This window comes from Hydra vulgaris, chromosome 04 (genome assembly GCF_038396675.1).
Source record: "Hydra vulgaris chromosome 04, alternate assembly HydraT2T_AEP".
Taxonomy (NCBI): Eukaryota; Metazoa; Cnidaria; class Hydrozoa; order Anthoathecata; family Hydridae; genus Hydra; species Hydra vulgaris.
The window spans coordinates 27019232-27091320 of NC_088923.1; the positions used below are offsets into that span (position 1 = coordinate 27019232).

General features: G+C 28.6%; 2 protein-coding genes across 2 annotated transcripts; one reads left to right on the forward strand and one right to left on the reverse strand.

Moving 5' to 3' along the window:
• Positions 1-4209: 4209 nt before the first annotated feature.
• On the reverse strand, positions 4210-37779 carry LOC100213386 (translocation protein SEC62). Its single transcript, XM_065795929.1, has 9 exons — positions 37699-37779; positions 37426-37546; positions 36182-36287; positions 34665-34824; positions 31268-31300; positions 27872-27928; positions 15936-15996; positions 15585-15704; positions 4210-4646 (listed from the first exon to the last, which is right to left on the reverse strand). The coding sequence occupies exons 1-9, from the start codon at positions 37732-37734 to the stop codon at positions 4282-4284; spliced, it is 1059 nt and encodes a 352-aa protein (XP_065652001.1). The 5' UTR covers positions 37735-37779; the 3' UTR covers positions 4210-4281.
• Positions 37780-38021: 242 nt separating this feature from the next.
• Positions 38022-48685, forward strand: LOC100214296 (RNA polymerase II subunit A C-terminal domain phosphatase SSU72). The gene is made up of 5 exons (XM_065795930.1): positions 38022-38200; positions 40775-40918; positions 47937-48079; positions 48162-48280; positions 48376-48685. Exons 1-5 carry the CDS (start codon positions 38100-38102, stop codon positions 48475-48477), a joined length of 609 nt encoding a protein of 202 aa, XP_065652002.1. The 5' UTR covers positions 38022-38099; the 3' UTR covers positions 48478-48685.
• Positions 48686-72089: the final 23404 nt, after the last annotated feature.

Sequence of the window (72089 nt, forward strand, 5' to 3'; positions counted from 1 at the left end):
TTACACTGGTCAACAAAGTTTTTTTCAGCTGATATAGTTATGTCTCTGTAGTTAATTCGAGCATGCTGAAACCAAAAATTGCATTAGTTTTTATCCTATACGTCCCAATTTCTAGGATTATTTGAAAAACACTTTTAGTGTAAATACTGCTTTTCGTATAAAGAAATATAAAACATGACATGAATAAGATATGGTTACAAGTGTTTAGAAATGATGAGTGAGCTTGGACTGTCGTTTATGAGTCTCTTGAGCGTCTCTTTTTAAAAACCAACAATAATCGGCCATCATAGCTTCATTCCATTTGCCTTGATACTTCTTCTCCATGGTTCGAATCTCCTGATGAAACCTTTCACCATGTTTGTCTGAAACTGCGCCTAAATTTTCTGGGAAACAGTCAAGGTGAAAATCCAAGAAATACAGCTTTTTCAATTTTCAGCGGTTCAACAAGTGGAATGTGTTTAACATTGTGGTATCCTGGGCTACATTCTGTAGTCCCGCTGCATGAGCTATTGGAATAGAAGGATATTTGTTTCCTATATGAATTAATACTGCTTTTAGAGAGCATTATGAGGAGTAACGCCATTATAGAGAAACGCCATTGATTAGAGAAATAGGCACATCCAAGTTCAGTTAACATTTCTTCAACATTCGTACAAAAGGTGATGCTATTTTGTTTAACGGTAAATAGTCACTCTGGTGTCAGGTGTTAATAAGTGCCACTTTTGTAGTCAAGAACCCAGAACCTCAGCTTTCGATTTTGATAGATGATAGATAAATTTCTGATTAGATTGCTCAGCTCTTGTTGGTTAATTAAATGTGGGGCTGATTCTGTTTCACGCGTAAAGTTATCATCGTCATTTTCTTTGTTTGATTTGTCTGATGTATCTGGAGAGAGCAAGAGGTTGAATACACTTGGTGGAGTTGGATTAGACAGACTGTCACTGTGAGGTACTGGCAACTTTGCTGAATCACAAATTGGATACGTTATTTTGTCCTTTGTTTTTAGAGAATGTCTCTTGATTTTTGTTGAACAAAAATAGCAGTTGGTGGTATGATCTCGTGGCTCCTTCCATATCATAGGAATGGCAAACGGCATGCCAGTTGGTCTTTTTACATCTAGCCATTTAGTCAAACACATGTAGTAGTTGGTGCATTTGGCCATTTTTTGCCTTGATTTTCCACCTTTAATCCAAAATAGAAGTCGTAAGCAATAAGAAATTTTAAATTTTTTTTTTTTTTGTCTTTTAGTGACATGATGACCACAAGTGTAACAGAAATTGTTTGAACTATTTCTACAAAACCGTCTGCAGATTGAAGACATCCTGCAATAAAATACAGATAGAATCTAAATTCTGTCTTAATAATTACTGTAAATTGAATATAAATATAAACTTGCATTTTCGCAATTTAAAAAAGGAATGTTTAAATTTGAAAGTGTGCGAAAAATATAGCTTGGCTGATAATATTAAGATAAAAAATAAAATTTTAAATTTTAAAAGAATCTGGACGTGTAGAATCAAAAATGGATTCCATTTTCTTAATCAGCTTAAAAATCTGATCTAGAAAAAATGAATGCCGTTAATTGAATCTAAAAAAAGTTTTTTTTGTTGCCCAGTGTTATCATTGGATGTGATGTTTTTTTGTTGCTCAGTGTTATCATTAGATGTGTTATTTTTTGTTGCCCAGTGTTATCATTGGATGTGTTATTTTTAGCATTTAAGTTAGATAATAAGTTTGTTTTCATTTTAAAATAAAAATTTAATCAATAAATTTAAAAAATAAAATAAAAACATAAACTTTTTACTTTTCTTTGGGAGTCCAGTCGCGAATGATTAGTTTATCGTACAATATTACTGCGTATTTTCCGGCTTCTCGTTTCCTTTTCAGTTTTTCTCGAAGCTGTTTTCTTATAACTGTAGTTTCAGCGCAGTAGCCTTCATTTATGTAAATATTTTTCCCCTTTAAATTTTTCACCTGTTTTAAATGTCTACTTTGTCTCTATAGTTTAGGAATTTAACAACTACTGGTCTAATTTTATGCGTGCTTTTAAGTCCAGTCCTGTGAGCCCTCTCAACTTTTATATTTTTTAAACAAGGTTTATCTTCAAAGAGTTTCTGTACCTTGCATTCACTGAAACTCCAATTTTCATTTTCTTTTTCCTTCTATTCTTAGATTGTTCCTTCGTGAGCGATCTTCAATTTCTCTAAGTTTACTTTTTAATTAGAGCATTTCGCTATTATCTTTCATTTTCATGCTTAACTCTTTAGCTTTTTTCTTTACAACTTCAAATTTATCGGTAATAATCTCTTCGTCAGTTTTTCATTTCTGTAACTTCTAGTTTCGATACTTGGCTCTATACTACTTTTAATTTACATTATTGATCTTCCTGAAACTCTCACATCTAAGGTGGCATTGTTCGCTGACGATACCAACATTTATTCTTGTCTTGTAAGAAGCCAACACTCTCTGATTGCTTTGAGAAGCATTTGAGCTTAAAATGGATTTCACTGCTACAGCATGGAGCTCTCAGTGCCTAGTGAACTTTAACTTCGATAAAACTCACCTTTTTTTTAAATAGCTAATCGTTATTACAATAATCTAGATCTTTCTATATTTATGAATGGCGATGTACTTGATGAGTCTTCTAGAATTAACTCTTACGAATCTGCTCACCATTTTCTTACACTGGATTCTATTCTTTATCTCTATAAATTTCTAATTCGTCCTTGTATGGAATACTGTTGCTATATCTGGAGCGTATCTTCGAATGATGCTCTTTCTATTTTAGACAAGGCGCAAAAACGCAATGTAAGCATAGTTGGACCTGCTCATGCAGCCAACCTTAAATCATTTTCACATTGTCGCAATGTTGCTTCTCTTTCTCTTTTTTATAAATACTATAATGAGTACTATAATGGCAAAAGGCTTAATTGGTTACAAATATATAGTAAAACGAAGTCACCGAATACCAGTGAAAGAAACCCTCGTCTACAGCAGGGAAAGAGTTAAAGCTGTGTGCATTGAAAAAAAAGGACACAGCTTACTCAACAAAATGTATCAAGTCAAACAATGTTATAGAAATGTTTAAAACCGGTTTTCAAATGTATCAAAATTTATTTGAAAAACCGCCAAAAACTAAATCAAACAATCTGACTGTAGAGGATAAAGTTTAGGCAGTGGCGCTAATTTGAAAGGCAATCAAGTTACTCTGTTATGTGTGATTAAAATTTGATGAAATTTTTTTGAAAGTCGAACCCCATATTTACATTTGAAATAGTTCAGAACGAGGCTAGTTGAGCTTAGGCAAATTGGGTAATTAAAATATGTCAAAAACTACGCCTCGCATGGCAAAACACCACAAAATGGACGAAAGTTACGAAATTAGATTGGTAGCGCAATGCGCAACAAAAGGTTGTTGGATTATTTTAATTTCAAAAAATCATTACACATCCTAGAAATACTGCAAATTTTCAACTTAAAAAGGTTGAATTTCTCAGACAATTTTGATAAAGCTTTTTCTGGGAGTCAATTTAAAGTAAACAATTCAAAACAACACTTTTAACTTTCCAATAAAAAAAAAATATTTGTATGGAAGCGTCCAACTGTGCGTTGTCCACCTATATCGTATAAAGAGATTCACTGCCCAGAAGTTTGATTAATTTTAAAAAAGCAATATAAGTTTTAAAACCATTTTTTTTGTTTATTTGGTACCAAGCGAATTCAAGAACGCAGCTTCATTTGCTGTTTATACATTTTGCAAATATAGCATTAGATGCAAATTAGTGACGCCATACATATATATCAATATTTATCTATACTTTTGTTGTTGTTGTTGTTAATTCACCTCTCCAAGGCCCAGAAGGCCACTACAGACGAGGAGGCTACTTAATTGTGGTTATAACCCTCTCTCAACTTTATAACTCCGAAACACGAAACTTGACGAACAAGGCCGCTGCGCGGAGAAACAAGTTGTATATATATATATATATATATATATATATATATATATATATATATATATATATATATATATATATATATATATATATATATATATATATATATATATAGGGAGCTACCAGGGCTTCAGTACATACATCAACTGACTAAATAGGGAGGCGTTAATGCAAGAAAATCCTGCAGAAGATCAAGAATTATTACTTCAAAAACCGACACATTTTGAAAAAACTATAAAAAATACTCCATTAATAAAATAAAAATAAATATATATTAAAAAAAAACTTTCAAATAATATTTCACTTATACACTTAAAACAAAAAATTAACATTTAGCTTCAAATGTATCTTGTTTTGTATTTTTTTCAACTTTCACCCAATCTTCATCTTTGATACTTTCAGAACTTTCTTCACTCTCATTACTATAGACTTTATCTTCTTCATTTTTGTTTTCAATTGAAGAAAAGCTTTTAAGATCTTCTAATTTTTCTTTTTTTAAGTTCTCTTCATTTTTTATTTTATCTTTTTTGAATTTCTTCTTGCTTTTATTATCAACTTTGCTTTCAGCATATGTGTATAAAGGAACAAAAGATTCAAAAAACCCACATTCTGCAGTGAGATTAGGAAGAAACCAAAAACGGACGTTTCCCATTGTGAACATAAATATGAGCGCAAAGACAATATATCGTACTGAAACAATAGCGATACAAAAAAAAATCATGATTCCAATAATGCTTGCGTGTATTTTGCAAATAAAGTTAAATATATATATATATATATATACATATATATATATACATATATATATATATATATATATATATATATATATATATATATATATATATATATATATGCATACACACACACACGCACGCACGCACACACTCACACATATAAAGCATGCGATCGTTAAGTTTGGAACGATGAATTTTGTCTTAAAACTTGTCACTAACACATTAAAATTTTTTTTTTTTGCGTAATTACATTATTTAATGATAGAATTAATTAAAACCATCAACAAAGTTGTCAAAATATTTTTTATTTAAAATGTCATCAGAACAGTTAGAAAAGCGAAAAAATTCTGTACAACTATCTACAAAATCCTTCTGCATCGTTACTTTCATTCGATAAAGCATCTGAATCTAGCAAAACTACTGTTTATATGGTCATAAAACGATACAAGAGCTCTCTATCTATCGAACAAGCAAAAGGATCTGGAAGAAAAGGTGGTTTTAAAGATAAAAAAGGAGCAATAAGTACTCGACGATCATTCACGCAAAATACCGGCTTATCGAACAGAGAACGAGCCAAAAGGTATCAAGTTTCAGAGTTTTTCGTCAGGAAAGTTAAGAAATTTTACAATTTCAAGTATTATCGAGCCATTAAATATATAAAACCGATCAGATAAGGAATCATTGACTGCTAAAATTCGAGCACGAAAACTTTATGACGAAGTGCTTAACACATACGTGAAATGTGATTTCAAACAGCTTCCAGGTCCAAAATTTTACACTTCAATTGTTAGTGGATGTGTCAACAACAAGTTTAAGTATAAATCATTAGATAAATTTGGTAAGAATCTTTTCTTGTGGCAAGCAAAATGCAGCTGGGGTTTGAGATCTCAAGCTTTCGTCACATCGTCAACTTCAAACTCGGATGTTTACATCAAGGAATGCTTGCAAGCTAGACTTTTACCATTTTATCGAAGTCAATGTCCCCTGTTGGTTCTGGCCTGATCTTGCTGCTATCCAATATTCTAAGAAGCCCGTAGAGTGGTACAATTCGAGACATCAAATTCATACCAAAAAGCTTGAATCCACCAAACTGCCCACAGTTCCGTCCCATTGAGAAATTTTGGAGAATTGGCAAAGGATATTTGCGTAAGAGTGGCAAAACAATAAGTACAGCTAAAGATTTGCACTGTTGTAAAAAAATGAAATATTGCTTGATATCATGACCCAGAAAAATCCTTTGAAGGTATGATTGTACTATCATTGGTGGTTACTGGGATATAGGTTCCTAAATCTGATTACACCGCCCATGGAAGAAAATCCGTTCTCAAATTTGCATAAAATCGCATTAAAAAAACTGCATTATATTTAACTCTCGAGCAATAAAACTCAATTTTTTATAACTTTTACTTTTATCAACTTTATAAATTTTACAAAATTAAAAAAAAAATGGAGCTTTTTTTAGTTTAAAAAAGAATATATGAGATATCTGTATCAAAAAAATTTAAAAAAACCGAAATTGGTTTTTTAAACTACTATGACAAAAATATGGGAAAAAAGGTTGAGCGTTAGTTTTTCAATTCATTTTCTTATAGAAATAATATCTGAATTAAAAAAATATATGCCAGGTTTAGCAAAAAACTGCTAGGAGAACAGGAAGACTGTTTCTTGTGTCTTGGCAAGGCTAGTCACTTTTTAACCAGCTTCATGACACTTCAATAATCCAAAAGTCCCAACTGGCATTTGTGAGCGTTGCCGCTTCAACTTTAGGAGGCTTGAGGAGGGGAAGCTTTTAACCCAACTACAGCTGTTTGACTTCTCCAATATCAAAGTCCATCCTGTTACAAGAGATTCAGTTTGTAATTGTTTGATTTGCTCAGTTTGCAAAGAAAAGCACAATTCTCCTCATCTAGTCTTGGCAACCCAGAAACCTAAAGCAAACCAGTACTCAGTTGAAAGAAGATGTTCTCAATGCTTTTCAATAGTTGGCAAGGGTCTCCCACATAGCTGCTCAAAGTCTACCTTGCGAAAGAATTTAGCAGAAATTGTGTTGCACTGCAAAAGAGTTGCAGTATCAGCCATCGCCAACAAGGAAGCTTCACCCCATGGAACAGTTCGTCTTAGTAGATCTAAGTAGAATAGGAGGCCTCTCTACTCCAGTTCTTCCAGGTAACATTGTATTAGATATTTAGAGTTTAGAATCATATTTTAAGTATATGTAATGCATAATAATGCAAAATCTCTCTTAATTATTATTTAAAAGTGCATCTTCAAGAGCAAGATGGCTTTTTAATAAAGAACCAGAACTGACAGCAAAAGTTCTTGCTTATGTGCAACACAACACAGGGTTGTCCAATTCTGGTGTGAAAAAGCTGGTGTCAACACTAAATCTTGTTGTTTAAAGTTGGATTGCAGAAAAGAACTTCCTCTCCAAGTTTGATCAGTTGAGAAAAACTTGAAAGTCATTTTACCAAAACTTGGATCAAAGTTGCAACTGACAAGGGGCACAAATCAGGAGGATAAACTTGACATTCACTGCAAAGACTTGAAAGCTCTTTGTCAGCAAGTTCAACAGCGTTGAACTGTGCATGCCGCTAGTAGCTGTACAATCTTTGCGAGACAAACAGGCGCTGATTTGGGATTAAAATTAAGATGGACGGTGAATCGTGCAACTAACAAGTCAGGTGTTCTTAGATATGCAAAAAAACACACATCTTCAGCACTAACTAAATTAAACGCACAAACACATTCGTCTTCAATGGGCCAAAGATCATATGACTCGGGAAAAAGAATGGCAAAAGATTGTGTGGTCTGATGAAAAAAATTCAATCTTGATGGTTCAGATGGCTTCAATTATTACTGGCATGACATTAAGAAAGAGAAAATATTTTCAAAAAGAAGGGCTATGGGAGGCAGAGGAGTAATGATTTGGGGTGCGTTTGGTTAATTTGGAAAAAATTAATAGGCTTTATAACTACTAAATTAAATGCTGCAGGATATAAAAATTTGTTGAATAGTCATTTGAATGATATTTTGCAAAAATTTGGTAACTCGAATTTTATTTTCCAGCAAGATAATGCTCAAGATAATGATAATTCATAGAGAAAAGTCAAATATCTCATGGTTTACCAGCAAGAAAATTCAATTATTAGAATGGCCAGCACTCTCACCTAATTTAAATCCCATCCAAAACGTATGGGGCATCTTAGCAAGATGTGTTTATGCAGAAGGGAAGCAATAATTGAATGTCGATGAATTAAAAAAGGCAATTGTACATGTTTGGAAGAACATATCTTTTGCAGATCTTAGAAAACATTTGAAAAGGTATTCCAAATCAAATATTTGAAGTTATTCAAAATAGTGGCAATAAAACAAAGTATTAATAATAAATTCAAATTGCAATATAAAACATTATGGAATTTTGTAGAGTAAAATTGAAATAAGGTTATAATTTTGCACCATCATTTTTCTAAAATTTCAAGTCAGTTAATGAAATGAAACCAGACTCTATTACAAATGAAATATTAACCTTGTTAGATATTAAGCAATTGAATAATTTAAAAATAAATGTTAAATTATTTGTGAGATCTTGAATTTTTGGTGAGGTTATAAATTTTCATCGCACTGTATGCTGAAAAAATTGAGTTAAGAGTTTCCTATTTACAACTTCAGGACACCACAATCACTCCCAAGGTTCATCCTGTCATTCACCATGTTCCACAATTCATCCAACCCCACAATAGCTCTTTTAGCTCTTTGGGAATTTATTCAAAGCAAGCAACTGAAGTACTCCATCATCTTTTCAGTGACAATTGGCAAAGGTACAAGAGACCAAGCAACCACCCAGAATATGAAGACAGACTGCAAAGATGCATCACAGACTTCAACAGCAAAAAAATTGATTAGGAATATTACAAATCAGTTTGTTTTTCTCAAGAAAAAACAACTAGAATTAAAACTTTACTTTGTAAGAATCGAAGAAAATTGTTATTTAACAGTGAATTTACTGCATTATTATTTTTTTTATGTTTTTGGGAAAAAATTCTTAAAAACCAACTTTATTAGTTACTTATCAGCTATGTATTTAATGGGATTTGATGCAAAATTTAATGGATTTTCTTCCACGGACAGTGTAACCAGATTTAGGGACTTATAACCTAGTAACCACCAATGATAGAACTATCATACCCCTAAAGGATTTTTCTGGGTCATGACACCTAGCAATATTTCATTTTTTTACAATAGCGTTTGATTAGAGAGTGGACATTAAAAAAAAAATTGGAAAAAAATTGCCAAAGACACTGTGCAGAAATCGATGCCGTCAATTATTGTAAATCTTCGCTTATTTATTTGATGCAACGAAAAATATTAAAATAAAAAGCATTTTTATAATGTTCAAGTTCCTTAGATGAAAACAAATGTTGAAGTTTTTGAATTAGTTTAGTTATTTTATATTTTTATTTTATTTTTCATTGTTCCGAATTAAATGATCGCATGCTTTATATATATATATATATATATATATATATATATATATATATATATATATATAAAAATTATGTTAGTGTATTTTACAAACAGAGTGCTCAATGTTCTAAAAGAACAGTGCAATAATACATTAGTAAATACACTTATCTAATTTTTGATTACTTCATCACTGTGTTCCACCATCAGTAGGTTCATCAGGAAGAATGTCTAAACATCAAAAAGTTAAATTTATAGAAAAAATATTTCACAGGAAGTTAGGAATTGATGTAATTAGTTATGTAATAACTGTGGTATTTTGCAACCAGGAAGTTGCATCAACTACCTTAGATAATTGAAAAATCATGAAAAGATTTCTTTAGAAATTGGATAAATTTAGACTGGTCATTTGCTTTTACAATTTTTTAAAAGAAACTAGTTTTCATGTCTGCATTTAGAAATTAATTCAGATTTTTTATTCAATAAATTTTCTTGATCTAAATGAGTAATAATTTCAAATTTTTCTTGTAAAGATAGTATACATTTTTTGGAAATGTTAATATAGGCAGGCGCAGTTTTTAGGATAGACCAGTTTAATTTAAAATTAATATTTTTTCTTTTAGTTGCCAAATATATTTAGACAGCATAGTCTCTTTTGAGTACTTTTTATGTTTAAAAGATTGTTTGTGATTGGCATAACGTTTTTTCCATTTGCCCTCGAAAAAATATTATAGAAATTTTCAAAAACATTGGCTTCCAAATTGAGATAAACATTGATTTAAAAATTGTGAATTTTCTTGATGTCACATTTAACTTTTATTATTTGAATGAATTATCGTATATTAATTCAAATTCGAATCATCCCCCTCAAATCTTAAAACAAATTCCCATTTCAATTAACAATAGACTTAATCAAAACTCCTCTAATGAAAATATTTTTAACTCTTCCAAACATGTGTATGAAGATGCTCTTAAAAAAAGCGGATTTAAAAATTTCGAGCTAAAATTTGAAACCCAAATTGCAAAAAAGCGAAATAGAAATATAATTTGGTTCAACCCTCCGTACAGCAAAAATGTTTTAACAAACATTGGCAAAGCGTTTTTAAAATTAGTTGATAAACATTTCCCTCTCTCTAATAAATTGCACAAAATTTTTAACAGAAACACTATTAAAGTAAGCTATAGCTGTACAAAAAATATTGAAAGAATTATAAAAGGCCATAATTTTGCATTGATTAATAAAAATGAATTTCTCAAAGAAAAAAATACTGAAAATTGTAACTGCAAGCAAAAACTTGACTGCCCTATGACTGGCAAATGCTTATCAAAAAATATTATTTACAAATGCATTGTTTCTTCGCAAAATAACCCTGATAAACATTATATTGGCTTAACCGAGGGCAAATGGAAAAAATGTTATGCCAATCACAAAGTACTCAAAAGAGACTATGCTGTCTAAATATATTTGGCAACTAAAAGAAAAAATATTAATTTTAAATTAAACTGGTCTATCCTAAAAACTGCGCCTACCTATATTAACATTTCCAAAAAATGTATACTATGTTTACAAGAAAAATTTGAAATTATTACTCATTTAGATCAAGAAAATTTACTGAATAAAAAATCAGAATTAATTTCTAAATGCAGACATGAAAATAAGCTCCTTTTAAAAAATTATAAAAACAAATGACCAGTCCAAATTTATCCTAATTCTAAAGAATTCTTTTCATGATTTTTTAATTATCTAATGTAGTTGATGCAACTTCCTGGTTGCAAAATACTACAGTTTATTATTACATAATTAATTATTACATAATTAATTATAACAATTCCCAACTTCCTGTGAAATAATTTTTCTATAATTTAAAAACTTTTTTATGTTTAGACATTCTTCCTGATGAACCTACTGATGGTGGAACACAGTGTTGAAGTAATCAAAAATTAGATAAGTGTTTTTACTAATTTATTATTGCACTGTTCTTTTAGAACATTGAGCACTCTGTTTGTAAAATACACTAACATAATTTATATATATATATATATATATATATATATATATATATATATATATATATATATATATATATATATATATATATATATATATATATTTATATATATATATAAATATATATATAAATATATATATAAATATATATATATATATATATATATATATATATATATATATATATATATATATATATATATATATATATATATATATATATATATACACACACATATATACATATATGTGTATATATATATACAGTTGTTGAAAAAGTAAAATAAAAAAAAGTAAAACAATAAAAACATTATAAAACATTATATATATATATATATATATATATATATATATATATATATATATATATATATATATATATATATATATATATACACATATATACACAAACACACATATATATATACACACACATGCATATATGTTTATATATAGTAAGTTGATAAAAGAAAAAAAAAGAAAACATTATAAACATTATAGAACAATACATACAGTAAATTCCTGGTTGTTCGAATTGGTACTTTCCCTTTCCAATTTCCCTCTTATTCGAAGCAATTTTCATTACCCGTGAATTTTTGTTAACAAACTTTATCTGGTACAGGATTTTCAGTTATTCGAAATTTTGGATATTCAAAGTGAATTCTTATTCCCCTAGGAGATTCGATTAACTGAGAGTTCACTGTGCACGCGTGTGTGTATATACATATATATACACACACATACGCATATAAATACCAAGTCAGTTAAAAAAAAAAAAAGTTAAGCATTTTAAACATAAAAAAATAAATTTTTTTATTAAGAAAACAGCAAATTTTGAGTTCGCACCCTAGTGGAAATATTTCTTATGAAAAAAAAGTACACTAGAAATGGATTACATTTTCCAAAAGACTGTACCTTGTTCTGTTATGACTTAGATTTTGAAAATATTCTGTCGACGCCTTTCAAAAAAAAAAAAAAGGGGGTTAAACAGGCAGGTCATGAACTTTTGGTGTTCAAAATAGGTAACTTCCAGATATGGTGCAAACTTTAAATTTTGTAATACTTGATACTAGTATCAAATGAGAATGTTTTACAAAAAATTACGATAGAAGCCTGGGAACAATATTCACCTGAAAAATCAGGGCCCACTGTCCCAAACGTGGAAACAAGAAAAAATTTCTTTTTTTGCAGTATCTTAAAATAGATTAAAAATCATCAGGAAAATTAATTTATCTTTAAAAAATTTCTTATTGTTCATAAATGGCAACAAAGGAAAATTTGAAACCCCCTCTATTTGAGGGGGTTGTCAACTTTATGAGCTCATAACTTTAGAATATTTTTAGAATAGTTTTTTACTAAATGCGAATTTTACAGATGAATTTTACAGATGAATTTTACGCGAGCTCATGGTAGAGTTTTTTAAAGTGCTTTCATTGCCCCCTTTGTTAAAAAATATTTGAACTAATTTGAGGATATTGTTCCCAAACTCTGATCACCATGATTTTTTTATTAACATATTATTTGTGTTGATGTGAAAATGCATATCTGAAAGTTACTTACTTAAAAGAATAAAAAATCTTGAAATTGATCTTTTAGTACATATTCAATTGTTTTTTAATTAGAGAATGGTTTAAATGGCGCAAATTAATGCTTACGTTTATATTTATTTCCACTTACAATCAATAAAAGTTTATAAAAGGTACGCATATTTATTATTAGATATTTGATTTTAAAGTAAATCTGTTAAAGAAGGTATGTTGGTAGTTGTACATAGCAGTGGCTTTAAGCAGGCTTGGTGGATAGTCTTTACGGTTACTAGAAACTTTGTATCCACTCTCCTAAAATTGTTAAAATCATAATGAACACACTCAGAGGCCTGTTCAGACCAAAAACATAATCCTTTATTTGGATTGGAATTTTACATAAGTGAAAGAAATTCACATGTATGCTTAATAAGAGCATGCACTTTCAGTGACACTCGTAAACCAAGTTTAGCATAAGCATCTTTGTATTTCTTAATGGTTGACTCATATTCAGGTAACAAACTAAACCAAGACATACAACTTCAACTGATTTTAAACATTTAAAGAAATTAACTATAGAAATAATATGTTAATCTCTTTCCAGTTTGAAAGATTTTATTAAATCTTTTAACACATGCATATTTTTTAGCATTTTTTAATAATCTCCACCTTTAAATTGATTATTGTGCAGCTTAGGCCTTTGAAAACCTAAAATTTGGTTTCACTGGTTTGCCGATAAGGTAGTAACCATAGGTTACAAATGTTTTTCAAGATTATCATAAAACCTGTTTGCATTTCCACAAAGTAAATAAAGTTCCATTGAAGCAAGAATTTCAATAACTTTTATGTCATCTGGCAGATCAACCAGTGGAAGTTTAACACAACCAATATAAGATGCAGCTGAAAGCTTGAATTTAAAAAAAATCTTTACAGAAGGTTTGTAAGCATTAGCTAATGAACGGATACTTTTTTTTACATTACATTCTGTCACTTTTTCTATAATATTTAAATAAACTTTTAAAATTTCGCCTCCAACATCCATGCCCACCTTTAAAAAGTAATCTTTTGACAATTTTCTTTCCTTTATTACTGTCTCAACAAGTCTTTTAATGTTTTTACAATAAACCAACTGTCTGCAATATTTTTCAAAAATCATTGCTTTAACATTAAAATTATTATTCAAAAACCTTCTTCACGAATTTCTCTCTAACATTGCTTTCAAATAATTCTCTTCCCTTCCAGCTTCTAAATATACAAAGAACTTTGGCTCCCTATGTATTATTAATCTACAAGTGTTCAACTGGAAAAAGCGCTTTCGAAGAGCTTTTGTTTGTTCAACGACAATGGCTTTACCTTTACCTGCAACCTTGATTTTATCACCCTCCTCCTCAACTTTTCTTTTCAATACTTTTGAGCATTGAACTTTGGCACCTTGTCTTAATATCTTAATATCAAAAGAAATTTACTTCCGTGTTTTCAGTTTTTATAGTTCAAATATTTTATATGAATTTCTTCATTTCAAGTTTAAAATATTAAATCAAAACTGAAAGGTTCGCCATACCTTCGTCAAATTCTTCTGTTAAGTTTTTTCTTCTCATTGTGAGAGTGCAAGGGTGGGGTAATCCTCTTCCAATGACGAACCTACAACTTTTACATATTTTTATTTTTCCAAGTGATGCCTTTACTCTTCCCAACTTAATTCTTCTCTATTTTCAGATGTTTTTGAAGTAATTGTAGTTCGACCAATTTCACAAATGTCACAAACACAGAATGATTGGTTTCTGGTAAGTATACTTACTTTCACTTTTGAGAATTCATACAGTTTACTCAGAATGTTTTTCTTCTTTTTCAAGTCTTTTTAATGCTTTTCTACATTTAGTGCAAATGTCATTAGGAAAGTTTCCATTGTTCAAATCAAATGATTTTAAAAAGAGAATACTGCAAATAAATTTTTTTTGTTTTGTTTCCACATTTGGGACAGTGGGTCCTGATTTTTCAGGTGAATATTGTTCCAAGGCTCCTATCATTGTAATTTTTTGTAAAACATTCTTATTTGATACCAGTATCAATATTACAAAATTTAAAGTTTGCACCATATCTGGAAGTTACCTATTTTGAACACCAAAAATTCATGACCTGCCTGTTTAACCCCCCGTTTTTTTTTTTGAAAGTTGTCGACAGAATATTTTCAAAATCTAGCTCATAACAGAACAAAGTACGGTGGTTTCAAAAATGTAATCCGTTTCTGGTGTACTTTTTTTTCATAATATTTCCACTAGGGTGCGAGTCAGTAAAATTGTGCTTATATGGTTATTTAGAAAAATGATGAAATTGCTTGGTACTCAATGATTTATTTTAATTTTTACTTAAGCAATATAAAAAATAAAAATAATAATAATAAAATAATAATTACAATTTTTATATATCTATTGCTTATAAGATTAAAAAAAAATTGATTGTGGGAACAAGAAAAAATATCCCCATTAGTAACCCACTCTCTCTTTCTTTATTTACATAAATACATACAAACAAAACACACACAAATATATATTAGCCCTCAGAATTAGGGTCGACATTCCGCAATGCCGACCTAATGGTGTTTGAGTTTGGCAAAAAACTGCTGACCTCGTTTCAATGTTTTATGGTAAATGTTTTATGGCTTTGTGTCAAATTTTTTTGCCAACCTAATGCTGAACTTTAGTAGTTGAGGTCATTTTTCCTAATTTTCCTAATAATATGTATGTATGTATGTATGTATGTATGTATGTATGTATGTATGTATGTATGTATGTATGTATGTATATATATATATATATATATATATATATATATATATATATATAAAACACATATTTACACAAAAAAAATCAATGCTAATTTCAAACTAAAATGAACTTACACAATGCAAGAACAAGAATACCACCAACAAAAATTGCACCAGCAACACTTAGATACCAGCTATATTCTCTGACGCTTTCAGGCCATAATGGAAACAAACAAACAGCAATTACAAACAGCACTAAAATTAAATATCTATCAAATATTTGTTTTTAACTTAATATTTTTTCATACTGAGACAAAATGAATGATGAATTTTGTCATAATATATTTTGATGTTACCCAAAAGCATTCAGATATTACATAAAACCATTAATTCAAATTTTGTTTGTGTGTTTAACATTTTGAAGTATGAACTAGTATTAAACATTGCCAAAAAGAAAATTTAAACTTCAAAAACTAAAAAAACTACCAAGTATTGTTCCAAGAATTAACTTCCAGCAACTAACAGGGTCATATATCCAAACATATGCCTAAAAAATATAAAATGATTTAGAGATGTAGTGTTTTAGATATCTATCTATATCTATCTATATATGTATATATCTATACCTATATCTATATATATATATCTATATATATATATCTATACCTATATATATATATATATCTATACCTATATCTATATCTATATCTATATATATATAGCTATCTATCTATCTATCTATCTATCTATCTATCTATCTCTCTATCTATCTTTCTATCTATCTATCTATCTATCTATCTATATATATATATATATATATATATATATATATATCTATCTATATATATATATATATATATATATATATATAGTTTGTTGCATTTGGGAAGCACTGAAGGAAAAAAGTGATTCTTACGCCAACACATACTTCACTTTTAATTACTTTTGACTTTAGTCCAACATTTGCGTGTTGGACGAAAGTCAAAACCATTAATTTAATTACAAATTAATCGTTTTTTAAAAAAACCACAAAAACGCATATTTAATTGACCAGTTTGTTTTTAAAAACATTCTGAATGTTTTTAACAACATATATAACATTTTTATTTTTATTTTTTTTAATAAAATGTTTTTATTTTTATTTTTTTTACTGTAAATCATGCACGGAGTGTTGCTACTCGACTATCTTATAGCCTGACTTTCATTTTTGCGGTCTTGCATTTTAATTTTTACTTTTTGTCAACAAAATATGGAAAAAACTTTCGGACAACATATAAGAGTTCTATCTATCTATCTATCTATCTATCTATCTATCTATCTATCTATCTATCTATCTATCTATCTATCTATATATATATATATATATATATATATATAGTTTGTTGCATTTGGGAAGCACTGAAGGAAAAAAGTGATTCTTACGCCAACACATACTTCACTTTTAATTACTTTTGACTTTAGTCCAACATTTGCGTGTTGGACGAAAGTCAAAACCATTAATTTAATTACAAATTAATCGTTTTTTAAAAAAACCACAAAAACGCATATTTAATTGACCAGTTTGTTTTTAAAAACATTCTGAATGTTTTTAACAACATATATAACATTTTTATTTTTATTTTTTTTAATAAAATGTTTTTATTTTTATTTTTTTTACTGTAAATCATGCACGGAGTGTTGCTACTCGACTATCTTATAGCCTGACTGTCATTTTTGCGGTCTTGCATTTTAATTTTTACTTTTTGTCAACAAAATATGGAAAAAACTTTCGGACAACATATAAGAGTTCTATATATATATATATATATATATATATATATATATATATATATATATATATATATATATATATATATATATATATATATATATATATATATACAGAGGTGTGAAAATTATTAGACTCAACTAGGTTTTTTTCAATAAAAATAGTTTTTATATTCTAAAAAGAATTTATTGAACATTTTAAAGTTACATTAATACTTTGCTAACATGCCTTTAGCCTTAAGTAACATTTCTATACGCTTTGGCACGCTTTCTACAAGAACTGGACATTTATTTTTTATTTCCTCATCATGGTGCCATATTTTGATAAGTTGTTCAATCAATTGAACTTTTGTGGTAATACTGGTTTTCTTTAGCCTTTTCTTAACAACTGTCCATAAATTCTCTATGGGGTTCATATCTGGGCTGTTTCCTGGCCATGACAATGTTTGTACATGGCTTTCTGTCAAAAACTTTGTCACTGACTTGGCTTTATGGCATGGTGCACCATCATGCATGAAAATACAGTCTCCATCAAGAAATTAGTCTCTCAATTGGGGCAGCAGTCTTGTTTCCAAAACTTTTTTATACTGGTGCTGATTCATTGTGCCTTAAACAATATATAAACGCCCTGTGCCTTTGGCTGAGATGATATTCCACACCATAATTGTGGTAGGATGCTTCGCAGTCTGAGCAACACAAGTCTCAGAAAACTCTTTGTTTGAAGATCTCCTCACATATTGACTGCTTTCATCACATATTGAAAACATGGATTCATCAGAGCAGCAGACCTGTAATCAGATAATATAACAAACTGCAATAACACAGCTGAGTATTAACCGGAATCGGCAGATGAGTAATGAAAAGATCTTGAAAATTGACGGTTAAGTGTGAAAAAAAAGGAATACGGGTTGGTTGGTGTTAGGGTAGAAATTTTTGTTTAAAGAAGCATGTGTAAGAAAAACTATTGAAATGTTTAAGTTACTCACCTTACTCCAATCATTTCTAGGGCGAGATTTAACATCATAGGCACAGTTAACCTTTTTTTTAGCCATTGGCCTTGTTATTTTGGCTTTCTTTCTTGGCTGACGTGCTGGAAGACCTGCATTAATAAGCCTTCTCCTAATCGTAGAACTGCAAATATCAACACCATACTTCTCCAATGACTTTATTTAAGTCTCCACTAGTAAAGACTTAAAAAAAGTTTGCGTTGGGTTCTCTGGCTCAATTTGGACTTGCGTCCACAATTTTCTTGTCGTGCAGAATTGTAATCTTGCCCATTTTTAATAGCCTGGCTGATATGGCTTACAGATTTCTGTGAAATTTGTAGTCTTAAAGATGTTTCTCGTTGTGAATATGTTTTTTCTTCAAGCAATGTTTTAGTAACAGCAACTTTTCTAGGTGAAAGATCTTCGGTTCTCCCCATAACCTCAAAATCTGTAGAAAAAAACAAAACAATTTGTAATCAGACTTTTTATACATTTTAAAATGAAAGTTATAGCAAATAAACATTAATATGTTAATGGTTAACCATAACGATTTAATTAAACTCACCTTCCACTTTTATTTTGATGAATGTACATTGATGAATGTATTTACAGTAAAAATTCTCTTTACAACAGCTGATTGACCACCTTTATGTTTATAGCAGTGTTGACAACCCACCAAGCTTATGTGCGGTTACCAAGTTACTAAAGGCTAAAGGCATGCATTCAAAGTATTAATGTAACTTTAAATTGTTCAATAAATTCTTTTTAGAATATAAAAACTAATTTTATAGAAAAAAACCTAGTTGAGTTAAATAATTTCCACACCTCTGTGTATATATATATATATATATATATATATATATATATATATATATATATATATATATATATATATATATATATATATACCTATATATATATATATATATATATATATATATATATATATATATATATATATATATATATATATGTATATATATATATATATATATATATATATATATATATATATATATGTATATATATATATATATATATGTATATATATATATATATATATGTATATATTTATATATATATATATATATATATATATATATAATATATATATATATATATATATATTATATATACCTATATAAATTTATATATATATATACCTATATATATATATATATATATATATATATATATATATATATATATATATATATATATATATATATATATAAAGGCTTTGGCAGATATATATCTATATCTATATATATTTAGGCTTTAGGCCGCCAGCCTAGATAGTCTTGACGGCTTTTTTGAAAAATTAAAATTATCATGCTTTAATGAAATTCTTTTTTATTCTGAAATTTTATTTTGTTGATTCTTCATGCCAGGTATAGTAATAATTTTAAATGTAATAATAAATGTTTTTTTAGTGATAAAAAGACAGAAAAACAACTTGCAAAAAAGAAAAAACTTTTTTTTAAAATAATATTTTATATTTAATTCTTATTTAATAATTTAGTAATTAATTAAATAATAAACAATATTCAAATGTTAAAATATAATTAATCCTTCTAATAAAACAACAATATATAAAAAACGGTTATACATCATATAATTGCTTTATAAAAACGAATTGTCTTAATTATATTATAAAAGTTCATTTATTCCTCTTCTTCTTTGTGAATGAAAATGTCATAGTATATAAAAAATTCTACAATCGCTTTATTAAAAATTAGGAGAGCGACAAATCATTTAAAAAGAATTTGGTAATTAAACTTCGAATAGTTAAATGCTTGTAAAGTTTTCTTAGAGTTATAAGTGTGAGCTCTACTTAGTGAGTTTTTGTTATTTTGCTTTGGTTTTGCTTTTGTTGAGTTTATTCAAGATATAGTCAAACCAATAATTTGCAAGTAACGTATAAAAATGGCAGAAAAACAACATTCATTTTTCTTTAATCAAACATCTTGACACTTGCTTAAAATTTTTTTGCAATGAACGTAGCAATTTTGCAAGATCTATTTGAGTATTAATATATTGAGTTATTAAATTAATGGAATAAAATATGACATTTTTTATTGCGCTTCTTTAGTTGATTCATTTTTCTTGTGCTTTGTAATTTAAATTAAATTTTTGAAATTTAACTGTGATATCTCTAAGCTATAAAGATATAGTAACAATTATATTGAAATAAACCTTTTTTTAAATAAACCTTTAAAAAATGATTTCAATATAATTATTTTTTTAATCCTTTTTTAATTTCTAAGAGACCTTGTACAAATAGATTTTCAAGATTCTGTAAATATACTTCTTAAATATATTTTTAGAATATAATATAGGTGTGTATAAAAAAAAGCGTTATATGAATAAAAAAATCAAAAAAAAATTCTTTTTTACATTTTTTTTTATGAATAGAAAGGTCTTAAATGCACTATTATTTTATATATCAAGTTTATTGCTGTAAAATATATTTGAATGTATTAAATATAGTGCAAGTATAATAACGAAAATAAAATATGAAGAAATCATATAGGATTATTTTTATCATAAAAAAAGGTATATATATAATTATAAATATAAAAATTATTTATAAACATTCATTTTAAACTTGCTGTCATGACCCGTAAAATATGGGTCTTGGGAATCTATTCCACACCGACCTTTTCTATACCTAATCCGTACTTCAATATTTTTTAGTAAGAGGTAGAAAAATAACTACATAAAAGTAGAAAAACTATACTCATTGTTTACATTTTAAAGCTATAAAATAAAAAATTTCCATTATAAATAATTTTAAAAAACTTCAACCATTTCAGTATACGTTGCTATTTATTAACGGATCGAAGATTAGTACAGTCTAAATAATATTTAGAGTACCTGCTTGAAATGATTTAATTAACTACCATCGGTATAAAAAGTTTCAAAAAACATGAGATGACTTAAATATGTGGAACAACGGACTTACCATGACCCGTTTAATACTGTTCATGGTAAGTCTATTCCACACTGACCATTTTAATAACTTTGCTTATTATATAATTTTTAAAAATGAGATAAGTATAAAAAACTTTGTTTTGAGTTAACAATAAATGTTCAATACTTCATAACTTCTACAAATTTCCATTAAAAAAAAACTGGGATGGGAGTTATTTTTTTCTTTAATAGGTTTCTATTAATTTTTTTTCAGGCCTGCAGCTTATTAGGACTCATGGCCTATTAATTTTAAAGAAAGTCATTAATTTTCATATAAAAAAAGATTTAAAGTTTAAATCTTTTTTTATATGAAAATTAATGACTTAAGTACTTCTATCATGACATGCTCAACTAATTATTAACGGTGTTATCATGTTTTTAGAAATTTTTAAAGTTTTCTAATGTTTTTAGAAATTTTAAAAAAGCGTCTTTTGAAAATTTTCTAAAAACATTAAAAAGCTTTAAAAATTTTAAAGGGCTAATATTTTAAGGTGGATTTCCCTGATCCACTATCTGTTTTCACTGATTTCATTTAAAGTTACTAAAACTCAACTTCAGAAAAACAAGACTTGGATTCTTTTGGAAAAAACCTCTTTAATTGCAAAAATGTAAATTATATTAATTATACAATCCACCAAGTATTAAGATAAGTTTATAAAACTATTTGCTGAAATTTTATAAAATAATTTAAATTTTATAAATTGGAATAAAATTTTATATTACGCGTGCAATATAAAACTTACTTAAATTACGTAGGTTTGATGAAGAGCCATTTTTCCTGATTTCTCCAAAATTTAATCTAATTTCTCAAAGTATTACTTAACTTTTTGCAGATTTCTAAATTCCCTGATCAGGCAGACACCCAATACTAGATATTTGCATAGACTTTCATTCACATAGATAAAATACAAACCATTACAGATTGTGATGGTTTCAAAAAAAGGCCTAATAGCTTTGTAAAAGTAAAATTATTTTTATTTACACATTTATTAACAAATTAACAAAACATAACAACTTCAATAGTTTTAAATTGCATGTCTATATTGAAACATCATCTGATTAATCTATAAAAAGTAAACGAATTGAAAAAAAAATAAATACACCACAAGTATTAACTGGAAATCAATTTATTTATACATAATAACAAAACAAAAGTTAAAGGCATCTGAGTTGACTCTTCCAATACTATACAGATAACGCTTTTTTTATGGTTTTTTAAATTCTGTCATTGCTACGCACTCAGTTTAGAATGTTTAACGGGGGCGTGGTAAAATAGCTGTAAAACTCAAAATTTCCTTATTATATCAATATTAAATAGTTTTAACTTTTAATTATTTTAAAAAATAATGAATTTCATAAAATGGTTTAATTTCAATATAAAATTAAATTTTTAATTATGTTCTTATTAAAAACAAGCAATTATTAACTTGCTTGTTTTTTAATTTTTGTTATTTAAAATACAAAAAAACAAAACAACTTTATAGTTCTATAGATTTTATATTCTATATATAAACATGTTGTATACTCATTTTCCTTGCACGAACTCAGCTTAGTTTAAAACTTGAAATGTAAAACTAAAATAACATAAGTATCTCAATCATGACACATATGCAACAAATTTCCCCCCATTTTTTAATGCTTTTAGAATTTTTAGCTTTTTTAAAAATCTTTTCGTTTGTTGAAGTGTATAATATCGTTACATATGTTTGTCTATGTCTATAAAACTTCAAAAGTATTTTTTATTTTAAAAAATCTGAAAAAATTAAAAAAATAGATTGGCAAGAGGTAGGACTCGAACCACAGCTTTATTGTTCAAGAGCTCTGCACGCTAACCACTCAGACACGCTGGCATGTTGATTAACGAAAATTTAAAACAATATAATATTTTTTTAAACAAGAATAAATGCTATAGACCAAAATTAAGGAGAGGTTGACGCAATGCAATTTTCAAGTGAAAATCAAACTGTAAAACTTGATTTATGTTTAAGTATGTTTTAACATTACATAATTTGAAGTTTACATATGCTCGATATTTGCATACACTTTTGTTCACATTTTCTCATAAAACAAAGTGCTGCGACTCTTTCTTGCTATTACCTCAGTTGTAATGCCAAGAGTTTTGTGTCCAACACGCACAAATGAGCATTAATACTATTAAGTTCAGCAATAATATATAGTGATAAATTAGCCCAAAATATCTTCAATTTCAAAATCGAACGCAGTTTCTTTACTTTCATTCGATTCAGGTGTTTCTCATTCACTTTCCTTATATATATATTAATATTATATATAAACTATTGTAATCAATGTTGTCTTTTTTGTCATTTACTATTGTAGCAGGTTGAATTATTAGATCAAAAACAGCTGTTCACCATTTTTGTAAAAATGTATCAGTAGCCCATTCGATTACATTTTTCCTATCATTATCACTAAAATTTGAATCATTGATTTTAATGGCCAAGATAGCGCTATGTGTTTTGTAGTTGATTCTGAGTCTTTGGTCTGACATAAGCATTGTTAGAAGACTAAAGGCTCGTTCCACTGATGAGTTTGACCCAGATAAGCATATGAATAACTTAATAACTTTATATCAGATACTCAATTTATACTATAAAAACGGATTAGCAGTCTGTTGATTATATATGAGATATTTGATTTTTAATAACAAATTATATATTAGTAAATTAAATAAACTGCTGTCTTTTTAAAAAAAAAAAACAACCAGGAAGTTAACGCGAAAGTATACAGGGAAATACGCACTACTTTAAACAACTTTAAAGTATGACAAACAAGTTTATCAACCAATTAAGCAAAATGCGTGATTTACAAAAAAAGAAATTGTCTTTATTATCTAACAGTTGTTATTGTATAAGTTTACAAATTTTGAAAGAATACTGAAAACCCTGACTATTATGTTAAATTCTTTTGCAACAAATGCATATTTTTCATGCTCTTTAACATACTAATTATCTATCTTTTAACATAATGCAGAATAACACGGAACAGTTATAGCTATTTGAAATAACTTGTTTGATTTTTATTTTTACATCAGAATACTTAAAAATTATTTTTTTCATAATTTTTTAAGTATATCCTGAATGAAATAGTCCATATTTTAACTAGTAAAACAAACAGTTTTACAAAATTACATTATTTGAGAAGTTATTAAAAAAATAACTAAATAAAGTCATAAAAATATTTAACTTTATTTTTACCAAAAATTTATATTTTACATGGGTTTCATTTTGCTTTTGTAAACTGATTTGCAAGGGTATGAAGGCGGGCGCAGGCTATAATCCGTCATTCATGCCGAAGCCTGTATGTATGTATGTATGTATATTAGGGATATGACTTTTTTGCAACCTACTAGGCCTGTATCGTAATTCAATGAACTTTTATGTAAAAAGAACGAATAGATGTTTCATTTTGACATATTTTGAAAAAAGGTCACCCCAAAACCAAAAAATCGAATTTTCAATAGGTACACTTTTGTACAGTAAATGAATATTAAAGGCTGAAGATGTTGTAAGAGTCATACTCCTGTTGTTATTTTATTTATTTATGCAACATGTACTGTGATATAACAAAAAACATTATGTGATATATAATTATACAAGTATTACAAAATTAACAGTATCAAAGCGTCTAGTACAACAATATACATAACTGTCTGTGTCTCTAGGCCTACTGTGTTTAGTACATGGGTCACATGATGCTCACGTCTCATAAAGAGTCTAGCGCTTATTACTTAGAATGAATCGAAGTTGCAGTTTGTCTTTCTTTCTGCAGGAAGCATACAGGTCTTGCATCACCTTGATTGCACGTTCAGCTATCTGATTACTTCGTGGTATGTCGATGACGGATGGCTCTTTCTTCCAGTGATTTTTGAATGGCTGCAATGCCTTTTTGTAAGGCTTCAATACATCAGATAAATTCTTGAAGTCATTGTCATTGTACTTTTGACTACTAAACCAATGTTCTGCCCACTCATATGAAATGAACCTGCAAACCTTCTCCAAATTCTTTCTCGCTTCAGGCATAAGAATGAACGCCAGAATGGCGAGAATGGCTCTTGAGTTCCATCTGGCATTGCTCATATTAGGAATGTTCTGAAAGTGAATCAGAGGGAAGTTTCTTTGTTCTTCATAGAACCTAAACACTCTTGTTAAATGGTACAAAAACTTCATATCGTCTCTCCACCCTGATTTATCAAGAATTTCTACAGTTCCATTCACAAACTTATCCTTCAGTTCATCATACTTATTCAACAGTTCAGACACAAATGGGTATTCAATGTTTGGAGATTTGGTATCACCCCCAAGTTCTTCGTCCATCACCAGACGGAGAATCCTGTCTAGTACGTGATGCTGACAACCGATAAATTGTGGTATTGTGACACCCTTTAATTTAAACATACGTTGCAACTTCACAACAACTCCATTTCTCTTCCCAGTATTGACGTTTGTTGTATCAGTAATGATCATCTTAATTGAATTCCACAAATTGTATTCATCAATAAGTTTGGCAATTTTTTCAGCAACAGTTTCAGCTTTGCCATCTTTTAAACGCAGTGCATCAAGTTTCACGTCAGTTCTTTCATTCTGAAGTACAACTACCTGATATTCCTTATCATCTATTCGTTTGCCGTCAAAGTGTAAGGACCACTGTTCCATTTTAAGTTGTTGTATCATTTCTTTTTTTAATTTACCTGCCTCTTTGAATATGGACTTGTAAATTGCTGATTGACTTGGAGTTGGAATATCAATACCTTGTTGTGATAATACATTGCATATTTTAGCAGCTTTCTTTGTGGAAACTCCACTTGATGTAACCATACTTACAGCAAATTTACTTTTGTAGTGCTTTCTAGTTTTTTTCTGAGTGTCCTCATCATCGTCTTTATCACCGTCGTCGTCTTCATCATCTTCACTCTTACTTTTGCAGTTTTCAGATTCAGTACCACTGTCTGTGGTAGACAGGACTTGTGATGTGGAAGGTATTGCTGTTCCAGACTGGACTTTCCTTCTCTTGGAAGGGTGAATGGTTTCTTTACTTGCCACTTGTCCTGTTGAGTACCCCACTTGTCCTTTACTTTCTTTTTGTAGGTGGTATAGACGTTTATCTTCCGAGGATAACCACTGGCCATTCACTTTCGTGATGTCAAATAATGCATTGAGAACATCATATTTTCCACGCTTGACACATTCATCATAGACCTTCAGCACCTTCATAAGCTTTGCTCTTATCACTTGATCAGACACACGTGGAAAATTCAGTTTATTGTCCCACAATTTTGTAATTTCCTTAGAAATTTGGTCTATTCGTTCTTTTCTTCCTTTAACATATGCTCCGAGAAACTGGTATCTTCCTACGATCTGCAATTGAAGTGGTATTCTGGATTTTTCATCGAGTGAATGTTCTTCTACAGCCACGCTTCCTCTTCTTCTGTGTGACTCTTGAAATCTCACCAAATTTTTAGTCCAAGTCTTCTTGTTCTTTGTTACTGTGGTATGACTTTTCTTGTGAGACATCATATAATATTGTTACGACTTTACGGATAGCTGAGCGTAAATATCCGTTTAATAAAGTCGTTTAATTAATAAAATACTTTAACTGTATAGTAATCCAATTATAGTTCGATAATCCAGTCAATGTTGATAACAGTTCGATAATCCAGTCCGTATCCTAACGATAATGCTACAACTACTTATACTTCGTACACTTACAGCGTCTTTAGTTCGCTACAGTAGTTCCTTACTAGCTCAGTTACACGCAGAGTACTTCATAGAACTATTCACATTATCAACACTGAGCTCTGACAGCAGCTCGCTTATATAATTATTTAGAGCTTCCAGAATGTTCTACTAAGTTCTATAATCTTCTACAGTCTGTTACAGTCGTCTATATCACCGTGGTAACACAATGACGTCATCACATAACAATTCCAAGTATTTGCCGGCACACGGCCGTTTCGTTGCCATGGTAACGTGTGGCGTTATATTTATAAATTCATAACAAAATAATGAAATAAATAGAATTAAGCTGAGAATTAAGCTTAAGATTAAAACATCGGTCAAAAATGAATGTATAAAAATGGTAAATCAAATTTTTATTTTGGGGGTGACCTTTTTTTGTTGCAGAAAGCTATTTGGGCCTTTTTTCATGATTTTAGGTAAAAGTTCATCGATTTATGATACAGGAAACATTTTATTTGAAAAAAAATTAAAAAGTCATATCCCTAATGTATATATATATATATATATATATATATATATATATATATATATATATATATATATATATATATATATATATATATATATATATGTATGTATAAGATAATTAAGAAAATAATCTTAATTATCTTATTCATTACGTGTTATACTTACCAATTATAAGTACTATTTTAGGTATTTCTTTAAGTTTATATCATTGAAGGCAAAGAAATGTGCATACAATAAAATGATTTGCAAAGATGCAAAAAACAAAAGTTTAATATTTCAAATATATTATTTTGCTACGAATACAACTATTTTATAATTATTAAAATGTGCAGTTTTAAAACCTTGAAGTGAACTTTCACTAATTTCTAATTTTGGCTAACTTGATGATTGAATTTACTTAAGCATGTCTTTAGAAAGATAAACAAAAAAAAAAACAAAAAACAAAAATTAACATTGCAAAAAAGTTAGATACCTCTTTATCACTGTCAATAAAACATTGAAAATCATGTGGTTCTAATGTATATTTAACCTTAAAAAAAAGTTTATGATAATTTTTATATATGTTCAAATATATAGCAACTTCTATTATTATTATTTTTAAACTGTATAAATTATAGTTTAAAAGCTAAAAAATGTATTTATAAAAATTAAAAGATATTTTATCAACCTATATTAACAATCTACTATATTTCAGTGTATTAAACAGTAAATTCAGAAATACAGAAAAAAATTTATATAATTTTAAATACGATAATAATCAAATAATGCAGTTATATATACCAATTGCCTTTTTCCATAAAACTGCAGTTATTGGATCTGAGGGTAATCAATGAAAGGATATATGAAAACCCGATATATTTAGATTACTACGTCATACAATAACAGCACAAATTGTCATTTTAAAGTTCGATTAAAAATTTACAATTTAATAAAAAAGTGAAGCATATATGAAGACCTCATTTTCAAAACGTATTAAGAGACATTTTCGAAAAAACTGAGTTAACTGCCCCTTATTATAAAATATAACAAATACTTTTAAGTCATGTTAGCAACTATTTTCAAAGACTTTAATATTTTTATTTATCTTAAGCTAAAAAATAATTTTATTTTCAAAATGCAGTATGATTTTTTAAATTTATTTTCAAAACGCTGTTTTTTTGTGTGGACCAATCGGAGCGTGTAAAAAGATAATTTTGCGCAAGCGCAATAAGCAACTCAAACTAAAACTTGAAAATGGCAGACTATGATTGTTTGGATGAAAGTGTTATTTTAGCGTTAAAGTTGTGAAAAAAAAAAAAGAAAAAGCAATGCTCCACAAGGGAAATGAGAAAGTCATTTCGACATTCAAGTGGAGGAAAAATTCCTTCTATACCATGTAATCATGTTGCAGGCTTTTTTGTTATAAGATTATGTTATAATAATCTTTAAATTTATGACAATTTTATTTCAGGATCGATATATTACACCCAACAATCTGTTTAAATATCATTCAGAGTTCTATTGTCACACCAACAAAATGTCACAGGATGCTTCTATGTTATAAATCATTGATAGAAGCTCATAGTTCTTAACTTTTTTTGCTCATTTTTCATTTTGGCTCTTAATTAAGCATTGATAGTATCAATGCTTAATACAGTCAGTATTAAATGAGCCAAAGTGAAAAATAATGAGCAAAAAAAATTAAGAACTATAAGCATTAAATACTTTTTATGCATTGAAGGATACAAACTACGAGTTTGCCAAGCTTCATTTTGTTCAGTATTGAGTGAGTTTACAATTAGTTTACTTTTAATTAAAAATAATTTGCATAAGTTATGCATGTATATTTGTTGAAAAAATGTTTTATTGACAAAAGTCAATATTTTATTTATATTATCTAGCTATTAACCCTGATAGAGTTATAAGAATTGCAAGACCCTGGTATGAGCATGGAACAACCAGACCTAAAAATAGAGGAGACAGAAAAAAAGCTATTAAAAACTATATTTAGACTTTTCTTCCATAATGACATGAAGAGCAAGTCATTATGGAAGAATAAGTGCTCCTGAATGTATATATTTGCCCAATGATTTGAATGTAAAATGCATGCACCAACTTTTTTGGATCAAAATAGTACAACCATTGCTCAAAATGTGGGCTACCATTATTATAATGGAATATTTTTAAACCATTAAAGTTTAGGATTTGGATACAAAATTGTTCAAAAATGTTCACCATAATATTTTACTATTTTATTAAATATAAATATGAATTGATCTTAAACATTGAAATTATTTGATAATTTATGTTGTTACAATAATATGCATAAATACAAAGAATATAAATTTAGAATATGAAAAAAAATCTCATAGACATGCTAAGGGGTCGTCCATAAAGTACGTACGCTCATAGGGGCGAGGTCTTCAAAGCGTACAAAAACATATGGGGGGGGGGGGAGGGGTTGAGGGTTCAATTTAAAAGTACGTACTTTAATTTTCTAATTTATCACAATTAACCAGCTAATCAATAGAAAAGTTACATTCTGACTAAAGATTCTCTTTGCCAACATAAAAAGATGTATGGTATATGGAGTAGAGGGTATAGTTTCCCTCTATGCACACATATGTATGGGCGCCCTCAGGATTTTTTGATGTTCCAGATAAGACACTTTCACACATTGTGCAAACTCCAAACTTAAATTTGTTTATACCTATGCCAAATGAGAAGGCCTTGCAAAATATTGGGATGGCGGAGGCCTGTGAACAAAAAGCCCTAAAACGCTTGCCCTCCCCTGCCCATACATGATGGCACTAATGTAGTAAAATTTTCAACTTTACCATATAAAACTAAACTTGAATTTATTGACAGATTTTAATTTTTGTAGAAAAATATTGTAAATTACAAAATTTATGACCATGCAAATTTTCTGACCCCCAAAATAAGAGGGGTGTAAATTTTGCATTGCAACTTTTGAAATTTACAATATTTTTCTACAAAAATTAAAATCTGTCGATAAATTTAAATTTAGTTTTACATGGTAAAGTTGAAAATTTTGCTACATATTGCCCTCACATTTGGGCAGGGAAGGGGAGACAAATGTTTTAGGGCCTTTTGTTCCCAGGCCTCCGCCATCCTAATTTTTTGCAAGGCCACCTCATTTGGCATATAAACATACTTAAATTTGGAGTTTGCGCGATGTGTGGAAGTGTTCTGAAACATCATAAAATCCTGCGGAGGCCCATGCACACATGCCATCCCTTATATACTGGCCCTGAGTAAGGCATATTTCTGGTAAACTATTTTTTGAGTCAACAAAAAACAGGTTTTAGAAGGGCCGTTGTTGATGGGTCGGAGTCCCCCCCAAAAACGTGTCATTAGGGTCTCAAAATTTTTCAATTTTGACTGCTAGGTTTTGCTAAAATAAAAAGTTTCTTAAATCAGCAAAAGGGCACAAAATTTGCTGTTTCTCCCCCCTCCCTCCAATTAAGGGGCATGGGTAGCCTACCCTCGGCACTGGGTTTTAGCCTTTGTTTTCAATATTACTGATCTTGCGTAAGACTCATTTTTTACTTATAAAGAGAGGTACCTGAAAAAAACGACCACCTTAAGTATAGTTTATTTTTATGTGATTCATTATTATAACAAAAAAAAAGTTTAGTAGGACTTCTCCGGGAATCGAACTTCAAATACGCAAATTTCAAAATTTTTTGCGTACATACTTTATGGGCGACCCCTAATATGAATATTGCTAGCCAAAAATCTGTTGAAAAATATTTTCATTTTGATATTAAAAACATTTGTATAAATTTAAAACAATAGAAAATATAAATAGCATTCAGTGAAACCAGATTCTAGTCAACTCAAAAAAGTAATTAAAAAGATATCTGACCTTTTTTTTAACTTTTTTCACATCTTTCTTTTCCTAACAATAAAAAAATAATTGTATTTTAAATAAAATAATACAATTATAATCTTTATTTATGATATAGCAAGAAACCATTAAACTTCAGGTGTTGGTCTGAGCATTAAAATCATGAAAATTTGAAACCTCAAACTTACACCTGTTTTTATAAAAAAATGATTAAAGACTATAAACAAAGAAAATTTGGCAAACAAATGACCTATCAAACTAATAGAATGTCAACCTAACAAGGAAACAATTGAAAATAAAAACTGCATCTTGTTTGGAGATTTTGCCGATTTGCTAATGAAAAAGCCCACTCACTAAACATCATCAGCAATATTGTGAAGGAGTTTCGCTTCCTCTTCAGATAGTATTTTTAACCTTTTTAGTTGATTTCTATCTAGTTAATTTAATTTCTACAGTAACTCGATGATTTAATTATTTGATTTGTTCATCTTACAAAGAAGAATTATTTCAAATATGTTAAAGTTTTTAAGCGAAACATAAAATTGTTATTAAAAAAATCAACTTTTTTTATTTATAAAATAATTTAGCTTAAATAAAACTAAAGCTAGCATTAGTTTTATCAGAATCTTGTTAGACTTTTCGAGGCCTGGGGTTATTTTTGTATTGGAGGCCTTTTTATGTGCCACAGCATAAAAATGACTAAAAAAAACAAACTCTTTTTGACTATTTTGGGGCCCAGGACTATACCCCTCTTTAACCCCAACCCTTCTCAATCCATCACTAGAAATAAAACACAAGTATATAAATAAAAAATACATTAAACTCTTTAATAAATAAAAGAACATTTCCTTAATAAGCAATCATAAGATGTTACTTCATATAAAAAATGTTGCTCAATTTTATACAAAAATTATAAGAACGATGTTTCAAAAATATTTGTTCTAAACATAATTTATTTTGCTCTAAGTTTTTTCACGTTAAAAGTTATTTTCTTTTTCTAGTTTATTTTTTTTTTGTAATTGTCTCTCATCAGTCCAATTAATCTTTTTTGCGCTTTTTTTTGTTTTTTTGAAATGTTCTCAAAACGACTAAAAAATCTGGCCAGTTTTTCGCAACTAAATATTATTCCCGTGGTCAGTTATCGAGAGCGATCACTCCTGCTTCCCGACCAAGCATGGAAAAAGAGAAAAATTATTATAATATCAGTTTTTTAATATCAAGAATTGAAATTGATTTTGAAATTTAAAGTTTAAAATCTTTTACTTAATTTAAATGTAAAACATTTGAATATAAATTTAAATTTGGAAAAAGATTTTATTAAATTATTTTATATAATTAGATATATTATAAAATTGTTAGAATACCAAAAAAGTTTTCTAATAATTTCTTAATTATTATTTATAGTTATTATTTATAGATGAATTTGACAAGAGCTAGATGTCATTTAGAACATAGAAAGGTGACACGCATTTGCAGTAAAATGTGTAAAATTTATAAATGAAAATTCAACTGAACAAATTATCTATGTAGACCTTGATAAATCATTTTGATTGCAATGTCATCAGAAGGTATGGAAGGGTATTAGACATCCAGGTGGACATAGGGACAAAACTCAAAATCTCCAATATCTCATACAATCCAAAGGTTTGAAAAATTAACAGAGTTGTATCTTCAGTATTAAAGGAGTTGGCTGTGAAAGAGGGAAGCAAAATACTAAATCTTGCAACAAGTTATACTTAAAACTTGATTAAATAAATTTAAAAATTTATATCTGAATAGGTGGTTTTTCAAAGTAAGTTAATTCGAAACATGCCACTCTGAAATTTGTACCGACTTATTATTGAACATTAAAAGGAAATCTTCCAATGACAGCTAAAGATTGCATGATGACAAAGATTAGGAGATTTAGGACACAGAGGTATTGAGTCTAAAGTATCAAATGATGATTAAAGAAAAATCTTTCTTTCTTGAGAAAAATTATCAATAACAGACTATTGAATTTCAGTGCCATTTTAAGGTATATATTTCATATTTTAAGGTATATATAAATTATTTTAGGGTATATATTACGTATTTTGAGGTATATTTATGTATTTTAAGGTATATATTATGTATTCTAAACATAAGGGATTCTTAAAACTATTCATCTTACATTCTTTCAAAAAAAATTAAATAAATTTTAGGTCATAGGTTCTATCAGTCACAGCAAGAGCAAGAAAATAGAAAACTGTATTGATTGTTAATTAATTCCTGATGAGATGTTAGAAATTTTTTAGTTAAAGACTCAAATACCTTGCTAATAACAGATAGAAGACTTACTGGACAATAGTTAAAGGGGCCAGAAGTTTAAAAAAATTGTAACTACAGATATTATTTTCCAGCAGGCAGGAAAAAATATTCAGTTAAGCACTGATTAAATAGTTTAGAGAGATTGAAGAGAGTTCAGGAGAACACTTTTGTAACACTATAAAAGGAATGTTCTCTGGACAACAAGCCATGAAAGAGTTTAATTGAGAAATGACTTTAGCAATATAAGCTGGAGTGATTTGAATGCTTTATAACTTGCGAGATTTAGTGAACTGGGAATAATGGAGCTTAGCATCAGACAGCAACTTTTTGAATTAATTGCTTGCAATAATAAAAAGGCGTTTGTTCACAAGAGAGTTATTCTTTTAAAAAAGAAGAAAAAATGATTACAGCTAGATATAGCAACCGCACAAGAAGGAAAACCATGGAACAGAATGAGACTTGACTTAAAATCGATGAAAAGAATAAAAGCTTCCGTTCCTGCCTGGATCCAGGAGGCACATTTATCAGTGGAGATAGAAAAGACAACAGCCCAAGGACCGTCATGAAGAAAATCACATAAGGAATCTCGGTAAGCTTTATTATAGTACTAAGTAGTGTGATGATAGGGTAAGTCCAAAGAAGTTTGAAATGAAACAGATCATTGCATGGTCAGAACCACCTAAGGGAGAAAAAGAAGAAACTAAACACAAGCTAGGGTCAGAGAAAAGTCATAAATCAAGGAGTGATTGTGATATAATAAAAAACTGCCCACCTCATAATAGCAAAAAGATCTATTCCTGACCTTTCTATATTAATTTCAATACTAAGGTTAGTTTGATAAAAAAAAATCTAGGTTTAATCCAGGCTCATTGTAAAACTTAGTGAAATTCTACTTTAAACTTTTTAACCAGTTTGAAATGTAGCATAAAGATTAAATGATTTCTTTTAAAACTCATTAATACAATTTAATCAATATTGATTTAATCAAACTTTGTTTTAATATATACCAATAATAAAATAATTATAATATAAAAAAATAAAAATAAAGAATTAAACCATTAATATAATAATTAAAAGTTTGTTATAAAATAATAACTTTAATAAATTTAAAAAACTTAAAAAATACCTTTCTTAACCTGGGACTTTCGCTTTTTTCAATTTCATCCTCTTTCTTTTTATCTTCTTTTTCAACTTTTATTTTGTCATCTTTTTTTTTAGTATCTTTTACCTTCTTTTCAATTTTATTGAGATGAGCTCTTGTAAAAAACTTTCCGTAATTTAACAACCTTTAAACAATGTTCATGAAAACAATTTAGGCATAACTAACACTATTAAAAAAATTTATTTCAGTACTTTTCCAAAAATATAACTAAATATTTGAATCTGTTAAAAATACTTTATAACAAGCATCATTAGGCTTTTCAAAAATTACAAAAAAACTTTTTTTGTCGCTTAAGTGCAGAATATCTTTTATGATAATTATTTTCAATATATATATTTCATGCATATATACATACATGTATGTATATATGCATGAAATATATATATTGAAACACACACACACACATATATATATATATATATATATATATATATATATATATATATATATATATATATATATATATATATATATATATATATATATATATATATATATATATATATATATATATATAATTGTAGCAGGGGTTATTAGCCTCAGCTAATAACCCCTGCTAAAATTATTGATTGGCCGGGGCCGAGGTCGTAAAAAACCTCATATATGGTCAGGGCTCTGATCACTTCCTACATTCTAAGTATATGTATTTTTGTAAAAAAAAGGTCCTCATAAGAAACTTTCAGGAAAAATACACACAATACACGATTGACAAACAAGTTAAATATGCAAGGAAATGCTGCTACATTGACTAAGGATTTGGTTTGAGACAGGGTTAAGGTTAGGTTCAACTATTGTTATATTTCTACAAATATTTGTTTTTGTAAATAAATGAATAAAAATATGAAATATAATAAATAATAATTAAATAAAAGTAACAAAAAAAGATGTAAAAAACATTTTTATAACAAAAAAATTTAAATGTGTAGAAGGAGAAAAAAAAAAAATGTAAAAAAAAAAAGAGTAAAATTAAAAAAAAAAAAAAAAAATGTTTTACAAGAATAAAAAAAACATCCAAGTAAACAACTACTTGGAATATATATATATATATATATATATATTATATATATATATATATATATATATATATATATATATATATATATATGTATAGACTTTCAAAATTTAATACTGCAGACATGGTGATGCCATACTAAAATAGGGATAAATAAAGTAGGGAAACTTACTTATTGGATGAACCTTTAGGTTTGGAATAGGGCATGGTTATATCTTTTCTGATATATTTTAACATTAAAAATTTAAATTTGCGAACTAATAAATAAAAATCTATAAAATTATGAGTAAATACATAATAAAACAGATTAATAGTTATAATATGTTGGAGCTTCAGTACATGAATATACTGAATTCACTTATCCCTATTTCAATATGGTCTCAGTTTCATGTAGACCTAAATAAGTAAATAGCATGATAATTTAAAATATATATCAAGTTAAAAGATTTAAAAACTAATTTTGAATTACTTGGTTAGGAAAGCAACAACAGACTCACGGTGAGTAAATTGTACAGTTAATTTTGAGTCTCCCTTTGCCCATTTTGAATCCAACAGAAAATCAACAGCTTTTGATCCTAAAAAATTAATAATTTTAAAAATTAAACAGACATGCTGGGGTCAGTCAAAATAAAATACAAAAATAAAAAAGTCATATTACTTATAACCTCAAAATAGATTTGGACTTGCCAACTTTGATAATAAACTTGTATTTATTTAGTTTTTAACTGTGTATATAAGTGCTTTGAATTAAGTCTATTTATTGCACTTTCTGAACTTGCAGCTTTTAAAATATTTTGCTGACTGTTTTATTATTCTTTATTTGTTTTTTATTTTATTTTTATTTATCTTATTATAAAGTGTTCATTTTATGGAATTTAGAAAAGATCAAAGTTTTAAATTCATTAATTTGAGCTTAATTTCTTTGAAACTTTAATATTTAAAAGTTTGAAACTTTGATATTTTCTAATGTCTATTAAGATCTGTTAATAGAATAGAACCCACATTCAATACCAACCCAACAGTGGTGCCTTAAATATTAGTTATGTGACATGAAATTTTTAAATTAATTAAATACTTGATCAATATATATCATTGGAAAGGTCTTTGAAAAGTGAATTCAGTGTTTGAAAAGTGATCATCAAAATTGAACAATTCTATAAAAAGTTAAGGCATTTTAAGTACCAAACTTTACATATTTCTTTTGCTTTAAAAATGGTCTAAGAATGATTTTATTACATATTAAACAGAAATATATATTTTTTGATTATTTTTGCTGAAAAGTAACACTAATTTTTTCAAAACCAGTTAAGTTGGATATTTTTTTGAATTTATTAAAAAGATAAATCATTTTATTGGTGTTTATATTCTTTTAACAGAAAAAAATTATCTGTGATATTTCAAAAGTTATAAAAGTTTTAGTAACACCCCTTAAGTAAATAATTTGAAAAATTAACAAGTAGCTGTATGTCCACCTTGAAACAGCCTTGTGATATTAGTGTTTACAGTACTTTTTAAAAATTTAATTTCAAAGTAGAGAACTTTAGTTTTGATTTTAGACCTATGTTTTTAAAAGTTTACTAATTAACAAAAAGTTCTTATAATCACTCATAAAACAAACAAAAAAAAAGAAAAAAAAGAGGGATGGGTTTATTATAACATAAAATACATTTTATTCATAAAAATATATTATAATCTTTTCTAAAAAAAGCTCACCAAAAAAGTAAAAAGCTTCATCACCATACATGGTAGCTTTCTTTGTTTCAAGATTAAATCTTAAGTGCTTTGCAATACTTTCTTCTTCAGACGTAGGCTTTATATTTTCATCAATTGCCCCCTATAAATATTATTTTTAACATTATTCACATCTTAAATCAAAGAGTAACTTAACGAATTTAAATATTCTAATTATTTTAAATATTAAAAGGATATGTAGAAACATAGGAATTATATTTGTTTTTATAAAGACTCTTCAACTTAATGACTTGCTTTTTTCTTTTTCTTATTGACTCGCTTGTCAGCCATTTTGATTTTTAAAAAATATAAAATTATCCGAAGTAACTTGAAAAAAATCTGACGGTCGAAAAAAAGTAAAGTCTTGTGAAATATAACTATTTATTATTATCATATTGCTGGATTAGAAAATACATTAATAATAATTAGTTATTTTATATATTTAATACAAAATAAATAAATAAAACTGAAATTTTAAAAAATTAAAAAAAATATATTTATATTAAAAATTTTGTTAGTTACCCCCTGGTACCCACAATGCAGTTCTTTAATCGTATTTTTTTTCTTTTCTTTCCTGTTACGTGTTATATAACGAAATTTTGTGTGGAAGGCGTTGCGTTTGTCAGAATTTCTAAAATTATATTCGAGAAACAGTGATGGTGCTTGAAAAAACAATGAAGAGATCAAAGGACTTGAAAATTGCGGTGACGTGTAGTAGTAACCAAAACCGAAGTATGGAAGCTCACGGTGTTTTGAGGTTGTTAATGTTATTTATGTGTTTTCCTTGTTTTAAATTAATACTAATACAAGTTTCATTTCTGCAAAGAATTTTTCTTGTATTTTATAAAATACAAGAAAAATTCTTTGCAGAAATGAAACTTGTAAGGAATATAGCATAAAATCACTTTTATTTTCATTCATATTTTTAATTTCTGTTCAAGCTAATATTAGAAACATAAGGTAAATTGTGTATAAAAGTAATTGTGTAAATCTGTTTATTAGATATGTATTTGATAAATTTTTAAAATTCTATCATTGTTGATTACTATATTGGGTAATAGCTACAGTTAAGTGGCTTAAAGTAGAGTAAATTTTCATTTTAAAAAAAAGGGTAGAGTATAAACACAATTCAATAAAATAATAACGAATAATATTATTAATTGATAAATATTTATGATGATAATAATAACTCAAATATTTGCGATAATAATAATAGTTATTTCTTGAAACAAAAAAAAGAGTTCAATAAAACTATATTTGTAATATTTTAAGATGTTTAAAAGTTAAAAAGTCTCTACATTTGAGAGTACGCAAATGACTTTATTTATTGCTGCTTAACGGTAGAGTATTACCCTGGTTTATTTGTATTAAGGAGGCGATATTAATGAAAAAATTTGTGAGACCTTGTCATTATTATAACGCGACATTTAATTGTCTTTTATAATAAGTTTAACGCTTTTAGGCTATATCTGAAATTTTGTTGTTGTTATTTTTTAAAGAAATAAAAACAAAACAACAACTAAATAAAAACAAAGTAAAGTATATAACATTTAAATAAGGTAATAAATGATTAAATAAAGTAAATATTATAATTTTTATACATTTATATGATTATTATATTTGTTATTAATTACAAGTGTCCAAGTAAATTACTAAGTATTATCTGGTAATCCTACATGTCGATGTAGTGGCACTGAGTCAATATTTGTAAGCCAATATTCCTTTATGCCTAAAAAGTCTATAAATAATTTAATACTGTGCAATAAGCAAACAAAATGAATTTTATGAGGCTGTCTAACTGTAGGATTACCAGATTGTACATTCAGTATTTAATATCTGAAAACCATTTATAACTAATATCTGCTTTGGTGATTAGAATAGAAATAAGGCTGACTCGAATGGTTTAACATAACTCAATATTTACTTTGACTGCTGTAAAAATTAAATTAATTGCTGTCAAAAATTAATTGGCTTTAAAACTCAATAAGCTTCATTTTATTTATATATTCAATAATTTTGGTCATTACTTGCTTTAAAAAAATACCTGTTAAAATAAAAAATGATTGAATAAATAAAAATTATAAATAAAGTGTAAACGTGATATATTAATATTTTATTAAGAAATAAGAACAAAATCACAATTTAATATTGTAAATTACATTTTAGATATTCAGTAACTTCACATTGTAAATATTCAAGTTGGGAAATGTCAGTACTATTTATGCTCTCTAAGATTTTGTTTTTAATTTATCTAAGTCCTGCCTAAAGTTTGTTTCAGATTTTCCTAATGCAATTCTTTAAATATAAACAGTTTATGTATTGCTATGTATGTAAAAAAACTACAGTCATATTTAAATTTAGTTTACTAAATAAGAGTATTCAAAACCTTGTCTTTCATGATGATTTCTACTAAAAAAATTGTGTTATAGGATTGTAAAATGATAAAAAATTTTTTTGATAATATAGTTTTTTATGTGCTTCAGGAAGGTGCTATAACTTTTCACATGGAATACAACTTTATACTACAACTAAGGAATGCCTTGTTAAAAGTTGTGGTATAATAAATTTTAAATGTGGTGGTTTTCTTATGGCATGCTGTTGCAAAATAGTATTGCTACATCAACAAAGGGTTTGGGCTAGAGCAGCAAGCTTTTATTTTATTTTTCCTCTCTCTTTCTGAAATCTAAATCCTAATTAAGCTTATTTTGAGTTTATTTTTGTTATTCAAACCAGATTTCAAGAATTTTTTACTCCACAATAGTTTTGAGATGAGTCCCTAAGTTTAAAACTGTTATCCAAATTAGCAATTCGAAATAATCATTTTTGCAATTTTGAGACATCGCATGCTACCCATTTAGTTGATAGAGTCCTGTGTAATTAAATGTTTGTAATTATAGTAATATAAAAAAAGTTTTTATTTTATTATCTAAAATTTTTTTAATGCTTATTTTTTTAATAATTTTGTTTATTGCTTGCAAATCAGAGATTCTATATAAATCATTAAAATCACAGATTCAAGAATTCTAGTCTCTCAAGTGTTTTCTATTCGACTAATAAAAAATTACAAATGCAAAAAAAGGAAAGTTACTTTTATTGCCTTGACTATCCTTTTTTTATTGAAAATTTGTCTTGGCTTTTAATGTCCAATCTGTTTTTAGGAAAAATAGTTGATTGCAAAATTTGTGTTTTTATAACATATAAAATCATTAGGTTTCAAAAACTTGTTTTTAATTTTACTATTAAGCCTACCTAAGTTGTAGTATTCCCAGCCATGGTCCCAGGTTACTTGTAGTTAAAACCATTAATCAGATATTTTTTTTTTTATATATAGCAAGCGAGGTTTTAATGTACGTTCTTATGGCTCTGGATCTTATGTGAAGTTACCTGGACCGACTGCTGATAAACCAAATATATATCATTTTAATACACCTTATGATCAAATGTATCAAGATCTTGCTCGTAAAGATCCTATACTGTATCCAATTCAGTTGTTAAGTTTAATTGTTCAGTTTTTTAATTTGAACAAATATATGGTATATCTTAATGTTAAATGTTTTATTAAATTTTTTTTCAGTAGTATAGGTTGTGTATTGGGTTTTTAAAGTATTTTTTCAATGTCTTATCAAGTTCATTCCAACTTTAAGAAGTACAAAGCGAAGAAATTTGTTACATATGAAATGTGGTGGAATCATGCCATGAGCAAATATGAATTTATTTATTGTTTTTGATTACATAGCTCACAAGGTTTTTTTAATAAGATATTTGTAAATAATTTTTAAAACTGTAGTTACACTTTAAAAATAATTTAAATAGTTTCGCAATGTTTATAATATAGTAGTGACCTAGTTATAGTTTACTTTACTAATTCCAAGGGACAACTTTAATAGATTGTTTGTAGTATGGACATGTTTTCCTTGTTTTTTATTTAACATGGCTAATTTTAAAGGTGTAATAGAGGAGAACTATAAGTAACTTCTCCTTGCGTTCATTGCATTTTGTAGTTATTTGCTGCTATTTTTAAATTTAATGATATTATACTTATTAGGAAGTAGTCTTGCATTCAGCAAAAAATTAAATTTGTTGATATAATATATGAGTTAGTGTATTTGTACATTTGTTACTTAAAGATGTTTTAAGCGCTTTAAATCGTTCAAATACTGGATAGTATATTTGAGGACTTTTAATAGCTATATAACTCATTAGTGTGAAGTTTTGATTTCATGGTGATATCTGATCTGGTTATGAATAACAGTTTTGAAATTAGAGTAATCTATTTTAAAAGGTATGAATAAATTTGTTTTCGACCTTAGTGTATTATAAAACTTTTGCTTTTATTTTGTATCCTGTTAAATAGACGTCTTTTGAGATCTTTGCCCTTTTTACTTTTGTTTTGTTTTATAAATTATGTATTACAGTTGTAGTAACGCCAGTGTTTTTTATTTACTTTACTTTTTTGATCAAACAGCTTTTAATGTATTTGCGGCGTATAAATAAGAAATATTTCGATTTATAATTTTTTATTATTCATTTTTAATTTAAGTTGAACTAATTTATTTCAAAATTGAACTGAAGATAAAGCGAAAAAGTCGAACTGGTTAATCACTTCGAAAGTAGTTTGCACAGGCTAACGTTAAGTCACGATCATCTATAAAGTGAGTTATAGAAGATTTCCAAATAGTAAAGCGATTACCTTCTTGCTGATTTTAGGACAATAGCTCTAGATGTTGGACAGTTATTGTTCTAATCAAAACCGACGGAAATACATGTTTATTTAAGTAAGTCTTCCTTTTAAGAAAGACAATTTTAAAGATTTGTTTATAGCTTCGTCGATTTGTATGAAGTTTTAGCGTAAATGTGCTTTTATTTTACACATTTTATTCGCATGCAGCCTTATCAATACATTTGAATTAAAAATTTTAAAAGCCTTTCTAGTCTTGAGTTTAAAGCTGAAATTTATATGGTGAATTGGTACTTTCCTCTGCATCATTACCCATGGTATTTAAATTATAGATAATTTTAAGAGAAAGAAAATAAACGTGTTTCTATTTTAAAGTGTACTTACGTGTTTTCTTGGCAGACTATTATGCTTACTGTGATAACTCCCAACCCATTTTTACTTAAGAAATTTTTATTCGGAATGGTTACTTCAGAGATTTGAAAGATTCACGCTTGAAATCTCCGTTATCCAATAAGTGTAATAATCCTATTTTGATATTGTATAAATTCTCCTGTCGCTCTCGCCCGCTAGATTAAATCAAAGTTTTTCATGCATAAGTGCACTTTAAAAATGTAATTCTGCTTTGTTAAATAAGTGTGATCACAATAATGAAACTAAAACTTTTAACTCGAATAAGTTAAATAATTTTATTGACTAGATTAGCGCTAGGTTAAACTTTCCTCAAATCAGAAAATAGTATAATTCAATATACTATTTGTTTATGTAACATATATTATACTATTTAATGTGAAATGACAACTTCTTCAATATTATCGTCAATGTCGCTTACTACCTAAATTATACTTAACTGACTACTCTATCTATATTAATATTTCAAATTATCTAGTTTATTTACTTAATTATACTAAATTAAATAGAGATTGTAATTTGCGAAAAGCATGATTATAATTTACAAAACTAAACAAATAATTGGAAAAATGAATGATTGATGAAACTAACTACAAAAATGTTTTAATAAAAAGATTCATATTGTGAAGGAAAACAGCTTTAAAAAAATATATAAATTAAACTTTTTTTACAATGGTTTTGTGGCTTTGCTGCCCGTTTGGGTAGGTGAATATTTTGCACCGGAATGCGTTAATTATTCTAAGATGCTTTTAACTAATACTTATTAATCGTCTGGCGGGTTGTTATAAGTGTACAATAATATTCATAACAGTACGTTTTATCTATTCCAGTAACATCGAAATCTTTAATATTTATTGCATCTCTACTCTGACTTCCTGATCTTATTTTTAAAAATGTATGTTTCTATTAGCAACCATGAAAGTTAACGTCTTTATTTTTAGTTTATCTTATACATATAAGTATAGTTGTTGCGCGAAATGAACCTTAAATATTTTTAAGGAACTTTTTAATAAGTTAATCTTACATATTAAGTTTCTATTCGTATAAATTTCTTCTGAAATATTTAGACTTTTTCCGTCAGCTTTCCGTCCGATTCTTGATCGCTTTTCATTATGTTTATTTGTGTGCATTGTTTAACAAAGACTGCTACGTTAAAAGTGTAACAACACTTCATTACTTGTCAACTGGTCAAATTGGTTTTGGTTTTTTTTTATTACATTATCATATATCTATTTACACATATATGTGCGTACAATTAGTTCTAAAAACGCCTGACTGTTTTTTTTAGAAGAAAAGACTTAAAATAAAAGTTTTCCTCACTGTTTATTGTACTATGAATACATATATGTGATAAGTATCAAGATAAAGATTTTCACGTTTGTTGTAAAATAAACTTCGCTATTTCTGAAGGTGTTAACACTACATATCTTAGTTACTTGATTTCTGCACTATTATGTCATTAAAATACGTATTCAATTAGGTTTGTTTTTTTAATAAAAAATAAATATCTCCATTTTTATTAGATTCTTTTTTCAATAAGAGTTAATGATATGTTTTAAAATTCTATTGCTCCGCTAACCAGTTCCTTTTAATCATTATTTCTTAGATTTATACTTAGTTTCACATTCTCAAAATTCAAATGCGGTTATCATTTATCTTCAAAGTTACTGTAGATAATCATTATGGTTGTTATTGCGCTTATATATGAAATAAAATTTAGTCTTTTTACGTTTTTGAGGTACAACGGTAAGTCAATTTATGTATGAATTTTTTATTTGTAATAGTTAAACACCGCGGCTTTGTAATTTAACTTTATGTCGCGTATTACATGACGCTTAAAGGCAACATATCAGGTTGTTGAATGAGCCTTTATTATGACTGATTTTTAAGTCACTCATATTTAATTTTTTTAAAGAAAGTTAGACTATTATATACAAATAGTCTAACTTACGTAATATATTAGTCGATCTTGTAGTTATGGCAACGTTTCAGATTTTCCATAATATCGATTATCTGTTTTTTACTCTTATCAATCAGGAAAAATTTAAATCTTATTTTAGTATGGAACTAAGATGCCTTGTAATTACGGAGATCGTATTCTGGTTGCTAGCGAAATGTCAAAATTTATCTCTATTGCACTATGGGCTTGTTTTCCTTATTTTTGAATTAAGCCTTGTGTAAACCCGATCGAAGTTATATAATTCTATCGAACATGTAATTGCGACATCAATACTATGGGGACTGGAATGCAAACATGTTTTGTTTTCATTGTTTGTTTCCGAAAATCATGTATGAAAATTTAAAATAAATTGAGCTTCCTTATGCCTAAGAATTATATATTTCAACCACCAAAAAGCTGGTCTACGCTTTGATGTTAATCAAATTAGAAAAAGTTTGAAAAAAGGTTTGTTTAACGGCAAGATTTACTTAATTTTACTAAAGTTAGTCCTAGGTTCCTTATTGTGTAGTAATAATAAATAGCTCCAAGTTTGACATAACTCATTTTTGTACGAAAAAAACTCTAAATGTCTGTTATAGAAGCAATAAAATTAAGTTTTGTAAATAACAACTTAATACTGTTTATTGATGTTTAATTCCTAGATTTCTAATACATGCAGCAATTATCCATTATATGTTCTATAAATTATTTATCTGACCATAATATGTTTATTTATCTTATAGTTATTGTTCTATTGTAAAAGTTTAATCGATTGCGTAACAATAGATGTATGTTAAAGTAACGTTTTAGACATAATGAATGTCTTAAACTATTATTAATAGTATCGATGTTCACTCATATTAGTTAATCAATGCAATATTAAATATTATGGGTAAGATATTTCAGAGTGTTTTGCGTCATAAAATCGTATCTTAAAATGTTTATTAATCAAAGTAAAAATGTTCTTTAAAAGAATATATTTTTACATTTCTTAACTTCCAGATTTATTAGTGCCAGTCTATTTATTTTTTTTGTTTCAAATTTTCAGACTATTTTGTTAGTTTCTTAAGATTATCAGTAGTCAATAAATTCGCGTTACAGAAATATAGAAATGTTTAAATATTTTAATACAAAGTATAACAGTTCTGTATTATAAAATACGAATAGTTGTTTACAACATCTATAACTATCAACTAAGTCAAATATTCGTAAACGTGATTTTGATGTAAAAATGCTTCTTACCGATGCAACTGCTGATACATTGTTTTGCATTTGTTATTTAAAACGAATACTAGTATTAGCAATAAACATCCTCGTGTTGTTGTTTAACTCATCATCCATGCTTTTTTGTTTCCTCAGTTAATTTTTATTAATATAAGTCGGGTTTATTTTTTAGGTAAACTTTTGTAGACGTGGTTTTTCCACCTTTATCCAAATTGGCTCCCGTTACTGCCAGTTCTACTATGTGATCCTTCTAGTCCTTTTTTTTTAAAATGGGCAAAAGAATTTCGTCAGCCTTTATACCTCGGGGTCAGGGCCCTGTGTTTGCCTTTAGATATGCGTATCGAAATTAGTTTAGTAACTATTGGTTCTACATAAACTTATTGCAAAAAGGATTAATCTTTACCACTTAGCTACTACTTAGAAGACGTACCTTTTAATTGTTTGGGTTATAATAAAACTGTAAAAATTATTGCAGCGTTTGTTATTCCCGGTTTGAACGAATCGTTTTTCTATACTTTTAAGTATAGTAAAACATACTTATTATCTTTAGTTAAATTTTTTCACTGAGGTAAGAATGAAATTATTTGATCTTGGTCAGGATTTTTATTCTGTTCATAATTTTTTGTCGTATCTCAGTCTCGTATTTCTTAAAGCTAATACTTTATGAAGAGGATTTAGTGTGATTGTATTCCTCGTAATTTCTTAATAAATTCTTTTAAGCCTTCTCTTAAAAGCCCAGTCTTTTGACCAAGGGCAGATCCGTGAAGGGGGGGGCGATCTTTCTCCGCTCATTTATTATCCCTCTTCCCACCTAGAGTTTCTTGAAATAATAATTTTTTCTTTATACTTCACCACGTTATTTGAAAAAGATTATAATTCACGTTGTTTGAAACAGAAACTAATTTAGGTCTATTAGGCGACTTTAAAATAATTTGAAATTATATTAAAATTGTGTTCTTGTCTGCTCACTAACCCTACAATCCTAAAATCTCCTTAGCATATGGTCTGGATCCGCTCCAACTTTCAATTTGAAAAAGTTTTTAATATAAGGTTAAAAATTCTGTATTTGCTCGAGTTAATCAAAGTAATACAAGTTAGGAATTCTCGAGTTTAAAACTTTACCATCATACTAATTTTATAAATAAAAATTTCGTATTTTCAAACTACTCTACTTTTAAAGTGAAAGCTCGCACTCACTTGCATGTTAGGTATGACAAAGAAACAATAAACATCTTTTCGCACCGTTATTAAGATTAAATTTCATTTTGATTTGCTTTTATCGTACAACTTTGGTCTCGTTCTTTTTTGTTGATTTGAGACGCAGATGCTTGTTACAACAACGCGTTTATGCTGAGTCAGCTAATTCTTATTTACTATATTTACTTATTTACGATTCTTATTTACTAAAAAAAAAAGACGTACAACATGCTGGTTTGTAGAATACAACGCAATTGTAACAATTTATCGCAATTAAACTCTGAGAATGAATGGCTTTTATATTTATTTTTTTAGTGTGATTAAAATTATTTTGAAACCTAAAAGATAAATCTTTTGATTCAGATTTGATTTCTAATTAAAAACATTTTTGAAATAAATGATGTTTCCTTAAGTGCAAATTAACGAAAAATAGCGAAATCGCCGGGTCAAACGCACAGAAACTCATTGTGGTCAGTGAAATGTAAAGGGAAAGAAAAAAAGTTTCAATGCAAATTAGTTTTGAATAGTTAATTAAAGTTGGTGAAACGTTTGCACTCATATTTAACTCAACAGATAAAATAAAATATATTGATTTTTAAAATAAATAATATTCATGCGTTTTGGTTATTTTAATTGTGGTCAGTGAAACACAAAGAAAGAAAAAAAAAAAGAGAAGTTTTGATGCGGATCAGTTTCGAATGGTTGGGGTTGGTGAAACGTTCGCCCACGTTTTTGACCAATTTTTGTCATTTATGTAGGTTTCTCAAGAATAGGTTATGATAATTATTATAAAATCGATAGAATAGAATTTTTATATTTTAAAGTGGCAATTTTTTATCTCCTACTTTATCTTCCACTAATTTTTTTCCTACTGCGTAATTTATTGTATTGCAATAGTTACTCGTCAACGACGAAATAACATTAAAGTTAACTTTATTTGATAGATTTTCTTGACAAATGTATTTATCTTAAATTTACTAAGTGAGTCAACTTTTATATTTTTATTTGATGAAGCTTTCAAATTTACCTTAACTAATATAAAAATAGGTATAAGCAAAATGGCATTCTTCATATGTTGGATCGCAACCGAAGAATAAAGAGATCTCCCGAACGCTTCCAGGATGATAAAAGTTCGGAGTTTGATATTATAATTACTGCTGAAGAAAAAGTTTACGATCAGGTTCTGGAAGGTAATTTGTGCATCAGTGTTTTGATCTTTCTTTTTTGATCTTGTTAGAAATAACATTAATTGTTAGCTTTTATTTTGAATAGAGTTTAATAGGCGAGAGCCTCAATCATACAGACCTGTACATATAATAAATATTGAAATAGCCGATAATCATGAAGAAGCAACTTTAGGCGCATTTCAAATTTGTGAGCTTTGTGAAAAGGTGAGAACTTAATGCAGTAACTGTGTGTGCAAAGTGAGTTTTGAATAACTAAAGAATATGCTTTTAATTATACATAAGTAAATTTTAAATTTTAGCTAGAAAAACCAGACGACTTGGATGATGACATTGCAGAAATATTGGAAGAATGCGAACGAAAATTTAAGCGGAACATTTTACACACTGTTGCGTTCTACTAGTATTGTAAATACAACTTTGAATCGTGGAAGTGGTTTCATGGTTTAATCGACTAAAAAATAAAAATTTCGTGCTAAGCACACCTGCATGACTTAAGTTTTTAAACAAAAAATTTATGTCTATTAGCTTTAGCGCTTTGTATCCGACCTGTAAATATTGTTTTGCAAAATTGTAAATATTTTTATACTTAGAAAAAATTAAATTTATTTATTCATTGCAGTTTTTTTATCCTGGGTAAACAGTAAGCACTTTACAAATACATATCTGCTATAACTATATTAAACGACGCTCCCAGAGAGCAAAAGGGGCATAACGTCCTCGTTGTCACGTTAAATTATGAGGCAACAAAAAAAAATGAACTTTATAAAAGTTATAAAACATAACATTTTTATTCAAAAGTTTCCGTGTTCCTTTCTTTTTTTTTCTAACCAGGTGATATCAAATCTAATATGCACACTTCTAGTGTTGAAGTAAAAAGATCGTTATTAAGATCTTCATTTTACTTTTTCATGATTTTACTTTTTTATTTTACTTCAATAAGTTAATAAGGTTTTTAAATTTTCATGTCCAGTTCATTTAAATAAGTTTTTTTTTGTTGTTTTTTTTTTAAATTACAAAACACAAATTAAATGCTTGTTTTGTAACTTTAGTATTACTTTTTCAATACGCTGAAAGCATACTTTTTAATCTATTTAATAGGAAATTTAAAGAAAAACTTACAAAATAAGAAATGAATTGATAATAATAATAAAAAAAAGATCCTTTAAACAAGGTCAGGTTAGTGCGAGAAGCTTCTTTTACATTTGCGTGAGATATGTACAGTAGTAGGGTAGTAGTAGCAGTATAGAAAATAGCCAAACTGAACTAATTCGAAAAGGGACTTTCCGGATTAATATCGAAGTAGATAATAAAATCGAAATTGTGAAAAAAGAAATAGTATCGAAAATCCTAAAAGCGGTAAAAAAATCGAAAAGAAGAAAATGATAAACATCGAAATAATTAAAAATTGAATAATGTCGATTATTAAAAAATTGATTATGATTCAATTTTTTTTAATTGATAGGCTGCCTGTCCAAACCAAACCCTCAGTCGATGAAGCAGCACTCCTTGCATGTTCTACCTAATTGCCATTCGATATAGCAACAATCCTCGCATGTTCTACCTATTTGTCAGTCGATGTAGAAGCACTCTTCGCATGTTCTTCCTCTTTGCTAGTTTTTCGTCAGGAAACGCCACTTTATATCGTCCGAAAAATGTTGACATTTTTGTTTATTTCTCATCACTTTGTAATTGAATATATTGATTTTAAGTTATCAAAATTAAGCATAAAAACGTTACTTTAAAATTAGAGTAAAATATTTTCTTGCATTAATTAAGGAGATTAAAGCATTTTATTCGTGTCACTTTCGTCTATGTGTTACTTTATTTCGTCCATTTGTTTGTATCTTTGTGGACGCTAAGTAGGTAATATTATGGTTGAATTTTTTGTTAGCCCGAATTAATGCTAAATATTTTTTACAGCTTACATGTTTTCGCACAGCATTTTTTTTTTACTTCTTATCGCGTTGTTCTTTCAATCTGCCTTAAGCAAACTTTCGTTTTTGTTTGGACACACACGTATTTGAATTAGAAAATAATAAAATTAATAAAGGATAAAGTAATATCATTAGAAAATGTAAAAGTAATGTTATCTTGAAAAAAAATGAACAACTTTTGAAAGAACAAGAAAATAACTTTGCTTATATTACTTACGCTAACACGAAAACTTATCAAAAGTTTTTGCCACTTCAGCTATAACATCATCCGGTAACCATCTGAGCCATGCTATTTTTAAACATGGGAGGAATTTTGAGCGACCAATTATTTCAAAAATTACTAATTGGGTTCAAACTGTAAAACAAAAAAAGCCTGCACAAAGTCAATTTCAATTCAATAGAGGTCTTTGTCCGCTAGTATGTTTAGATCCTTAACCATTTAGCCCAGTTAAAAGACCTAGGTTTAAAAACTTTTGTTTAAGCTAATTGCTGATGAGCATCCAATTGTGGATTTTGAAAATGAAACTCAAAATGGAACCATTTATCTACAAACATAGTTACCTAATTCTCATGTGCACAGTTCTTCAAAAAATAAGACATGTACCAGAAAAAATCTGCGCGGACATTTTAAAGGATATTTGTTTAACTATTGTATTTCAATATTGAATGTTATATATATTTTTAAAGTAGATATATTAATATTCTTAAATTTCACTTAAGAAAGTTTGCAAAGTTTTGTACGTGAGAACGCACGTACTTTGCGTTTTACACTTGACATCAGCTTTTGCACAGTCTTCGGCTGGACTTTCTTCGAAGCTCTAATCTATTTATTTTTGAAGTCTTTAAAGTTTTTGGCTTCTTTTACATTGCACCTTAGTTTTCTTTTGACAAGAGCCCAATATCTTTCTATATGACGTAGTTCGGGACGATTTGGTGGATTGCGGTGTTTTTCAACAAAATCTACTTTATGTTCTCTAAGCCAATTTAAAGTTATCCTAGAGTAGTGACATTATGCTAAATTGAGCTAAAAAAACGGGTTACCCGTGTGTGTTCTTAAAAACGGCAAAAGACGTTTCTTGAGACATTCTTTTGTGTATATTTTGGTGTTAATTGTTCCCGTAGTCACAAAAAAAGAGCTTCTTTCACCACATTCACAAATCGCTTGCCAAACTCAGAACTTTTTAGCGAGTTTTTGCATTCCAATGCATTTATAATTGGAATTCAGTTTCTTTAGATTAATTGCTGAGTAATATTGGTGTCCTGGAAGAGATCGAAAATATGCAGCACAATAAGTTTCATCGTCAAATCAAACAAGATTTTTTGGCACATAATTTTTTATAGAGCAGCTTTGAACAATAAATTGCGACATTTTCTTGCTTTTCTTTTATAAGATTTATAGCCACAATTTCTCTTTACTCTTTGTATAGTGAAAGCACTTGTCTTAAATTTATTCGCTAAAGTTCGAACAGAAATATCCGGTTTTCTATCTAAGGCATCTTTCACTTTTTTACCAAGATCTCGTTAACAAAACGTTTTTTTCTTCCACTTCCTTATTTTTTTTTTATTGTACCAGTGTCCTTAAATTGTTTCACACCGCTCTGCACTGTTCTCAAAGCAATCTGCAACTCTTTAGAAATTTTTTTGTTTGATACACCAGGATTTTCAACGAGAAAATGCAAAACTTTTTCTCGCTTTTTATCTTGATTTGATGACCTTTCATTTAAAACTAATTGTTTTGATAACAGAGTTGTTTAAATTTTGAATAACACTAATACAAAGTATGATTTATGCTTTCTTCTAGAAGACTTGGAACTTCAGCACGAATTGCAATATTTTTTATCTCCATTTTGAGAACTGATTCTACTTGTTAGCGAGACAAAACCAAACTTGTTTTGTCTTCCACTCACGGTCACTAAAATTAAAAGTCCCTTCATTGCACAAGTGGCAGATTCTTTAGTTATAAAGCAAAAAACAAAGTTAGTTAAACAATCCATTGAAAAACGGCTGACTATTCCTAGTTTGTTTGAATTAGTTTTTTGTTTTAATCCTGTAATTCGCGATGTTGTGTCGACAAAGGAAAAATGTGTTAAAACTTTGTTAAAAAAGAGCTACAATGAAATAAAAACTTCAATATTTGGTTCAAACATTTTAACAAAAGAACATTCATTTATCCATGAATATAAAGAGTTTTTTATTTGCATCAGCTGTTGACATAAATCAGAACAGTAAAGGTGGCAGTGCATCACAAGATTTAAAAAAACTTTGACTTCCTTTAATACACGAGACATCAAAATCATCACCAAGTTTGGAAGGATTGAAGGATCAACCTTTATTTTAGCATTCATGACGAATCACCAGCTTTCAGGGCCGTAGAATGCTTTTTTAGTACAACTCGCGTCATACTGAATGTAAAGAGATCATCCTTGGCTCCATTTCGAATGAATGCAGTTTGTTTTATCCATGATAGTTACTCTATTGGTGGTCCATGAGCTATGCCTTGTATTTTTTAAATTGAGAGATTTTTTAATAGACATCTTGAAGTGAATTTACTAACATAAATTAATTAAGATACTAGACCCAATAACTAAAGCATTACTCCATCAATAATCCGAACTTTCGATTGTTTTGTTAATTTTGATTTGAATCTAAATAAATATATTCATTGAATCTTCAAAATAAACTTATGCTTTTTACAATTCTTTTTGATTGCATGGCCTCTTCTTTTGTAAACTTTTCACACACTTAAAAATGTAAACTTTTGTGTTTAAATATATAATTTCTAAAGCTTTGTTTATCTTTTATCATTTTTTCCAATTTTGTCATCGAATCTTTAGTTATTCCTATTTTTTTTAATTACACCAGCTGGCAAACGTTCAAGGTAGTAAGAATCTGATGAGAATGAGGACAAATTAAAACTTATACTACACATGCCTACGTAATTATTTTTCCCTTTCCTTTGCCGTTCACCATAAAAATCGGATGGGTTAAAGTTTCTTTACAATTTTGTATTAGGCTGGGTGAATAAAAATAAGCAATTGATTCTACTCAGTAATTGTTTAGCTTTAGGTAAATAAAAATTGGAGCAACTTTCCTCAAACTTTTGTTCACGTAAAGCTGAGCAATTACTCGGTATTTTTGGAGTAAATTGCTCAGCTTTATGTGAATAAAAATTTAAAGGATTTTGCTCAAATTTTGGTAAAGTAAAGTTGAGTCATTACTTTAAAAACGCTGCGTAAAAGCAATTGCTTTTTTTTATTGACCCGGCCTATTGTTTGATCGCATTTCGATCTCAGAAAACTTTGCGAAAAGTTTATCAAATCTATTTTTGGAACCGCAACGGTACCCTATTGTATTATATCGAGTAATTAATTATTAGGCATCGTTTACAGATAATAGATTTTTGTGGTGCGTTTTAGTCATGTGGAATAAGAGCTGCAGGAATTTGGTCTGACTTTCTATCACAACATTGATCTGCCCTTCTGTTTTAAGCTTTGGATTGTTATCCCCGTAAGTTGTAATCTGTGTTTTAGATTTATGCAGACGTAGTTGTACTTTAAGAAACTGTTTATCTTTTCAAAGGTTTAAAGTTAGAATATTGCTAGGAGCTTCTAACTAATTAACACCTAACAAATTCTAACTATTAAACGGTTTTTGGTATATTTTTGTTAATTGTTACCTCGAAGTTTTCGACTGTGTCATTAGTTATTTTTTTAGTATTTATAGAGTGGAAGTCTCCTTGGTTTAACTTTGAATGAAGATTTTCGGATTCGTTTATATCTTTATAAATTATATTTAATGGTTTTGTATAAATTTGTTCATTTTTTTGGCATTTCTTTTTATGTATTGTTACTCGTTTTGTTTTTTACTTTTACAAACTGTTGCAAAATGCCCGATTTTCCCGCAGGAGTAGCAAGTTTTCCTCAAAACTAAACATATATTAGTGTATAGAAAGTCGTTCCCGCATTAGAAAAAAATTTATTTTAGCGGTTATTTTATCTCATGTGGTGCTTTACCGGTTGGTGGAAATTTTTTTTCTTCACTATATTTACATCTTTCTGTTTTATAGTTTTTTCTCAAGTTCTCTTATATCTTATGTTCATTAGCTTGAATGTTTTGGCAATAGTTTACAAATCTTATAAAGTTTTGTTAGGATTTTGAAAACTGTATTTCCGTAGTTTTGAAATGTTTATACTAAGCTCAATTTTTTGTTTAAATATCGGCAAACTCGCATTTAAAACTGCTCAGTGGTTTCATCTATACGTTGAGCCATTTGGCAAAAAATAAAAATTTCGAAGCTTGAGTTTATTTGGAGTTTGAAATATTCATTAGAAGCTCAAACAGCTTGCTGGTATGTGATTAGCGTATCTTAAGGTATAATGTTTTCATAAACTTTGTTAGCGAGGCCCCGATTCCGGGTACCTAGAAGAAAGTACCGGGTCCGAGTCCGAGTACCGGGCACCGGGTCCATCATAAAAGTTGGCATAAAAGCTTTTGAAATTTCTAGCGCTGAATTGTTTTCAAAAAATAACGCTGGTTTATTTGCGTTAATAATTTTTACCTGAATATATCAAGTTTTTCTTTAATTAACTAATGTATTTACACTCGAGTTTACAAATTCGAATTATGCAAACTAAAGTGTAAACTCGGTGTTCGTAAATAAACTTTCTCCCTAAGGGTTGTTAATATTTGGAATAACTTGCCGTCTGATATTGTTGATGCCAAAAATGTCAAAAGCATTCAATTTAAAGTTAAATCTATCAACTTCGAAAATTTCTCTTGTGAAAAATCTCACACAATAAAAAGTAGCTATTCTAATATCCGAAAAATCAATTTCCTTTTTGAAATACACTTTGCAAAAATACCCGAGAAAAAAAACCATCTAATATTACTAGGATACTGTCTAACTTCCTATAAATCCTGTTAAGTGCAAGCTATTCCGACTAATCCAGTTATAAAATAATTTCAATGTTACTTGGAATATTATTCTAGGTGTAATCTTTACTTCAATGTTATGTTCATATTTGTGTAGGTTCCTCAAACATGCTGAACGAGTATGATGATGGCAATTTTTTAACCATCCTTGAGCTGTTGGAAAACAAAATAAAACACTTCAACTCCATCTAGAAGAAGTTTCTTGACACCAAAAACAAGGAAAAAGAATGCTAGCGCAATTTAACTAGGCAACTTATTCTATTATCTCATAATAAGGGTACAGCTCTAAAACTCAGTTTCATAGCTCCGAGGCCGGCTGGAAGTAAGGTTTCCCGAACTCTGTTGTAGCTTTCAGAGAGGCTGATTCCATCAACAGCTGAAAAATATCAAAGTATTAACAGTCCCATGTTTCGCATGGATGGTGTCCTTGTTTGTTCTTTTGGTATGCATTGCCAAGGCCACATTAAGAGTCTTTTGCTACGGCTTAGGGTTTATTAATAGTAATGAGGCAATTGCTTAGGCTATTAAACAGTATAATGAATACATCTATGCTTTCAGTCAAGTTCTTTAACAAATTTAAAAATGAATAAAGTACCAAAAACTATAAAACACAAAAAGCCATCGTCATCTTTCACTAAAATTTGTGGTCTTCGAAGTAACATTTATTCTGTTGAGTCTTATCTCTTGCAAAGTTCACCAGACCTAATTGCTCTTTGTGAGACTAATTTGAGTTCAGCTGTCACATCTTGTGATCTTAGTGTTAATGGTTATCTTGCTTAAATTCGTAAAGACTCCAATAGTCACATGCTTGCCCTGGGAATTTACATTCGTAAGAGTTCACCCATTTGTCAGAAAACTTGGTTTGAATCCACAGACTGTTATTTTATGTGCTTTGGTTTAGCACCACTTCGTTCTATTGCTTTTATCTTTGTTCTATGTCGCTCTCCTTTATCTCAAGACTGCGCTCTTGTTGATGTTATTTCTGATCATATTGACCACGCCCTCTTTCTTTATCCATCAGCCAATATTGTAGTTGTCGGTGACTTAAATGCTCATCAAACTAATTGGCTCGGCTCTATTGTAAGTGACTGCAGGCGTTAAGGCCCACAACATTTGTTTTTCTCAATCTCTATCTCAAATATTCAACTCTCTAACTTTCCAGACAATCCAAATCATTTACCTTGTCAACTCGACTTATGTCTTGTTTCTGATCCTAGTCAGTGCTCGGTTTCTCCACATTTACCCGTAGGTGCTTTTGATCACAGTTTGATCTCTCTAAAACTATTATCTCATTCTTCTTCATCATCTGAATCCCCCTATCATTGTACCTCTTACAACTACCTTAAAGCTGACTGGGACTCTTTCCGTGATTTTCTTCGTGATGGTCCTTGGGTAGAAATCTTTCGTCTTCCTGTTGACAAATGTGCTTCTTACATAACTTCGTGGATTCAGGCTGACATGGAATCTTTTGTTCCCTTTCAACGATTCCAGGTCAAGCCTCACTCTTTTCAATGACTTTCCTTTCATTGTGCTGCTGCAATCGCCAATCGAAACCATTAATTACATATATATCAGCAAAACCATTCTCCAGAAAACAGACGTCTGTTTACTATTGCTAGAAACCATTGTAAAAAGGTTTTGTCAAACGCCAAAGCCCGCTATTCTCAGATCATAAACTCTCGTATTTCATCACAAAAATTAGGCTCTCGTGACTTCTGCAGAATCTTTAATAGTATCAATATTAAGAGCAAACCTATAATTCCACGTCTCTTGTATGGTTCAGACTTTGTCACCTTACCTAAAGACAAAGCTGAATTGTTTGCTAAGAACTTCAATATCATCAATATCAACTCTTAATTCCGTTAGTTGCGTTCTACCTGATATAGTCGTCAAACAGAATTATCCATTGCTTGACATTCGTATCACTTAAGCCCAGACAATATAATTGTTACAGTCTTGCAGAAGTCTTTTCCGGAGCTGTCGTCTATACTTTCAAAACTATTCAATAAGTCTTATCAGAGTCTTGTTTTCCAGCCTGCTTGAAAGTGGCATCTGTTATCCCTATTTTCAAAAATTCTGGAGAGCGATCTGATTCGTCTAACTACCGTCCCATTAGTCTTCTTTCTATCATAAGCAAGATTTTTGAGTCATTAACTAATAAACACTTAATCTCTCATCTTGAATATAATAACTTGCTTTCTGATCATCAATATTGATTTCAATCTTCTCGTTCTACAGCTGATTTGCGAGCAGTAATAACTGATAGGTTTTATCGTGCACTAGATAAAGGTGGAGAGGTTAAAGCCATTGCTCTTGACATTTCTAAAGCTTTTGATAAAGTTTGGCATGCTTGTTTTTTCCATAAGCTTTCTTCTTACATCGTAAGATCTTTAAGATTATTGAATCTTTCCTTTCCAATCGTAGTATAAAAGTTGTCCTCGATGGACAGCACTCTTCTTCTTATTCTGTAACTTCAGGGGTTCCTCAAGGTTCTACCCTTGGCCCTATACTCTTTTTAATTTACATTAACAATCTTCCAGATTCTCTTACATCTAAGGTGGCTTTGTTCGCTGATGATATTACCATTTATTCTTGTTATCATAAAAAGCCAACATTCTCTGATTGCTTATAGGGAGCATTTGAGCTTGAAAAGAGAGAATCTCTTTTGCATGGGGCTCACATTGGCTAGTGAACTTTAATTGAGATAAAACTCAATTTTTTTCAACCAATCGTTATCGCAATAGTTTAGATCTTCCTATATTTATGAACGGTAACATACTCGAAGAGTCATCTTCTAGGATTAACTCTTACTTCCGATCTTTCTTGGAAACCGTATATCAAATCCGTTGCAAAATTAGCATCTGCTAAGGTTGCATCTCTTTATCGAGCTCAACACTTTCTTACTCCAAACTCTATCCTCTACCTCTATAAATCTCAAATTCGGTCTTGTATGGAATACTGTTGCCATATCTGAGGCGGATCTTCTAATGATGCTCTTTCTATTTTAGAAAAGTTGCAAAAAAGCATAGTTGGACCTGCTCTTGCAGCCAACCTAAACCATTATGCTATCGTCGTAATTTTGCTTCCCTTTCGCTTTTCTACAGATACTATAATGGGCACTGTTCTAAAGAGCTAGCGTCTCTTGTCCCATCTACTAAAATTCGTTGTCGTGTTACTCGTCATTCAATTAAGTCTCATCCTTTTTCTGTGACTGTTCCTAAGTGCTCTAAAAACGCTTATTCCTCTAGTTTTTTTTCCTCGAACATCAGCTCTTTGGAATTCACTTCCTTCATCTTGCTTTCCTGACTCATATAATTTGCAATCCTTTAAGTCGTCTGTTGATTGTTATCTTGCTCTACAATCTTCATCTTTTCTCTTCCAGTAACTTCCAACTCTAATTAGTGGTTGCTTGCAGCCTTGTTGGAAGCAAAGACGTTTAAAAAAAAAAAAATTGTGCTGGAACTTAAACTTCATTTGAAATGTGGTGAAACTGTTTTTGCTGCTTTTTTTTTTTTGTAGTTATTTAGGTGCTCCTAGAAGTCCTTACGGTCTTATCACAGAGCACCGCTGGAGAGTATTTAACGGGAAGTTCATACATCCTTCCGTGCCAATATCGCTTTTTGGACTGGAGCTGGCGTGGAACCTCGGACCACTGGGTTCTTAGTCAGAACTCTAACCACTGCGCCAAGGCTGCTATTATCAAAAAGGTCCACATAGCAATTTATTTTTCCATTATTGTTAATGGAACTCCGGATGTGTCTCATATGGAGCAAATCACTTTTGTTCTTCGATTTGTCCGCCTTGGATCTGACATCCAATGTATCGTAAAAGAGCGTTTTTTGGAGGTAGAAAATCTAGAGAAAAAAAAGGTTCTGGTATTACGAAGCTGATTATAAACGTTTTAGATCAAATCCAAATTAATTTAAAGAACTGTAGGGGTCAGGGCTATGATAACGTGATAGCGGGGCTAATATGTCTAATGTATACAAAGAAGTGCAGGCCGTCATTCTTGAAAAAATCCTCAAGCTTTGTTCATGCCTTTCAGTGCGAATAGTCTCAATCTAGCTAGCGTTCATTCTGCAGATTCCTCTACAATAGCCAAGAACTATTTTGGCAACAAATCGTTGTATAACCTCTTTAGTAGTAGTCCCATGCGCTGAAAAATTTTTACTGAGGCAACTGTGAGGTCTCTTCACCAAACGTCCCAAATAAGATGGAGTGCACGCAGAGGCTGTCCGGCCATTATCAAAACGACCAAAAGGAATGCTGAAGTCCTTAAAACTCCTTGAAGAACTTGATTTTGAAGATCATCAACTGACTTAAGTTAAGGCACTCAAAAAGTGCATTCAATCATTAGAATTTATTGTCTTAACTTCATTTTGGTTCAAGGCTCTCATATTTGGCAGCGATGTCTGCCTCCTTCTTCAATCAGAAAGCATTTTTTGGATGACAAGACAAAATTTTTAAAGACTCTAATCGATGATCTTGACCAACTACGTTCTTCTTGGCCCCAAATCTTCCAAGAAGCGAAACTGGTTGCATCTGGGTTTGCTCCATTTTGGTTTCAAAATGATTTTGTTAAGAAGGGGAAATGGAAAAATAAAACACTTCACGGCGAGTTAATGAACACACCCCACTTCCATAAATTACGAATCAAAGGGTTTTGAGGTGCACGTCTTTCTTGTGGTGCACGTGGTCTTTGAGATAGCTAACTTCTAGACATAAAGCAAACTCCAAACATGTATATGTTTATACTTATGTCAAATAAGGATGCTTTGAAAAAATTTCGATGATTGGAGATTGGAAGCAAAAAAAGCCCCAAAATTCTTTCCCCCCTGCTCCAAACGTGAAAGCAACAAGTTGATGAAATATTTTTTGTACTATTTTCAGCTAGATTTTCATAGTATAGACTAGAAGTTTCATAGTATTATCTTTATGTGTTTAAAAATTATGACAATATAAAATTTGCAACCCCTCAAATTGAGGGGGGCTTAAACTTTATATCGTCATAATTTTTGAACGCTAAAATATTTTACCATGAAATTTAAAATTTATCGATGAATATAAGTCTAGTTGAAAATAGTACAAAATATATTTTACCAACTTTTTGGTTTCATGTTTGGAACAGGGGGACAAACTTTTGGGGCTTTTTTTTTTCCAAGCTCTAATCATCGCAATTTTTTGCAAAGCATCCTTATTTGACATAAGCATAAACATATAAATGTTTGGAGTTTGCTCCATGACTGGAAGTTAGCTCAAAAACCAAAACATTGTAGAGAAATTTTTGGTCACAAACACCAAAAAATTACGTAGAGATTTGCCAGGCAGGCAAATCTCTACGTAATTTTTAGATGTTCTAAAGATGTTCTAAAGCGATCAAATACGTTTGGATAAATAGAATCTCTTTCTTTTCTCGTGTTGCTCAACAGAATCTACCAGAAAGGTCATAAGTCAATATTTCCTTTGACCTGCGTTTTGCTTTGCATTTTTAATACAATCCCGGTTTCAGTGGCTGAAGGAGAATGCTCTTTCAGTTAGCTTGCTCTTATAAAATCCGAATTGCGATTAACAATGACAGAAGAACGCCTTTTTAACCTTAAGGTGATTTCAATTAAAAACAACCTTGCCAAGACTTTATCGTACGAAAATCTCATCTCTAGTTTCGCAAAGAAGAAAGCCCGCAAAGTGAAGTTAGTATGATCTGATTACTCTTCATAATTAACATTTTATTGATGAACTATATAATTCCATTCATTTTAAAGTGTATTTGTATTTTCGTTTTATCATACTCAATTAAGTTCAAATATAGATTGTTTATGTCCAGCGATAGTTAATAAAAAAATCATTATTGTTTTCATTAAATTGTAATGTGATAGTAGATATACAGATGATAAATAGTAAAACTCATGCTTAATTCAATATACCCAGGAATCCAAAGTTTCATTATAATTTAGTTATAATTTAGCGGAAAATAAAGTTTTTATATTTCGTTATAATGAAATCATAAAAAATTTATTTTCCGCCATTTTTTTAAAGTAATTTGAGCAGCCGTGGCGCAGTGATTGCGCACTTCCTCAGAAACTAAGGATCTGTGGTTCAAACCCACCTTTGGGCAAGTTTTGCGACATCGGTTAGGAAGGAGGCGTGAACTTGCAATTAAATGCTCATCCGCGGCGCTCTGAGATAAGACCGTAAGGACTTTTTGGGGCACCTAAATAAAATTAAAAAAAAAGAAAAAAATTTATTATATCAAAACAAATGAAGTTGGCACGAAACTTAAATTTGAGTTTTTTGCTAGTAGAACTTGTTCTAATCAGCCCGGACAGAGACTTTGAGGTGCCCTGGACCAATTTTTGTTTGGTGCCCCAAACTTTGGATTCCTGGGTATATTGATTTAAGCATGAGTTTTGCTATTTATCGTCCGTATGTCTGCCATCACATTACAATTTAATGAAACAATAATGATTTTTGTATTAACTATCGCTGCACATAAACAATCTATATTTGAACTTGGTTAAATATATATATATATTTTTAACTTGGTTAAATATATATATTTTTCCAGTAAATTAACATTTCTACTGGTAAAATATATATTTGTGGAACTCAGTGGAACATTTTTTTAGCTGATATATAAACGAAAAAAATACAATTGTTTCCTACTTTTTTTTAGAGAAGTCTTTAAATTTAAACACTTTTAACTATAAAATGTAAAATACAAGTTTTATACAAAAATTATTTTTACTTTTGAAAAAAAACTCTTTATAATTTAAAATAACTTCAAAAAGGGCACTTTATTTATAAAAAAGTTGTGAGGGGTTTATTGCCATTTTTTATTGATTTGAGTCACTGTGCGGCATTTTGTCCTAACGAAAATGTTCGCTTCGCGATTTATTCTGTCTTTTTGGAAAATAGCTTTAAGCTTTTTAATAAACGTATAGTTTATTTGTCCATGTAAATAAAAAATTCCATCTTTGATGGATTTTCGCAAGCTTTTTAATTTTATTTTATTATAAAGTATTTTTTAATTTTATCACTGATTTCCCTACTGTTCTAACTCGTGGCAAGAATTTCCCAACTTTTTTCTTTCCAAGATTCTGAGGAAGGATGAGGGGGGATGGGGGGAAGGTAAGGGCGAGGAGACTCCCTGCATCTCCCCAAAGCAACGCCCTGGGCTGGTTGTAGAAGACATTTTGTACAAAGAACTATAACACGTAAAGTGCAAGAATATTCTTGATTTAAAGTAGATTGGCTTTTTAATTTATAATTATTGCAAATGTTTTTGTTTAATCAAAGTGTATTTATAATATGTTTACACGGGTTTTAATAAATATTTTTCAGACTTATGAATTAGTATAAATTGTTAGAAAAATTTGTAAGGGGCAGTGTATGATTGAGTAAAGAAAATAAAAACCTTGGTGCTGCGTTTATGCTAGAAGATTATAAGCTAACCGGGCTAAATAGAACCGGGGATGGAATCAAGTATGAAATTATTCGATATGTTTGAAACGTATGATGGAACTTCAAATGCTGCAGTGTAAACACAAAGAACGAAAGTGATTGCTGAAATGCAGAAAAAAAAGCTAAAACTACGTTTTCTGGTTCTTCTTGTTGATTGATACGTTTTCTGGTTCTTCTTGTTGATTGATACGTTTTTCTGGTTCGAAAAACTGCTTATTCAGCTTTAACCATTGAAGGTAAGCAAGATGCGAAGTCGAGCGAATGCTTCTGGCAGCGTTCTCGGTGGATGCTTACAGTCCTTTTCACGAAACACAAACTATATGTAGAGAAAAGTGATATAATTTTGGCTGATTTAAAACGATTGGCTTATCTTGTCAATTTGTCAGAAGAGTCAGCGCGTTTGGCGTTTGTCGTGTTTTGCCGAATGTTTTATCGTCCAGATTTCAAGAAGTGATGGACCCAATCAATATTTTTTCCCGAAAAATCAAAATAAAAGTTTAAATTCTCCATAAATGGTGATTTTTGAAGAAATAGCTCATCAATTTATTGAATCTAGAGATGCCACGAATAGTGATTTTGCGGAATACCGAATATTCGGCTTGAATCTCCGCCAAATAATCGAATATTCGGTAACACTTTCAAATTTCACGGGTGACAGTTTCCAGCCTGCTTTAGTAAGTGAATACCGGAATCACAATACGAGTAATTACGCGTGTTTGTTTTACTTGCGTGTTTGAACAAGTTGTTTGTTGACTATTTTTACACCAAACTTTATTTCTTATAGGTTGTATTTTTTACAACCCGTTACGTAAGATATTTATACAATAAGTATAATTCTATAGTGAAAGCTGTAGAACATTTAGTGGCGATTGCGTTGTTTCTGGTTTATATTACATGTTAATGTATTTATAATTTAAATTGTTACTAGAATTTGTAAATAAATCATTTTACAAATTGTAAAAGAATTTTATTAATTCAATTCATTTATTTACAAATTCGATAATTTATTTTAAACTACAGACCTCAAATATTGTCATTAATAACCATATAAATACATCAATAATTAATTATCCTTTAAAAACTGTTTAAATCGAAAAATAATTTAATCAAACATAAAAGACTTTGTATTCAATTGTCGTTTTGCTTGCGAAAAACTAAAATCAGTAACAAAAGTTGTATTATTTTAAGTTTTTGTTTGAAAAAAGCTTTAAAAATGGCATCATTTAATAATTAATCACCTATTTGGAAATATTATGAAGTTTGTTGGAAAGACAAGAAACTAAAAGTTTGTTTGCTGTGTAAAAGATCTCGGGTGGTGGAGAAGGAAGGAAAGCAAATAAGTAAAACTATTACGTTTGTTATAACTAATTAAATATGTTTTAGGGTAGATTAGGGTAATATGATCAACTCAAGCAAAAATTGAAATATTTTCAAAAATAATTACGATGGATTCAAAATTTTTGCAAATAAACAATTTTTAGGGATCGCTACTCATGAACCACTTAAATATTTTTAACCATTTTAAATATTTTTAATATGAATTTTCCAAATGAAAATTTTTGAAAGTTTTTTACCAAAGATTAAAGCTAGCTCTAGTGTGGAGATAATCAAGTTCTTTAACTTGAAAATTCTTCAAATCCAGTTTCTAAAGTGTTACCAAAGCAAGCATCTTTAACAGATCTGAAGTTTTTAAGGCATCAACAAAGGGAATGAGATGATAATGAGTGCTTTTAATAGCAAGCTCTAATTCATCAAGATTTTTAATGGTAGCATTTGAGTTGTTGCCATCCCAACCTCTACCTTGGTAACCTCTTTGAAGAACATTTTTTGATTTTAACTACTCATCAAAACCAGGCCATAGATCTAATAAAAGAGTTCCTAGTAATGAAACAAATTCTATCATAAGGTGTAGTTCTGGTAAGCTACAAGGTACTGTATTAAAGATTTAGAATCTTTTTCTAAATAGATAACTCTGGGATTTATTACATTTATGCAATCTTTCATAAGAGCTTTGTTAAGTCCAGTCTCAGCATATTTGGAGTTCCAATAATCCAACCTTTCCAGAGATCAATTTTCCTGACTCTGTTATTGAGAGCCCCTCACACCATCATTTTGGTTGTTGCACGTTTTCCACGATCCAATCAATATGGTGCAAACTTCAAACAGTCTAAATGATAATTGTGCATTGTGCCTTTTTATTTAAAAACATCAAGTAACTGCATTTAAATAAAAATATCTATAAAGTAAGGTACATTTGTACATTTTACAAGTATTATTATACTTCACATTGTTCACTAGCAAATGCGAACATTAAGTGATTAATAGCGGGAAAAAAAACAGCTCATTACTAATCCGTGCCTAATTTACTTCATTATTGACCGAGATATCAACCTTTTTGGATAAAGATACATTATACACCATCATCATACATCAACGCATATACACACACATAACACAAACCTTGGAGGCAGTTATACACCGCTTAAGTCAAATATTTTGTCGAACCATTTTCCTTGATCCCCTGGAGGGTCAAGATATCTGTAATTAATTGTATTTATATATACATATATGTATATAATTATATATATATATATATATATGTATATATATATATTATATAAACATAATATACATATATGTATTATATAAACAAATATATATATATATATATATATATATATATATATATATATATACATATATATATGTATATGTATATATATACATATATATACATATGTATACAAGTATGTATACATATATATATATATATATATATATATATATATATATATATATATATATATATATATATATATATATATATATATATATATATATATATATACATATATGTATATATAAATATATATACACGTTTATTTATTATATAAATATATATACATATATATATATATACATATATATATATATATATATATATATATATATATATATATATATGTATGTATGTATGTATGTATGTATGTATGTATGTATGTATGTATGTATGTATGTATGTATGTATGTATGTATGTATGTATGTATGTATGTATGTATGTATGTATGTATGTATGTATGTATGTATGTATGTATGTATGTATGTATGTATGTATGTATGTATGTATGTATGTATGTATGTATGTATGTATGTATGTATGTATGTATGTATGTATGTATGTATGTATGTATGTATGTATGTATTTATGTGTGTATGTATGTATGTATGTTTGTATGTATGTATATATGTATGGATGTATCACGGCTGTTTCAGGCGAGCTTTACGGCTTCTTGTTATTTTTAGAAAATATTCACGTAAGGGGTATTACTAAAACTTTTATAACTTTTATAACATTAGAGATAATTTTGTTCTGTAAAGAGAATAAAAACACCAATAAAATGTTTAATCTGATGACATTTCACAAATATATTTAAAAACTTTAATTTTAGAATAAACGCGTCAAATGACGAACTTTGCTAAATTTTAGTAATTTGATGTTACTTTTTTATCCAAAAAAAATAAGAAAGAATATATTTTCGATAATTATTATTAAATGTACACATTGTTGGACTATTTAAAAAAAAAAAATCTTACTTAAACGTTTAAAGTTAACTAAAACAGATTTATTTTAAGCCAGTAAAGAAAATTGAATTTTCGCAAAATTACGAAAATGTCGTTAAAGGGGGATAAACTGTTAAATGACTAGATTTTGAAAATTGATTCTATTAAATAAAACCAGATTTAAATTAAGGAATATTTAGCCTAAAAATTAAAAGCTTAAGCTTTTATAAAACTTTTTATTATGTGCACACAGTTCTAATAATATGTCGTGAGAATGTTAATTAATAAAGACTCACAAACTTTAATTTTTTTTTGCGTGTTTAAATATACAAATAAAATTTGAAATTGTTTTTTTTCTTATAAAAAACTATTCTATAATCAGTTGGTCCATTGATAAGTTCTTTAAGTAGTATTTCTTTGTGCACCCAGTTGATACTAGAATCATACTTCTTTTAAAACCAGAAGAACGGTTGCTGGACTCAATAACTTGTGACAATAACTTGTACTAATTCTTAAATTATATTTTTACATCAATTTATATGTTTGTAATTATACCAATAATATTTATTGACAAATAGATGAACAAGATATAATAGGATTAAACTTATCTGATGTTAGTTGATTACCCTCAAGAGAAAAAAACCCGCCTAACTTTGTTTATTTTATAGTTCAAAATATGTCTCGCTAAAAAAGTTGTTTTCATGATATTCATGATATTCTATAATCAAATTCATGATATTCTTGTTTGGGTCGTAAGGTATTAAGGTCACGTGATTGTTTAAAAATGTAAACTAAAATTTACGCATAAAACAATAAAAATTTGTTGCTAAACCAGCTAGGTTTGATTACCATATTTTTTAACATAGCTGGAGGTACATGAAATAATTTTTTGATTTTCATTTTTACAAAGAATTGAATTTTTAATAATTTGGTGTATATTACAAAAAAATTTGATTTACATTGTAAAGTGATAAAATTAAAAATAGAAATGCATTAAAAACTAACTTTTCTTACAAAAATGAGCAATATGCACCAAAATTCAGATAGAATAGACATTTATTGATAAGTGTTCCAAATTTCAACTATCAAACATGTAGCTATGTCAGAATATCTTAGTTGGCCCAAGACAGGTTTTCCGTAAAAATCGTAAAAAACAGAAAAGTGATCCCAAATCTTTAGCAATATTTTAACAATATCTTATTTTAGTCCGTTTAATGAAAATATTTATTTAACAAGGAAGGATAGTTCTTTTATATTTTTTTAATTTGAAGATGAAAGAATTTATAGAAAAAAAATACTATTATTTTAAAGTTAGTGAATTTTTATACTTTTAAAACACAAAAATTATATTGAGTGAAACAGCCGTGATATATATATATATATATATATATATATATATATATATATATATATATATATATATATATATATATATATATATATATATATATACACTGAGGCATATTCGTTTAGACGCATCAATTTTTTTCTCTTTATCTTAATTTTTTTCTATGTATTGTCAACTGATGTGCATGCAAGTTATTATCAAAATAATTGTGTGTTGTGGGCTAATAAAAACCACAAAAAAATTTTTTCTATGCGTCTTTATTAACATGAGAGTATGTTTGATATACAAAAGCACATTTTTTAATTGGAATATATTTATAGACGCTATCAGGTTAATAACGGTAATTATTGTTTTTTAATCACTTTTACACAAATAAATTGATAAATTTTAGTGTAATTTGATCTTTTGCTCTGCCAGTATCATTTTTATTGTATATTACAAAATGCCTAAAGGAAAGTATTTGACAGATGCTGAAAAAGTACAAATTAATTTATATCGTGGCTCAGAAATCTCACCAGCATTTTCTATACGAGAAATAGCAAGAAAAATTGGAAGATCTGACCATGTTGTACGAAACTACATTGCAAAAAGTGACAATTACGGTGTAAAAAAAGCAACAAACGGCAACAAAGTATTAACAAATTGGCAAATTAATCGAATTCGCTTTGAAGCAACCAAAAATAAATTGAATGCAACACAAATAAAGGATAAATTATTATTGCCTGTCACCAATAAACATGTTGCACATATTCTACGTACAACACCAAACGTAAAGTGGAAGAAACCACACCAAAAACCAATGTTAAAAAAACACCATAAAATTGTTAGATTACAGTTTGCTAAAAACCATATGCATTGGACTCATGAGTGGCATACATTAATATTTTCAGATGAAACAAAGTTCAATTTAGATGGTCCGGACTCTTACGGTTGTTATTGGCATGATCTAAGAGGAATAAATGACCCACAAACAAAACGAAATTATGGAGGAGGAAGTTTAATGGTTTAGGATGGATTTTCTTTTTCAGGAAAATTGACTCTGTGTTGTGGTTTACCTAAAATGAACTCGATAAAGTATACAGAAATGTTGGATGATGTTCTCATAACTTATATGAATGAAAACATGGACGATAATGCCATATTTCGGCAAGATAATGCTGCAATTCACACATCTAGGCATTCTATGAAATGGTTTAAAGACCACAACATCCCGGTTCTGGAATGGCCAGCTTGTAGCCCGGACTTAAATCCAATCGAGAACATGTGGGGAATGCTATCAAAAAAAGTTTATGACGCTAAAGCAGCCGGACACCAATTTAAAACTGTTACTGAGTTAAAGTGTAAAATCCTTGAAGCATGGTCCGAGTTGGATCAAACTACACTTCAACGACTAGTGGAGTCAATGAAAGGCAGAATTTTTGAGGTGATCAGGTGTAATGGAGGACATACACATTACTATTTACCATCTTTTAATGTCGAAAATATGACTGCGTCTATAGATATACTCCAATTAAAAAATGTACTTTTGTATATCAAACATACTCTCATGTTAATAAAGACACATAGAAAAAAATTTTTTGTGATTTTTATTAGCCCACAACACAAAAATTATTTTGATAATAACTTGCTTGCATATCAGTTGACAATTCATAGAAAAAAATTAAGAAAAAGAGAAAAAAATTGATGCGTCTAAACGAATATTCCTCAGTGTACATATACACACACACTCAAACACAAACACACACACACAAACACACACACACACACACACACACACACACACACACACATACATATATATCATCCTATTGTTTTTTATTTGTGTACAAGTAATTAAAGGAAAAAATAGATACATCATGTTGCCCATATAGCATATTACAAATCGAGTTCATGATTTTATGATCATGATTCGATATATGCCTTACTATTTTTTTGTTTCAAAGACACTTTATGAAATAAAAATAAAAATATTTGAAACTACTTATTTGTGCATAAAGTTATGTCTTTTTCTTGATTTTTTTTTTAATCTTTGTTTGGATTCTTTTAAAAGCACTCTTGTCACTAGTCAAAGTTTTAATTTTACTTTGTTAACACTAATTTTACCACGACTCTGCAATTCAAAAGTTCAACAATTTCTAAAAATAATGCGATTTTTATACAAAATTAACATTCATTTAAATAAGTCATTAAAATAAAATTGCCAGGTTTTCATTAGGTTTTCTTTTGTTAATTATTATCTAATATAATATATAGTATATTATATTAGACAAACGGTCACATTACGAAGTAGTTTAATTCGAAGATAAAAAAATGGCGTCTATCAAAATTCTCCTAATTACGAAAGTATTTTAAAATAATTTCGATTTAAATTTACAAGTCTTTAGAATGACTAAAGAAAGACGTGTTCTACCAATCTAAAAAACGTCTTGTCTAGCTCAGCTGGAAATAAAACGAATTTTATAAGTAATGTAAAGATGACGTAATATACTGACTTAAAAAGACGTTTAAAATATGTTTTTTTTGCATCTGCGCTAGAAAAGACATGTGTAAGATAAAAATAAAACGTCTTTTTTACGTATTGTGCCTGTTGGGAAAGAGTGTAAATTATGACTTTTTTAATTAACTATTATTACTCTGCCACCATACATTATTGTCCTGGATATGTCAATATTGTACCATTCATGACAATTTTCTGCTAATAAATTTTTTTACACATAATACAATCTAAATCATCAAATAAATAAATAAATTTCTTATTTCATAAATAGTTAGTATTTATAAAGAAGTATTTATCAAAAAAGAAAAAGTTATTAAGAGTTGCTAACAGCATGCTCAAATTTGAGATATCTTATAAACAAACTTAAAAACAGTAAAAAATTTATTAAAAAGAAAAAAGCTGTTCATAAACAGCTTTTTCCCTAACTTTCTTTCTTTTTTTATTTAATATTTTAATATATCCATTAAGTATCAAATCACATTTATATACACTAGTCTCGATCGGTTTGTTTACCCGCTCTTATCTCTCAGTTGTATTCACAACTGAGAGGTTAGAGTTAGTAGACAAACCGATCGAGACTAGTAAATGTGATTTGTCTGATTTTTCAGATCTTAATTAAGATTTTATTTATTATATTTTTTTGCCATGGTTTCATTATTTTTTGTTGATTTGTGATTTGAGTATTTCATTTATTTAATTTATTTGTGATTTGATTGTATTTTTACTGTGTTTTTTTCGTTTTGTTTTGTTTTTATTAAATTTATTTTAATTTCTCAGGTAAATGGCAAAAAAATTAAAAACAAAGTTTAACTTGACCAGATCTTAAACAAAACAAACAAAAGAGAATAGGTTTTAAATATTTACAAGGTGTTATTGGTATGTATATTTTGTATCTTTGCGCTGCTCCCACCAATATATATATATATATATATATATATATATATATATATATATATATATATATATATATATATATATATATATATATATATATATATATATATATATATATATATATATATTGTTTTATGCGTAAATTTTTGTTTACATTTTTAAACAATCACGTGACCTTAATACCTTACGACCCAAACAAGAATATCATGAATTTTATGAAAACAACTTTTTAAGCGAGACAAATTTTGAACTATAAAATAAACAAAGTTAGGCGGTTTTTTCCTCTAAAGGGTAATCAACTAACATCAGATAAGTTTAATCCTATTATAACTTGTTCATCTATTTGTATTTGTCAATAAATATTATTTTATTTGCATTGTATTATATTTTTATTACGAGATTTATTTAGCATTATGTATTCTGTTGAAAGGAAATTATTAAAACTATACATCGAATGAGAAGATTGTTGGGAAGTAGAGTGTAACTTTGTATTAGTTAGGCAAATAGTCAGCATTGATAAAATGACTAACCACGTAATTTTAATTTTAATTTCAGTCTTTGATTTATAGGCATTATTTAGTTTTATGAGCTTTATTATGCCAATTGATTTTGATTTGCCCAGTTTTGAGGATTTTAATAAAATGTGCCAAAATTTAAAACGCTTAAAAAAACATTTTATAAAAAATTTTAACGCTTCAAAAAACGAAGCATTTTTTAAAATGCAACTGTCACAAGCTCCACAAACAAAAAAAAGAAAATCTGCAGATGCAGATTGTTTTTCAATTTTAAATAGGAATAAGGAACTAAATAGTCTAGTTGACCAATTAACTTATAAAGAAGAAACTAATGTGGATCAAATAAATAAATTAAAAATGCAGGTAACTAAGTTGGAAACTGAAATTACGGACTTGAATTCTAAAAACAAGACTTTAAACACATATTGTAACTCAATAAGTTCTCAATTAGAGGCATGGGTATTAGGCTAAAACAGGAGGAGCAGTTCCAACTTATTTCAAAAAAAAAATCAAAACAGCACAACGTAAATTTGCATCTGCTTGTGCAAAGAATGTAAGATTGCTAAAAAAAATTAAATTTGAAAAAAATAATACAAAAATTAGTAATATAAACCAGAATGGTTGCCAAATTTGCAAACATTTTTTAAGCGGTGATAAGGATTTAGTTGTTGTTGATTCTTATTTAGACTATGACAACATTGGTTCTTCTGAACTGTTCTGTGGATTTACTTTAAGTAATCCACAGAATATATCAGTTCAAAGACCAATAGTTGGGAAAAAATATACTTACATTAAGTTAGGACATGGTAAACCTTATTCTAAGTTAGGTAGGCATGCTGCAGCTAGACGATCTAAACTTGCTTTTATATT

What these genes read in the sequence shown, in the direction of transcription:
- LOC100214296 (XM_065795930.1), top strand. Translation starts at nt 38,100, where the DNA reads ATGGTGCTTGAAAAAACAATGAAGAGATCAAAGGACTTGAAAATTGCG. An exon ending in GCTCGTAAAGATCCTATACT is followed by an intron (nt 40,919 to 47,936) that starts GTATCCAATTCA and finishes ATATAAAAATAG; the next exon opens with GTATAAGCAAAATGGCATTC. An exon ending in TTACGATCAGGTTCTGGAAG is followed by an intron (nt 48,080 to 48,161) that starts GTAATTTGTGCA and finishes TATTTTGAATAG; the next exon opens with AGTTTAATAGGCGAGAGCCT.
- LOC100213386 (XM_065795929.1), bottom strand. Translation starts at nt 37,734, where the DNA reads ATGGCTGACAAGCGAGTCAATAAGAAAAAGAAAAAA. An exon ending in TCAATAAGAAAAAGAAAAAA is followed by an intron (nt 37,547 to 37,698) that starts GCAAGTCATTAA and finishes TAATATTTATAG; the next exon opens with GGGGCAATTGATGAAAATAT. An exon ending in AATTCTTGGAACAATACTTG is followed by an intron (nt 15,705 to 15,935) that starts GTAGTTTTTTTA and finishes ATTTAATTTTAG; the next exon opens with TGCTGTTTGTAATTGCTGTT.